The sequence below is a fragment of the Abramis brama genome (assembly GCF_963993115.1).
Source record: "Abramis brama genome assembly, chromosome: 9".
Classification (NCBI taxonomy): Eukaryota; Metazoa; Chordata; class Actinopteri; order Cypriniformes; family Leuciscidae; genus Abramis; species Abramis brama.
This window is the reverse complement of record NC_139971.1, coordinates 7,041,707-7,113,795: the sequence shown is the minus strand read 5'-3', so window position 1 is coordinate 7,113,795 and position 72,089 is coordinate 7,041,707. Positions and strand designations below refer to the sequence as shown.

At 38.6% G+C, this 72,089-nt stretch overlaps 1 protein-coding gene across 2 annotated transcripts; it reads right to left on the bottom strand.

Annotated features, from left to right (window-relative positions):
- Positions 1–41,329: 41,329 nt before the first annotated feature.
- LOC311090112 (uncharacterized protein) lies at positions 41,330–45,402 on the bottom strand. Of its 2 annotated transcripts, XM_084125253.1 has the most exons (13): positions 44,883–45,402; positions 44,538–44,563; positions 44,275–44,359; positions 44,051–44,141; positions 43,634–43,722; positions 43,195–43,322; positions 42,948–42,999; positions 42,713–42,810; positions 42,483–42,619; positions 42,344–42,409; positions 42,195–42,241; positions 41,964–42,112; positions 41,330–41,887 (listed from the first exon to the last, which is right to left on the bottom strand). In XM_084125253.1, exons 2-13 carry the CDS (start codon positions 44,551–44,553, stop codon positions 41,592–41,594), a joined length of 1,254 nt encoding a protein of 417 aa, XP_083981379.1. In that variant the 5' UTR covers positions 44,554–44,563; positions 44,883–45,402; the 3' UTR covers positions 41,330–41,591. The 2 variants fall into 2 exon arrangements, with proteins under 2 accessions (XP_083981379.1, XP_083981380.1); XM_084125254.1 differs by lacking the exons at positions 44,538–44,563; positions 44,883–45,402 and having other exon boundaries at positions 44,275–44,508.
- Between the last annotated feature and the right edge of the window lie 26,687 nt (positions 45,403–72,089).

Here is a 72,089-nt window from a genome sequence, read left to right as displayed (position 1 = left end):
AGAAAAGAAAAAAAGTATTGCCCTGCACTTGCACTCTGACTTTAGGGAGAAACAGTTTTTTCAGCGCTATGTAATCGGCCTATGGAGAAACATTCATATCCCCTGGACCGGATGTGTTTTTTGACATGCAACATCTGTCACTACATAAAAAAGGTGAGGCATCAGTCATCAAATGAGAACTACAGGTTATTTTTATGATCTGCCATAAAGTGTTATTTTAAATGCCATTAAATGTGATTGTTGGTACATTTTACCAGTATTTACCATATCTTATACCATATCTTACCTTATCTTGTCATCTTATATTCTGAACAATACATTAGTACAGACAAATTACAGGCTATAATAATCATAGATCATAGTTTTAATTTTCATATTCTTTGACCTTTTCAAATGTGCTCCTGCTGATGCAAACATTAAAAAATACATTTATTTAGTTATCAAATTGCATCGTTTTCTTAAAGGTAGATGTTTCGACAAATCAGCATCAATAACTCTCTAATTTGCAAATGTAATGAAGTAATCAAGGAAATAAAGTCAAAGCACAAGCTGATTCATTTATTTATTTATTTTGCTGTATTTATTTAAACCTCTGTCAATTCTGCACTTCTTTGACATTAGAAAAGAATAAGAAAACTTTACTTTACTTACTTTAATTTATTATTATCCACGTTGTGGAAAATTGTCTCTGGCTACGAATTTTACGAGGTGGCTAATTCGTACGAATTCATACGACCTCACTCGTACGAATTTGTATGATTTTTTTTGGCTAAATCGTACGAGTGAGGTTGTACGAATTTGTACGAATAAGCCACCATTTACTCACTCATATGAATTGGTCGTGAGATAGCGTTCTAAATACACATAAGAAAAACATGCAATACACAATTTTATGGGTTGTCATAATTTGATACATAGCAATACATCATTTTATGGGTTGTCTAAACCCATCACTGAAGTTTAGACAAAATACGAAGTCGTACGAATTACCATTTACTCACTCTTACGAATTTGTACGAATTTTGGTCATGAGATAGCATTGTAAATACATATAAGAAAAACATGCAATACACAATAAAAAAAAAAACAATAAAAAAACAGTCACTAACATTTAAAATGTTTACAGCACAAAGGATAATTGGTAAAATTTCCTTGTCCGTGGTTGCCATATGGCGTCTCCCTGATGGCAACAATTGAAACTGCGCCATGAAGAGGGTAAGACCCATCCTCAACTATCTTTAAAGCCTTTTGCTCTACTTTACGTCTATAGAAATCGTTCAAATGTCTCTGCATCTTGCCAATTATCTTACTTGCCTCATTCACGATCTTGGACAGCTTGGCTCTATTTACAATACCCAGGTTACCATACCACAAGGTCATATTAAAAATCAAAATGCTTTCCACACAATTTATATTGACCATTTCAAGTATATTCTTACTCACACCAAAGTGATTCAGACAAATTTTACTGGATTCCTGTCAAAACAAGTGTCTAACAACAGGAAAAGAAAGGAAAACATTTCACTGCATAGCAAATTTTTATTTCAAATCAACTCAACCGTTATCTCTGCAAACCCTCGATGTGGTAATGTTGATTTACAAAGATAGATCCCTCATCTTGATGATTCACTGCTTGAACTAATTACCAATAACAAACTGCATGAGTGTCGCACACTGGCATATGGCGACTTAGTGGCAAAGATGTTGCAGGTGCTTAATGGCAAGTTTATATACATGGTGACCTGCAGCATTTCAACATTAATGGACTGCCGGGAATGAGACCTGTACGTGTCCCTCAGGAATGAAGTCATTTGGATTAAGGCAAGACGGTTTAATTGAACAGCTTTATTTTTGAGGGGGCATGTCACAAGGCTAAAGTACCACTTCCAGTTGGCTGTGTCTCTCTTCTGGCCTTGTCTGTTGTCAGGCCCCATATGGAAATGAGGCATTTGTATGGTCTTCTGCTATCTAATGAGCCTGTTAACATTCAGTTGTTCGTTATAATTGCTTCATATGCTAACAGGACGGAGGAGCAGGACTTCTAATAATTACTCTCTTTATGAGACTATGGCTAATGAATTTAAGTGAGGCATATTAGCTACCCTGCTGCCCTGTTGGCAGCCATTGCGATATAAAGGAACCCCTGTCGTCCACTTTCAGAGCGGCTGTCTGAATTTCCTGTCAGAATGTCCTCTCACAATGCCTTCTAGAAAACTGTCATAAAATGGCTTGAATTGCAACAGAAAGAAAACCTCTCTCCTATTATTGCTGGAAATAAATTCCCTGGCAAACTTTCCTTGTCTTTTATTGAAAATGATATCAGCTAAGCGTTTCACATTTTGGCTCTGTTCCAAAACGTAAGATGTCTTGCTGTCTGTGTAGGCAGTATCCTAACCATAAATGACTGATTTATAACATTGCGCATTGGTAACAACTCGGCACACTGAATTTATTTAAAAAGTAAACATGTTCATTAATATTATTCAGTGCTTAGATGCATTACAAGAACATCTAAAAATAAACTGTGACCAAACCTTCTAATTATTCAATTAAGCTTGTGAAAACAAAAAATATTTTGACAGACAATGCATGCAATCTTATTGTGAAACAAAAATAAGTGTTTTTAGAAATAAATTAATGGTATTTTAAAGGGATACTTCAGGATTTAGCATTAAGCTTTGTATTAGTAGAAACCTGTAGTATTTTCGAATTACCGTGCTTTCCACCCTCATATCCCCCTGAGATTAGAGATTTATGTATTTTTTGTCTGGAAAAAATCCTCCGATGACGCAAAAATCGTTATTTTGCGTCATCGGAGGATTTTCTGGCCAGAGGCTAAAGACTACAGCCAGTAGTAGGAGCTGTTCCGCATGTTTTCAACCCACCCATATGAGGGTGGGATCTCACTCACAGAATGTACACATAGTGTCAGCCGTCTTTCTTTGGAAGCTAAGCTAGCAGGCTCTTGTTCTGTGGAGAAAGCTGAGTAGTAGGGGTTACCATCCTCCTTTTCCCGGACTTGTCCGGCGGGCGAGATCGTTCAAAATGTCCGGGATTCGGCTTTTGCTTTCTGCAGTCGCCATTCATTGTTTACATGCACACCTTTTGTTTCAATCTAACTGAATTCATTCCGATTGGTGAATCTGAATGTAGTGTTTACATGAACGCTAAACAAGTGATCGGGTGATGTGCGTTTTAACATTGCTAAGAAAATTCCCGCTCCTCCGTGAGAGATACGAGACCGGCGCGTCTCAGTAATGACGCCATCGGCCTCGCGCCGTTCTCCCGCAGCCGTCAGCCTCGTCCTGCTCGCCACAGTAAACATAATGAATGGCGACTGTAGAACGCAAAAGCCGAATCCCGGACATTTTGGGCGATCTCGAAATCCCAGGCAGACTCGTCACGGAGACTCGCTAGTAGCCTAACCTTGTTGTTTTCAACTGCGCTCTCTAACCGGTAGGCGTGGCTTGGGAGTGGCCTCGTAGGGCAGCGAAGCAAGTGCATTCTGGGAGTTGTTGTCTTTCATCCACATAAGCCAAAAATACATTTTCTGGCTTTTTCAGTCTAGAAAGCTACAAATTCAAAAATTGCTTCACATTTCTTCTACATAAATGACCTATTTTAAATACACATTCATCTTTCCAGAGGTGAAGTATCCCTTTAAGTTATCATTTTACTAACCAAATACATTAAAATGATCATTAAAAAAGGATCAGGTGGATTTGTTTCAGCAGCTTTGTATATTACCATTATAAATTCACAATATTTATATAAAATTATAGGACTATAAAAAAAAATAAAGTCAGGTTTTTGTTTTTGTTTTTTTTACATTTTAAAAGTTAAAAATTAAATAATGGATTTTGAATTCGATTACTTTTTATATTTACTCTATTAATATAAAATGTATTATACTCTACACAATATATTACTCTAACTTTTGATATTAAATTAAATGTGCATTCCTCAAACAGTAGAGTGTGGTGCTAGCAACACAAATGCCATTGGTTTGATTCCCAATAAATAAAAGAAAGTTATAAAATGTATACTTTGAATGAAGCGTAAGTCACTTTGGATAAAATGTAACAAGCATAAATATAATTTAAAGTATATTTAGAATCAAAGTGTCTCATTACAATGCAATCTGGAACTGTTTTCTCCAAGATGCGTACATGCAATGGTAATTTGACTTGGGTCAAATTATATTTGTAGGCAGCATCACTTCACTGTTGTTTGGAACAGCCGTAGAGTCATGAGTGCATTTGACGCTTTAAAATGCTGCCTTCATAGACAGTTATGTTTTGGAACAGAGCCCACAGTACTGCTAATCTCTTTAGTGATCCATGCGTCAGCTCTGGGAGTTTGTTGAAGCTCTCTTGCTCTCTGATGGCAGGCTGCCCAAAGACACAGATGCAAAAAAAACAAGTAGTCTTGAAATCTAACTACAATGTTATATTGTATTACACTGTAAAAAAAAATTACATCCCCAAGTCAAAAATTTCAAGTGACCGATAACATCTAAATTTTTCAATTAGTCTGACGTATTATTTCTCATTGAGCCAATGTTAACAGACTATTGCAACAAGAATTTCACTTGGGCCAATTGAAAAATTTAGATGTTATCGGTCACTTGAAATTTTTGATTTGGGAGGGTTAGAAAATTTTTACAGTGTACGAATTGAAATCTTCCCACATTCATGTCTTTGCCTCAAAGGTTGATTTAAATGGAAAACTTTGCCTTTCACTGTAGTTTTTGCTATTCATATGTTAGTATTATTGTTTGAAACCTGCTGTCTAGACTGAGTCTTACTACTTTTCAATGACAGTAAAGTTGTGGGTTTTAGATTAAGCTGTCTAAAATCTCTGATTTGAGTTGTTTGGGGAGTGAGTCTATATTATTATTCATTCGTTTTGTTTGAAACATGAAGCTGCTGTATTCTAATAGTTCCTTGAGTAAAGAATCTGTAATGTCAAGCCATCTGCCAGATCTGTGACTGTAGTGCATAATTATTTAATACTCTGAAACTTAACCTTATGAAAACATACTTTTGTCTTTAGGCTATATAATGATCAAATATAGTTTATAATATCAGAGCTGCAGTTGTCACAGCTCCATTATTGACATTTGACAGATAGAAATAACTACAGGAGTGGTAGAATAGCTCACTATCACCTCTAATTAGGCACAATGGTTAGCTGTAATCAAATATAAACGTATTTATTTTTACATTTTATAAAAACCTATTTATACCCTTGTGCCATTGTACCATTCTTTTAAATAATCATCTGTTGTTTTCATTCTTCATTATTGTATCATCAACTATTGTGGGTGGACTGGTGTAACTAAAAATAACAAGAAATCTATGTGCGTTCATGTCATAATGGTTTTATAGAGCAGTGCAACTAATGTCAGTTTGTTTTGTATGTCTGAAGAGCAGTTTCAATTTAATTTCTACTAAACTGATTTTAATGTTTGACTCATTTAGATATGTAACTGAATTGAATTAATAATATAACCCAAAAACTGGACATTTTCATAAAAGGGCATGTGTAAGTGTGTTATTGCTTTTACACGGCATACAAGTTATTTGAACAAGAGGTTAATGTTAATCAATTTACATTTTAGAAACAACACTGTGTCACATTCTCTGGCAAGCCATTTTAACTTGTATTCATTTCCAGGATATGAATCCTTGATATCAACAATTCAATTTTCACTAGTTAAAATTATAATTCTTGATATCAGGAATAATATTTCTACTTGTAACAATGGCAGTTTTTGATATCAGGAATTACATTTCAACTAGTAAAAATGTTCATTCTTGATATCAACAACTGAATTTCAACTAGTAAAAACTCTAATTCTTGATATTAACAATTGAATTTCAACTAGTAAAAACTATAATTCTTGATATTAACAATTGAATTTCAACTAGTAAAAACTATAATTCTTGATATTAACAATTTATATCCTGGGAATGGCAATAGGCAAGCCGTTTTGACTTTTAATCATTTGCAGGATATGAATACTTGATATCAACTAAATTTTCACTAGTTGAAATGATAGTTATTGATATCAGGAATTAGATTGTTTTTGATGTTTGCAATGCAAACATTGCTTCAGTAACCAAATTTAGAATGCTGCATTGTTCGCTGATCAATGTTTATTATTTGTAAAAGCCTAAATTAAATCTGCTCATCATTTAAAGCAATCGTTCGTGACTTTACCGTATGTCGACATGACATGGTTAAATTCAGATGGTAAATATTTGTTTGTAAGTTGGGTGTTATATGATTCATATAATAAAATATATTTATTTGTTACTGCAAAGCTTTATTCAATTATTATGGGATCTCATTCAATGCTTTCAGAATATTTACGTTTTAAAATAGTTTTTTTTTTTTTCTGTAGGCCATTTTTAAAATGAACATTTGAATCACAGTAGGCTAGGCTATATTTATTGAACAAAAATGTATTCTTTGATTTATCAAAATAAACTGAAAATAGTACAAACTTTGCTAAAAATTGTTTTGAACAAGTATTAACTTAGACATTAGCCTAATGTCTATTTATTTTACACAAATTAACTATTTGTGTAAAATAAATACTGTGTGTATTTTGCCTCATGCTGGTTTTACCCACGTGGGGAACCAATTTTAAACATTGGTTAAGTACATTTCTACAGTCCTATTGTTATGAACCCCTGTTGTTAAAATGCTCGTTTCGAAAGGGTTCAGCAACATAAAAGGAGACGCAAGGCAAAGAGCAGTTTGAAACATTTATTAAGACTAATAAATGACTGCACAAACTCACGTCTCTCTATTTTCTTTCTCTCCACATGTAAACACACATTTACTCTACACTAAAGTCAACACAGACATAACAAACACTAACAAAATGAAACAAAATAGTAGCACAAAATACAAAGAACACAGCTTGAGTGACCAGCGGCTAGGCGTCATGACGCGCACAGAGTTCACCGTCGCGTGCCACACCCTCCTTCACACTCCACTTATATGCTCAGCACGAGCCATCAGAGCAACGGGCCACAGGTGCGCAAGGGCGGAGCCTACACTCAGAAAGAAACCCCAATTAGAAAATGAAACAAACACACAAAATACACACAGGCAACACCCATAAGGCTGAGGCCGTAACACTTCTCCCCCTAAAAGAAGAATCAGATTTTTTTTCCTTTTCTTTCCTTCCTTAGAAGAGAAAAGAAAACTGATTCTGCATGAAATCACACAGGGAGCTTAAACTAATCCGCGAGACAACGCGTCTGCTACCACGTTGTCAGATCCTCTTTTATGATGGATCTCTAAATTATATGGTTGAACCATTAAAGCCCAACGCATCAATCGTCGATTAAGGTTGTACATTTTACTCAGAAAAACCAGCGGATTATGATCCGTGTAAACAACGACAGGTGAAGAACTTGACCCCACATAAACATTAAAATGTTGTAATGCTAACAACATAGCTAAAGTTTCTTTTTCAATCGTTGAATAGTTCAACTGATGACGGTTAAACTTAGCTGAAAAGTACGATACTGGGTGGCCTATTTCGTCAGCACCCTCCTGCAGCAGGACAGCTCCCACTCCAACAGCACTAGCGTCTACCTCAAGCTGGAATGGACGAGTCACATCTGGAGCAGACAGAACAGGTACACTGCAAAGGAGAGATTTTGCAGAGAGAAATGCCTGCTGGCACTCATTAGTCCAGTTGAAACAAACTTTAGGACTACACAATTTCGTCAAAGAGGCAACAACACTCGAGAAATTTTTACAGAAGCACCGGTAGTACCCAACCATCCCCAGGAATCTACGTAGTTCTCTCCTCGTAGTAGGTACTGGGTAGCTGAGGACAGCAGCCACTTTTCCGTCCACTGGCCGTATCTGACCGTTTCCCACCTGCTTCCCTAAATAGGTGACAGAAGCCTTCACAAATTCACATTTTTTTAGGTTTAACGTTAAGGAAGCAGCTTCTAATCGGCGAAACACGTCATGTAAAGTCAACATGTGTTCAGCCCGTGTAGACGAATAAATGACCACATCGTCTAAGTAGATATTGCAGTTTGGAACTTCGCCTAACACGATAGACATTAAACGTTGAAACGTTGCTGGTGCGTTCCGCAAACCGAATGCCATACGCGTGTACTGCAGAAAAGCATCAGGGGTTACGAACGCGGAGATCTTAGAAGCGCGCTCGGTTAAAGGCACCTGCCAATAACCTTTCAAGAGGTCTAACTTAGTAATATATTTCGCACCCCCAAGACTGTCAATGCAATCGTCCATTCGCGGTAACGGAAAAGCATCAGCCACAGTGACGGAATTTACCTTTCTAAAGTCAGTACAAAAACGTAAAGACCCATCAGCCTTTGGTACTAGAACGCACGGCGAGCTCCATGGACTATTACTCGGGACAGCAAAACCATTCTGCAATAAATACTTAACCTCACTTTTCATTGCTTCTCTCTTACTTATTGGGCAACGATAAGCATGTTGCTTGATTGGTAATGCACTACCGACCTCGATGTCATGCTGGATGATATCAGTACCGGGAGGAACGTCGTTGAACAAACTCGGAAAACTATCTATCAGCTTCATTACGTCTTCTCGCTGTTCAGGCGAGAGATAAGATAGTTGATAGGGAAGCGAAGATAAAACTTCAGAGTTCTCAAAACATCCTCCTTTTAAAGCTTCCATAGATACATTCAACCCATCATCCTCCGTGTCGGTAGGCAAAGCATAAGTTAGCAGTGAAACATGCTCAGTGGTTAACTCAGTCACCGGTTCACAGACCAAATTCTCAGCGTTCTCTTTTGGTTCAACACGACATAAATATGATTTCATCATATTCACGTGACATAAACGGGTTTTTCGCCTCCGTTCTGGAGTGTGTAAGATATAGTCAGTTTCACTCAACTTACTTTTTATCACGTAAGGACCGGAGAAACGCGCAGAGAGAGAGGATCCAGGAATGGGAAACAGCACTAGAACTTTCTCTCCTGGCAGAAAATTACGCACAACTGCTTTCCTATCGAAATTTCTCTTCATTTTCTTTTGTGACAGAGAAAGTGCTTCCTTCGCCACAGTACACGCATTGTGCAAACGTTCACGAGTACGTGATACGAAATCAAGGACGTTGGGCTTCGCAGACGAATCATTACAGAGAAATTCCTCCTTTAACATTTTCAAAGGACCACGGACATTATGTCCGAACACAAGCTCTGACGGGCTAAACCCAAGCGAGTCCTGTCGCGCCTCACGCACCGCAAATAAAACCAATGGGACTCCATCATCCCACTCATTCCCAGTCTCTATACAATACTTCCGCAGCGCAGATTTTAATGTTTGGTGCCACCTCTCCAAAGCTCCTTGCGACTCAGGGTGATAGGCACTTGATACGACGTGAGACACCCCAAGAGCCTTTAATGATGTACGAAAAACGCGCGACACGAAATTTGAACCCTGATCCGTTTGGACAGTTTTCGGTAGCCCAAAAGTTGTAAAGAACTTCGTTAAAGCCTTAGTTACAGTTTTAGCCGTTATATTCCGTAACGGAATGGCCTCTGGGAAACGTGTAGCTACGCACATGATTGTCAACAAATATTGACAACCAGACTTAGCCCGAGGAAGTGGACCCACACAATCAACTAGAACGCGCTCAAATGGTTCGCCAACTGCAGGAATAGGACAGAGAGGAGCAGGCGGTACCACCTGATTAGGTTTTCCACTGACCTGACAAATATGACATGTTTTACAGTACCTCACGACATCAGATTTTAAGCCTGGCCAGAAAAAATGCTGGAGCACCCGGTTATAGGTCTTAGTTATCCCTAGGTGTCCAGACCAAGGATGGTCATGGGCCAGACTTAAAACGTGTGGTCGATATTTTAAAGGTACCACAATTTGATGCACCGCATTCCAATCTTCCCGCTGCTCAGGATTTAACGATCTACTCCATTTACGCATGAGTACATTATCGTTCCAGTAAAACTGGTGGTTACGCAGCGACATTTTGTCATTTTCAGCACTCGCACGACATTTGTCTAATGATAGATCATTTCGCTGAGCTTCAATCATTACACGGGACATCAACCACTTGCACTACCGGCATTACCTTACCTCCAGCTATGTCATTTCCCATGATGAAGTCAACACCTTTCACAGGTAAAGAGGGACGAACTGCAACCTCAAAACACCCAGATGCTAAATCAGAAGAAACGTATACACGATGAAGTGGAACAGGCACAAAACCCATTTCAATACCCTGCACAATCGCGCTTGTATTACACGCCGAGTCAGCACAGAAATCCAGAATATCTGATACTATAAAGGACTGAGACCCTCCGGTATCACGGAGAATTCTTACAGGTTTTCGGCTTTCGACCTTCTCATTTAACGACACAAATCCATCGAACACGAAAGGCTGAAAACAGCTATCAGGAGTCGCAGGAGAACCAGAGAAGGATGGAGACAAAGTTTTCACCAAAACAGAACCTCGAGGCTGAAAAGATGAGGACTCTTGTCGCTCTTGTTTCCGTTTTAGAGTACGACACTCAGCCATCATGTGTCCCATTTTGTGACAATAACCGCACTCTCTATTGGACTTCGGACTGGTAGGAACCCATTTATTTTTTGAATCAGAAAGACTTTCATTTTCTTTTAGTGAGGGACCCCCAGAATCAGACGAACGCTTAAAAAACACAGTTTTGTGCATTAATGCGTACTCGTCAGCTAACACAGCAGCCTGTTGTACCGTGCTGACTTTTTGTTCGTTTAAATACAACGCAGTACGTTCCGGAACACAGTTTTTAAACTCTTCGATTAGCAACAGTTCTCGCAACGAATTATAATCAGTTACCTTGCACGCTTTGATCCACCGATCAAATAAGATGCCCTTTTCGCAAACGAATTCGACATAAGTTTGAGACGTACCTTTTTTCGTGGTACGAAATCGTTGTCGATAGTGCTCAGGAACTAATTCATATGCTCGTAAAATTGCAGTTTTCACGGCATCATACTGCACGCTTTCCTCTAACGAGGGAGATGCACACACCTCTTGTGCCTTACCTGATAGTTTACATTGTAACATTAGTGCCCAAACCTCGGTTGGCCATTTTAATGCACCCGCAACTCTTTCAAACGCCTGAAAATACGCTTCAACTTCCTTCTCACGGAAGGGTGGCACTATAGCGATATTTTTAGCCACATCAAAATGTGTCGAAAACGGCGCTACTACAGACTCAGATGCGGTACCAGCCGAGACAGAATTAATACTCGAATTTGATGGACCAGCCGGTGTCTCAGAATTACCCTTCAAACTAGATGTTTTAGAAGTAGATTTTTTAGGGACTTCTGGAACAGCCTGCAACTCCAACTCCCGCAGTCGCACTTTGGTATCTGTATCAATTCGATACATTTCGATCTGACGCTTCAAATCATCTTGTCTCGCCTGAGCTCTATCTTGAGTCTCTAATTGTAACCGTGCTAAACGTATCTTTAAACGTGAATCTAAATGCAAACCTGGTGATGCCTCGGTGGAAAGTGAAAGAGGTTCAAATTTAGGCATTGAAAAAGACGGACCTACCTCCGCGCCAGCCACAGTCACTGGAGTCACTGGAATACCACTCGACACACGTAAGGGCGAACTTCCTGCAGCTGGTGCCGCCAACTCCGCTGCTGGAACAATCTCAGAAGGAAATACCCCCTTAGTAATCAAACTAGCCACTAAACAAGCTTTTAACTCTTCTTTACGTAGTGTTCTAGAGATAGAAATCTCATAATGTTGAGCAATAAGAAACAAATCATTTTTCCGACATGTCTCTAATATTTCAACACTAGGTTGATCTATAAATTGCTTTAACTCAAACGTTGCCATCTTTAAAGAAAAGAAAATGCAAAACAATCAGAATGATCCAACACTCTCTGGACCTACCTAACCATTAATCTAACTATACCCTACCTAATCTTCAGAGGGTACCAATTAAGAGATCGCTCTCTCCCCCGGAATACCTCCAAAAACAACAAACTAAAATAATAAAGAAAAACAATAAACAGTAAACCGTCGTCAGGATTGGCGCTAAGCACAGCCCCGCTGGTTTACTCTTTCTAACCAGAGAATATGGATCACCTAAATCAAATTAGATCAATCGAATTGCTACTACTCAGACACAAATCCTGAACGACAAAATGCGGACGAGCCCCCATTTATGTTACGAACCCCTGTTGTTAAAATGCTCGTTTCGAAAGGGTTCAGCAACATAAAAGGAGACGCAAGGCAAAGAGCAGTTTGAAACATTTATTAAGACTAATAAATGACTGCACAAACTCACGTCTCTCGATTTTCTTTCTCTCCACATGTAAATAGTGATGTTACGTCTGACACCGACGCTCCGAAGCTTGCTTCAAACTCGAACGGTCCTTGCAATGAACCACTGCTTCGGGGCTTGTATCATTACGTCACTAGTCACGTGAAAATGACTTCTGAAGCAAACACACTGGTTCACTCCTGTGGTGAACCACCTGACTGCTTTGACAGCCCAATCCAGTGTTGACAGGTTTGAAACCTGGCGGCTGTATTTCTTATAAAAGTGAAGGTAAAAAAAACTATAGAAACCATTACAGAAATTCGATTGGATTTAATGGTTTTCATGGGAATTTTATTGGTTGTAATGGGAATTCTAGTGGTCTCTGTGGGTCTACTGATATGTGTTGGGTTGTATTGGTGGGGGCATTAAATCCTAATGGAATATGTCCCAAACACACTACAAAAAAGAATTATGTAGTGGTTTAAATGGTAAAAGCCAATGGTTCCTATTTTAATATAAACCATTAGAATTTCTGTGATGGTTTCCAACTTTTTTTAAGCTGGTCTGATCTTCTGTCCTTGTCTAAAGAAATAATTACACACACACACACACACACACACACACACACATCATGCTTAATGTTTTTTTATCAAGGTGAACACATGAAATTCATCAGTATCTGTAAAATTCACCTACATAAATGAGTTTCACAGCACTAACACTGTTTCAGCTTTGATCGCCTCAGTAAACACGTAATAAACGGGGCGTTACTTGCATTTTATGGTTGTCAGCTTTGTTGCATTACATTTACTTCACCAGGAGATGGTGCTGCAATTTCTATCTGAATGAAGCTTTGAGTAATGAACCATTTTCGACACAATTGTATCAGAAAGCAATAATGCTTCGAAACGCTTCATTTGGCCATCACTACATGTAAACACACATTTACTCTACACTAAAGTCAACACAGACATAACAAACACTAACAAAATGAAACAAAATAGTAGCACAAAATACAAAGAACACAGCTTGAGTGACCAGCGGCTAGGCGTCATGACGCGCACAGAGTTCACCGTCGCGTGCCACACCCTCCTTCACACTCCACTTATATGCTCAGCACGAGCCATCAGAGCAACGGGCCACAGGTGCGCAAGGGCGGAGCCTACACTCAGAAAGAAACCCCAATTAGAAAATGAAACAAACACACAAAATACACACAGGCAACACCCATAAGGCTGAGGCCGTAACACTATTCATTGCATAAAAATAATATATTATAATGAAGAAAGAAAGACATGTATAGGCTACTTAGCCTAAATAAATATAGACCTATTAATCAAAAGAAAAAATGCGTGAAAACATATATAATTCACAAATTCATGATTGAGTAGTACACAACTGCACAATTGGTAGCTAATGTTTACAAAAATGTTTTATTTTTCGTTTAGTTTCCATTTGATGCATTAGAACAAAGTGTGAAGAAATCAAAATATATGAAAAAACGCCATGAGGTTTGCTTATGTGATTAATGAATGCTTTGTTCATTTTTTTTTTTATTTTTTTTTTTTGAAGACAAAAAATGAGAACACAAATGTTCTGACCTGGTGGTGGCCAATCAATGAAACGTGATGTTTCTCCGTCATGGCAATAGCTTTTCACTCGGCGAGAAATCTCGTCACATTTTAAGGCGGGCATACACTGTGCGATTTTCGTCCGATTTTGAGCCGAATTCTGACTCGTGCGACTCTTTTTCGGGTCGGGCCGATTTTCAGCTTTGTCGTGCGTCGTTTGTCGTGCAGTGTACAGGGGGAAATGAGAGGAGATTAACCTCTCACGACCGGTGATCGGATGGTCGGATGAATTTCTGGCATGTTAGAAATTTTGGTCGCTGCTCGTGACTATATCGCGCAGTTGAAGCAGAGCTACGAACTGCTGCCCTAAACTCAGTGTTTTTTCACTTACTGCGCCTGCGCGAACAGTTTCATCTGCAGCAAAAAATAAAAAATTAAAAAATTAAAAAAAACGAAAAAAGGGAGATATTTAAGTTCTGTAGTTCAAAGCTACAAATTACTGTTGCTTACCTCCAGTTCGTGTTGCAAAATGGATTAACCATTAGCCTACCCACTTCTTCCAAGCCACCTGCGATGTACACTTTGCCTCTTTTATTATTAAAAAATGTTTTTGAAATAAAGCTGTTTTTAATTTTCATTGATTAATTATTGCAGTGTTCGGACATATCAAATCAAATCAAGTATATTTGTATAGCGCTTTTCACAATACAGATTGTATCAAAGCAGCTTCACAGTATTAAAATAAAATAATACAACAAAGTTTGTTTCTAGTGGAATTTATTGATTGATAGAATAAAATTAAATATCCCCAAAATATCCCCAACTGAGCAAGCCAAAGGCAACAGTGGCAAGGAACCGAAAAAACTCCATCAAGCGGCCTAATGGTGTCCTAAAACTCCATCAGGTGACCTAATGGAGAAAAAAAAAACCTTGGGAGAACCCAGGCTCAGTCGGGGGCCAGTTCTCCTCTGGCATTTATGAACTAGAGGCCGGATTGTAGTTTGAAACTGTGAGATTAACAATATTATATGAATGCCTGGCTGAAAAGATGCGTCTTTAATCTAGTTTTAAACTGGGAGAGTGAGTCCGAGCAACGAACAGTATCAGGAAGGCTATTCCAGAGTTTTGGAGCCAAATGTGAAAATGCTCTCCCTCCTTTGGTTGATCTGGATATCCTAGGTATGACCAAAAGCCTTGAATTTATTGATCTTAAAGAGCACGATGGATTATAGGGTGATAGAAGATCCGCTAAATAGACTGGAGCTAAGCCGTTTAGGGCTTTATAAGTCAGTAGCAATACCTTATAATTAATACGGAACTTTATAGGTAGCCAATGTAGTGATGATAAAATCGGTGTTATATGATCATATTTTCTTGATCTAGTAAGAACTCTAGCGGCTGCATTTTGGACTAACTGTAGCTTGTTTATTGAGGATGCAGGACAACCGGCTAATAAAGCATTACAGTAATCTAGTCTCGAGGTCATGAATGCATGAACTAACTTTTCTGCATCAGAAACTGATAGCATATTACGTAGCTTAGCAATGTTTCTAAGGTGGAAAAAGGCTGTTTTTGTAACATACGAAATATGATTTTCAAAAGACAGGTTACAATCGAGTATAACACCCAGGTCTTTTACTGTAGAGGATAAAGTAACAGGACATCCTACGATGTCAAAGTTGTATTGTGAGAGGTTCTGTGGGCGGTTTTTTGAACCGATAAGTATTACCTCTGTCTTGTCTGGATTTAATAATAGAAAATTACGCGTCATCCAATCTTTTATATCTTTAACACACTCTGTCAATTTGGATAATTTAGCGTTTTCATCCGGCCGTGATGAAATATATATTTGAGTGTCATCAGCATAACAATGGAAACTAATTCCATGTTTCCTTATAATATTTCCAAGTGGCAGCATATATATTGAGAATAACAGAGGGCCCAACACAGATCCCTGCGGCACTCCATAGTTTACTGGAATTATGATCGATTTTTCTCCATTTAAATAGACAAAATGGTAGCGGTCTGATAAGTATGATCTAAACCAGCTTAATGCTTGTCCTTGAACACCAGTATAATTTTGTAGTCGATCTAAGAGTATTGTATGATCTATAGTATCGAACGCAGCACTTAGATCAAGTAAAACTAGTATTGAGATGCAGCCTTGGTCAGAAGCTAAGAGTAAATCATTTGTGATTTTAACGAGCGCAGTTTCAGTGCTATGATGCGGTCTGAATCCTGACTGAAACTTTTCATAGATATCATTTTCTTGCAAGAAAGAGCCCAGTTGAGTGGACACAACTTTTTCTAGTATTTTAGACATAAAAGGTAGATTTGAAATGGGTCTATAATTTGCTAGATTATTATGATCTAATTGTGGTTTCTTAATGAGAGGTTTTATAACTGCCAGTTTAAATGTTCTTGGAACATGACCTAAAGATAAAGATGAGTTAATAATATTGAGGAGAGGCTCTTCCACTACAGGTAACACTTCCTTCAGTAGTTTAGTTGGTATAGGATCTAATAAACATGTTGTTGTTTTAGATGAAGTGATAAGTTTATTTAACTCTTTTTGTTCTATAGTTGTAAAGCACTGTAATTGTTCTTGCGGGGGAAAAATTGAGGCTGAATTATAAGGTGCGATTGAGGATTGAACGCTTACAATTGTGGTTCTGATGTTTTCTATTTTCTCAGTGAAGAAGTTCATGAAATCATTACTACTAAACTGTAACGGGATATTTTGTTCGGGTGACGTCTATTTATTTGTTAGTCTAGCCACGGTGTTAAATAAAAACCTAGGATTGTTTTGGTTGTTTTCTATTAGTTTGCGGAGATGCTCAGCCCTGGCCGCTTTTAGGGCCTTTTTATAACGTGACATACTGTCTTTCCACGCGATTCTAAAGACCTCTAAATTAGTTTGTTTCCATTTACGCTCTAAATTACGGGTTTCTCTCTTTAGAACATGCGTAGTATTATTGTACCATGGTGCTTTAATTTTCTCTGTGACCTTTTTTAATCTAACGGGTGCAACAACATCCAATGTTCTAGAGAGAATGGTGCTCATAGTGCTAGTTAGTTCTTCTAGTTCATCTGTTTGTTTGGGTTCAGGCAGCAGCTGAGACAGATCAGACAAGCAACTCGAGAAATGATCTATGGTGGATGGAAGGATTGTTCTGCCTGGTCGAAAACGCGGCGCCGCATGACATATTACAGCAGTACGTAATATGCAAGTTACCAAGTAATGGTCAGTGACATCATCACTTTGTGGAATGATATCTATATCGGTTGGATCGGTTCCATATGATATAATTAAATCGAGTGTGTGATTAAGACGATGAGTTGGTCCGGTGACGTTTTGTTTGACCCCAAAGGAATTTAATAAATCTATAAACGCAGCCCCTAACGCATCATTTGGATTATCTACGTGTATGTTAAAATCTCCAACAATTAATGCTTTATCTACATTGACCAATAGATCTGAGAGAAAATCTGCAAACTCTTTTAGGAAATCAGCGTAAGGCCCAGGCGGTCTATATACGGTAGCCAAGGCTAGAGATAATATGGATTTTTTTCTAACATCTAAGAGCGTAACATTTAGTACAAGTATTTCAAACGAAATAAACTTATAACCCGTTTTCTGAGTAACATTGAGAATATCTCTATAGACCGCTGCAACACCGCCGCCACGACCAATCAGACGGGGTTCGTGCTTATAGGAGTATCCAGATGGAGTAGACTCATTTAGACCGAAATAATCATTAGGTTTAAGCCAAGTTTCAGTAAGGCAAAGCACATCGAAGCTATTATCCGTGACTATTTCATTTACAATAACTGCCTTAGGTGTGAGTGATCTAATGTTTAGAAGACCTAGCTTTAGAAATTGTTTTTGGTTACTAATAGCAACATTTTCTGGTTTAATAACAATTAGAATTTTTTTAGATCCTGCAGTAGATTTATTATTTGATCTCACTAAACGAGGAATATACACAGTTTCTATGCAATGTTCTACACTATTTATATCAGTTAATTTGGTGCAGCAGAGACTATGATTTGAACTTTTGGTTACTAGTCAAAAGGTATTTAACATTTTGGAGATGTTATCTGACAGAAGATCCGATCCGAATCTGCTTGGGTGTAAGCCATCAGCACGGTAAAGCCTAGGACGCTCCCAAAACAGATTCCAATTATTTACAAAGAGCAGTTTCTGCTCATTGCACCATGACATTAACCATTCATTTAGCGCGAATAATCTACTAAACTTTTCATGACCTAGTCGGTACGTGGGAAGCGGTCCTGACACAATGATCGTTATATCAGGCGATATGCTGCGTACCGTATCGATCAGATTCCTGAAGTCTTTCTTCAGAACCTCTGTCTGTCGCAGCCTGATGTCGGCCCCTCCCGCGTGCAGGACCACAGTTCCGATGCGCTCGTTCAGAATCTCTGGAACGTGAGCAGCGATTTCAGAAACACGAGCACCAGGAAAGCAGTGACTATGCACCTTACTTTTATTTAACGTAGCGTGTACGTGTCGAACGATGGAATCACCGATGATCACAGCATCGCGTTCTGTTTCGCGAAGAGGGGAGAAGCGGTTTTGTGTGGATATCTCGAAAACCGGGAGGGTCGGAGAGAGTTTTCTTGGTCTAGACCTGACTCGCGTCTTCCGCTGCGGAAATATCCAGGCTTCGTGGTGGCATGTTGGAGCCGGCGTAAACGAGACCATAGCTGATCGCGGCCTCGACGCTCGTGACCGATGCTGAGTAACGCACGGAGTAGACGAGGTCGGAGTCAGCGGGTTAGTAACGTTGATCACTGATTTGTGTGCATCGGCGCGTGATGTTTCAAGAGCTAACCGCCGGTCTATCAGCTCGGCTTTTCTCACTAAAAGGTCGTGGATCTGTTTCTCAACAGCTTCCAGCTCAGACTGCAACGCGTGTAGCTCAAATGTGTCCTCACCTGCACCAAAAGGTAAACTACTTACATCTGATATATTCGCCATTTTAACAGATGGACAGTAAGTTAAGTTAGCAACGACGCTACCAGTGATGCTATCAATATTAATACTAATTTATGACTGAAGTCTTGGATATAATCCGTCTTTTTAGTGGTACAGGTGTAGAGTAGACGCATGATAGGCGAAAAAATGTTTGTTTGTAAGTGAGTTTGGAGAAGACGCGTTCAGCCGTGATCCACAGGAGTAACCTATAAGAGTATCCGACGTTGGACATAGACTGTTAATAATTAATTATATGTATATAATTCATTGTAAGCGACCTAAATGTTTTAGACAATTTTTAATGAGGAGAAGTAAAGCTTCTTCTGTGTAGGCTAATATTTTATTATCCTCGCAGCGCGTTGGTTGCGCGTTGGTTATGCGATGATGCCCTATGAAATTGTTGCGTGGCAATTTAATTATAATAGCCTATCAGTTTAATAATAAAAGTAGCCTTCCCTAATAATAATAATAATAATAATACAATAATACTAGCCTACTAATAATTTAATATATAAATTGGAAATGCTAAATCTTCTTGATATTGATAGCTGATGCTTGTTTTGACAATATCTCTGGATAGGCTACATGATATCGTCCATATAGGCGCAACCCGGCACGAGGGTTTATCGCGCTGATTTGCGCATATTTCACACGTATAGTGTGAGCAGTCAAGTCGCAGCTCGACGTTCGGACCGTACAGTGTGAGCACATAAATCCTGAGCTTTGGCTTTACATCGCATGCGATCTACTCGTTCAGTGTGAGTAGGTTCCTTGCTGAAATCGCACAGACATCGCACAGTGTATGCCCGCCTTTAGTCTTGCGAGATCTCGTGGCACGACATCTCATCACGCCCCTACTCATTAATATTCATAAATTCATTACCATATCTATTCTTACCTGTAAAAATGACATTTCTAGATATCTGTAATACTATTTTTACTAGTTAAAATATCAAGATATCAGTAATTCTATTTTCACTAGTTGCAAGGGCAATTTCAGATATCAACTTGCTTTGTTGATATCAATAATTATGTGGTTACGAGTAAAAATGTCTATTCTAGATATCAACAATTAAATTGCTACTAGTAAAAATGTAAATTGTTGATATCTGAAAATGTATTTCTGATATCAATATAATTTCAGATATCTAAAATGGCTTTCTTACTAGTAACAAACACATTCATGATATCAGAAATTAACAATGGAATTATTGATATCAAAAATGAACATTGTTACTAGTAGCAATTCAATTGTTGATATCAAGAATAGACATTTCAGCTAGTGACAATTTAATTCTTGATATCAAAAATAAAGGTTTTTACTAGTAAGAATTGTATTTCTGATATGTGAAATTGGATTTTCAACTAGTAAGAAATCAATTATTGATATCAACAATTGATTTTGAATGGCAGCCTATGGTGACATTTCACTAGTGAAAATGCAATTACAGATATCAAGAGTTATAGTTTTTACTAGTTAAAATTCAATTCCTGATATCAATAACTATAATTTGAACTAGTGAAAATTGAATTGTTGATGTCAAGAATTCATATCCTGGAAATTAATAAAAGTTAAAACAGCTTGCCATACCTCTAAGTATACATGTTCAGTTCTGTTTCAGTTCAGTGTATGGTATTGTCTATGTTCAGTGTGTGTTGCTATCCATTTGCCTTCCTGTTAGATCTTTAGAGAATAAACCTTTTGAATTGAATTGTATACGTCTTCCTCATCTGTCTGCCAGCAACCACACATGTTGACACATTGCCTATCTGTTTTTATCTGCCATTCCAATGTAGTTTTAAATGTAATAGCAGAAGTTATTATTGCACAAAACACAATAGTGGCATACTGGCGTTATTTTGAACAAATCAATTGAAGGAATGATTGACACATAAAGACAGTCACTTGTTTTATTAATAAATCAGCATTTAGAATGAATCAGTTGAATGAATGATTCAGTGACTCACTCATAATGACAGTCATTAGGCTACTTCTGTATTATGTTTCCAATTAGAGTGCATATCATGGCATGTCGTAATAACGAACGCCTGACTCAGAGTTTCCCAGTTGCACTTGAAGGCAGCATATAATACATAACGTATCTCATTAAATGCTAAAACTCTTCAGCTGTATTGGCGAATTCACATTGTGTAAAGTTTTAGAGTATTCCTCAAACCAACAGCACATAAGAACTCATTGGTTTTGAGGAAATTATAGGCTAAACATATTTATAACACATATTTTGGCTTCAAAACAGGGACATTTTTCAAAAGGAGACAACTTTGGGGCTCTATTGATTTTGTACCTATACACTCTTAGAATAAAAGGTTATATGTAGAACCTTAAAGGGTTCTTTCTGGATTTAGTTTTAATTGATCCATTTTGTTTTAATTCATTTTAATTCGAATTAAATTCTATTAATTAAGCAGCTCGTAAACATACTTTTTCACTAGAAAAAAAAAAAAAAAAAATCCATTAAACATGAAAGTATTTTCCAATTATTTAAGATATTTCTTCTAATATAGAACCTTTTTTGGCATAAAGGGCTCTTTAAAACTGAGTCACCCCATTTTACAATATTCATGGAATTGAATTATCAAATCTAAAAGCCAACTTATTTGCAAACGAATGCAAATATACTCCAACACAGCTTTCTGCTGATCCCTGTAAATCTCCCAGACTCCTTCAGTAATCAGCCCACTTCTTCAGTTATTATTGCATGCAATGCTTCACCTCTGCCACCTTTCCGATGGCCCCTTGAAGGACGATGTCAATGACAGATGCTGGTGCAAAGATCGACCATCAAAGTCTCACTGAGACCTTCAGTCAGTTACTGAGCCTCTTGGAGAGATGCTGGCATCAACATTGGTTGTTGGGGGTGGTGATGGAGACTCAGACTGAGTGTGTGACTCAGAAGCTGGTGACCACCACCGCTCTTCAGAGCTTCACTGATGGTCAGGCCCACACAGGATCTGCACCTACAAACATTGACAGATTTCCACAGATATTTGAATGCCCATCATTGACTTTTGAGCTCACATGTTCAAATATTTAATCTTTTTTTTTTTTTATGCTTTCAGCTGCTAGTTAGAACAGGGCAATGTCTAAATATCCACCGAAATGCAAGCTATGATTGGCCCTCTAAACCCCTGTGAAGCCTGACATATGTCAATAGTTAGAATTTAGTTTGAAAGTTTTAGTAGTTTATCAAACCTTTAAACAAATATAAAAAAAGTTTGCATAGGCCTATGTGTTTTGTTAGATATTTGTGTATCAAATATGATACAGTAGGCTTTATAGGGTTGACTTTGGAAGCGAGACCTTAAAAAAATAGATAGGACTATACTTGTTTTATATAAGAGCTAAAGCCTATACTTGTTTATAAGAGCTAAAAAAGTAATATAAAATCATTTTTTGATGTTTATGGTTTGACTCATCAGACAGCAATTTGCATTAACACCGAATGCGGTGACTTTCAGGGCAGCAACAGCACTCAATTCCAGAGAGCATTAGAGGACATAAGCAGGTGAGCCATATTCTTCCTTTCAAAAACATCTAGATGAAGCACAACTGAATGAAACTCAATGCAGTTATGTTTTTGAAAGTATTTTCTTTTTGAAGGTATATTTAACCCCAAAATTACCATTTTGTCATCATTTTCACCTTCATGTTGTTATAAGCCCATATTATTTCTTCCATATAACACAAAAGGGAAATTTTTGAATAATCTACCAGTCATTTGTTTTTCTTGAAATTTCAAGGACTTTGAAGAACACAAGAGTACAGAGTCTCACACATGATATGTGGAAGAAAAAGTAGATATATATATAAAAGTAGAAATATATTTGTCCACAACTTACATATTTGTTGCCATGTTTTATTATTTTTTTCCCCCTCGTTTTAACTTAATTAAAATGAACTAAAACTAAAATGAGGGAACTAATTAAGTCGTGGGAACAAATTCTGAAATCACCAAAACAAAAGTATAAACTTTTATAAAATAGTATAAAATGGTAAACTTGATGCCCCCGCCCCAACATTCACGTACACGCTATGGAACACAGGCAACGACTATGGCAGAATATGCTGTGCCTGGCGCCCGAAGGTATGATGTCATCAATAAGTGAAAGCGGTTTGTGTTACTATGATAATTCATGTCAAATTATTACTTAGCTCCTCTACTCCTTCGATGGCAAAGTCACCCCTTCCATCCCTAAAAATAAACAATTTTCATGAACAGCTCCCTACATAACACGATAGTCCAAGTAACTGATATATATCAAATGTGACAAGATTAAGGGGTTATATCGATCACTAAAAGGGGAACCAAAACAAAAAATTATATATTAGGTGTATGTTATCTCACTTTTTGGACACACTTTGGGAGCTGGAGCTTGAAACAGGCAGTGGAAGAGGTTTAGACATTCCAGGCTTATCAGGCGTGGAAATGGATGTCACTTTATCATGGCTGAAGCGAAGAATAATAATAATGCAAATGAACAGATAAGCGAAGATGACACACGAGTATATTCAAGCAAAAGACAGCATATCTTAGTTCAGTGAAACACAGCAAATCCAACGTTACTCACATATCGAGAAGATACAAAGCGACCTCGGCGTCTGTTTTCAGGCCTTCCCGCTGCTTAAGCTCTCTCCAGCGCTGGAAAGCTTCTTCGATATTAACGCGAGTGCTTCCTCTTGCCTGGTCGTAACCCTTCTTTTTAAAGATAAATTCCCCTGACCCTTTCCTCTTTTGTAGTTTGTCTGCCATCTCTCTATTTCTGTAGTCATTCTGCTAAAGTTTGTCATGTGCACTGAGCTCTCTCTCCTCCCCCGTCATGAGTGGATACGCCCCCTGATTGACTACAGGTGTTTTTGGTGCTCGGTTCAATACACTATTCAACAGGGTTTTTCAAAAATCGCATACTGCATCTTAAAAAATAGATTTGTGTTCCCAAACAAACCAAGGTCTGCATTGGTAAAACATACTTCTACCTACATTTTTGCAAAACTCGAAAACTCACAGGTAATACATGCAGTTCACTGCAGTTTGCAGCTCAAATAAACACTAGGGGCAGTAAAACACAAACAACTTTTATTGCTTTTCACACAAATTATGATTACAGTGGCAGATTAACGATTAAAAAAAGAAACTTATGTTGTGTTTGTGGGTAGAACTGTGTTGTGAACTACTATTTTAAAGAGGACGTCTGAACGGTTGAAGTGTTGTGTTCTGACGTAATGTGTGCGAAAGAAGTTAAATCAGTAAATAAGATGGATGAAGTTTGCTGCTACTGTTGCGTATGCTTTATAACTCCTGACAAGACACCACAACTTACTTTTGCACAGTTCCTTGCATAATATTATAGTGCACGCTTTGCAAACTAACACATTTAAATGTTTGCATCTCATAACAAGCTTTAAAGCCTATATGACAGTAAACTTTCTCAGTAGCTTACCTCGTTCAGCATTGCACTTGCGATGTGGAGCGCTTGGGTATGAGTCTCGTGAATCATAAGTTGCCATAAAAATTTGTGGGTGTAAAATACAATATGAATGAAATGTATCATCATTGTTATAGTATGGGATCTCGCGTTATGCTTCAATCCATCCTCTCGGTTGAACACATTTCTAAATTCTGCAAATTTCCTTCTAAAGAACATACCAAAAATCATGATGACTGTTCCTATTCCAGGAACACTTTTTGTCATATGTTGCACAAGCCTGAACTTCAAAACTTTAATTTAGTTTTCTTATCTTACCTAATTGTGGGTAATGTATTATCTTAGCAGACTGTTTAGCATGCCGTCATTACCATGTCTTTAGAACCAAGGTATTGTGTGATGAAATAAAATTGCACCCTATAGATTTAACTTTGTAAAGAATTATTGCTTCTTTTAGCATTTTATGTCTAGTAAGCCGCAGGCATAAACAAATCGGCACATTCTTGTTTTAAAAAGCTGTTGTTATATTAGCATATATACTGTATTTATGATGGCTTCCAATTATTTTGGGGCTTTCTGTAACAGCAACAAACAGAGTGATTCAGCATAAGGCTAGAAGCAGCAGAGCACTTCATATTACAATAATAATGTTATTCAGCAGACCCTGGATAACCCTGAACCTTGCCTCGAACTCATCTGGTATGTCAGTCCTCCTAGTGTTTTTCTCCGCTCTCAAACGAAGCATGCTTTCCTGCTCAAAAGCTTTAATGGGCTTTATGTGTACTCAAAGGCCATGAACTCATTTGCTCTACCCCCTAGGAGACTTCCACATTTTTGGAAGGAAAAATCATAAGTATAATCAGTAGGTACCTATTCTGTGGCATATCAATGGCTCTGCCATCATTAACCGGCTCATTAAGCCTTTTTGGCCAACTGTGAATGTCTCCACTAATCTCTGATGCTCCCAAATTTAGATGTATGTTCTGCTCGGTACATTTCACACGCCATGGGTGCTGTGGTTTTACCGTCACCATCGAGCCCGTTTGTAAATGAATGGGTTTATTTCAGTCAGTGAAGGATGAATAAAGAAACAGACGTATGGTCTCATTAAAGACACAGGACATGATGGTCTGAAATGTTTCCGTCCAAGTGTCCCTGCAGCGTGCAGTTTACTTAATCTGTGCGTTTGTATCAGACAGTCATATTTTATGTGAAAATAAGTTTAATGCATTAGCTCGAAACTATAGAAGCTTGTTTCTGCCACAGAATAATAATAATAATAAAAAATACTACTTTTTAACTCACAATTCTGACTTTTTTCTTACAATTGCATATCTTGAAACAATTTCCATAAGAAACAGGCCAAATATCCTTGCTAAAACTGTGAATCTTTTTTCAGTGACTTCTTTTTTTTTTTTAGGCACTTGGTAGTAGTAAACTGGATATACATGATCAGAACCTGGCACAAGGCAAGTCAGAAGGCTTTTAAACCCGGAGGGCGGCAGCAGATTGGATGCAGAGAAGACGCCCTAATGATGGCTGGCAGGTGACACGGCCACTCTGCAGGGACCTGAGAGCAAAATAGTGGAGTTAGAGAAAAATAGCAAGAGAGGGAGAGAAAAGCGCATAACAGTGCGACTCTGGTGTGATTGCTCTATAGGTGCGGATCATTTGATTAAGTGTGAACGCTTCCATCCGAACCCTGGTGTGCACCAAGCAAGTGGACCGAGACCCCTGAAAAGGTGGGTCTTGTCAGAACCAAAGTTTGTTTGGAAGCTGACCACCTAAACTAGCATTCTGTCCCTTTTATGTTGTTTTTGGTTAAAGCATACCTGTTCCCATCTCCTTGCTGCAGATCTTCATTTGTGTGTGTGTGACGGAGGGTTCCTGATGCTGTTTTGACTCCTTTACACATTTTATAAACCTCCTTTACACATTTCACGAGTTCTCAGCTGGTCAAAATACCATCATATATATGCACATATAATAAGCGCATTTAGCCCAGAATACAGCATGTTTTGGATGTTCCTTAAGTTCTGTCGCAAGTTTTTTTTTTTTTTTTGCGTCTTTAGGTTCGGTCTTAAAAATCACAGTGTGAACGCTAAGCAAACCAGGTCTAAATAATTTTTTTTGGTCAGGACCAAAAGAACCAAGAGAATTGAACTACAACTGTGAACAGCCCTACAGAGCTCTTTCTCATTGTATAGACTAGTTTAAAGGTGCACTTTGTCCTTTTTGAAGCATGACAGCCCCTGGTCACTGTATAGGTTCACTGCATGGAAAATAGCTGGAAATCCTTTTGTAAAAATGTCCATGGGTGTCAAAGTCATAAGGATCTGAAACAACATGAGCATTGATAACATGAGTAAATGGTAGTAAAATTTTCATTTCTGGTTTAACTGTTGCTTTAAAGGTCCACCGAAGTGCCTTGAAACGCTTAGCATTATTCAATGTGTTGACGTAATTTCCACTGAAACAGAAAATAGCTCCTCCCCTTTTTTAAATGGCCAATAATGTTTAGTTTATATCACAGTTCAGCCAGAATTGTTTATCTCAGTAAGTAGCAGTTTACTTTTAATCTCGAGCCATTTCTCCTCCTAATCTCATATCGATTCAAGGGGAGACACGGCAGGCAAAAACATCGTTTTTTTCACTGGTCAATTTTGAGATTTAGAGCTATTTGTCTTCAATAACATGTCTTCTTTCAGACTTGTGGTGAAAAAAAGTCCAAAATACACATTCAGGTCTTTATTTTACTACACTTTGTCTGTTTGCGTCTGTAGATTTCTCCTAAATTCAACAACAGTTGGCGTTGTAAATCATCCCGCTGCTCCGCGATCGCTTCTGCACCCTGTCATCACATACACCGTTGGAAAGCTCTCTCTCTCCTGTACAATGCTGTCAGATCCAAATATGGTCATTTCCTTTTTTATCAGCAACTAATTGTGAAAGTACAATGGGGTAGCCTAGAAATCTAGACGCACCCTAGCGGCAGCAAAATGTATTTCGCAGCCAGGGGGGTCTAGCAACTCTCAATAGACCTTCTAGCTGCAAAAACCTAAATTGGGTCAGGCCAATCACGTCGTGTATAGAGTAGGCGGGGGCGGGCTTAACATATGACGACAGAGTTGCGACGGCTGCCACTTGAAAACAAAGAATGGCAGCTGCTGATGGAGAACAACGGTCTTTCGAATCGGCTTTGGCCGCGACTCTGGAGGACTTGGAGTTAAGTTTTTCTTTGAGAAAAGAGCAAAGAACGGCACTTAAGTCATTCTTAAAAAAAGGAAGATGTGTTCGTCGTTTTGCCGGCCAGATATGGTCCTATTGCGTGCAGAGGGAATTTGAAAGACAGCCGTTTATCCCGCCCCACGGATTAAACCGCGTCTATGGTGAGTTTCCAGACCTAACATCTTGATGTAGGTCTGGCTTGCCAGGCTAACAATGGGGCATTTAACTCTAAAATTTCATTGGCTGATGTCAATTTAAAGGCCGTTTTCTCAAAATGTTTTTTTTTCTCATAGCCTATTATGAGCCAGAAATCTCCACTTCAGCAGCTCTTACATACACCAAACTTTCCAGTTGTATTCCTATCTATATTCTTAAGGTTTTTACAGAGGGGTTTGTTCATATATCATTCAGATTCTGATTTATACAACATTTCATACCTAAAAACCTTTATACCTTTTTATGGCTGTTGACAGTTTTTTTCTGATTAATGGAGTGATAAAAGAGATATCCAAAATCCCCCCTGTAAAAATCTTTGACTCTAATATGTCAACAAAATGACACAAGAATTTTGAATCTGGCTTTATCCAATGTTCAGATTTCTCTTCTGGAAATATATGCAAATTAGCACATATTTAATGAGATACTACCTAATTTGCATATTTAAACATACATATTCTAAAAACTTGTAATACAAAAGATATTTGTCTTAATGTCAGTAATCAACTGGGGAAGTTTCATGCTGATATCTATTAGTTAAAAAAAATGTGTCCCCTTAAAATATAGCATTCTAGGTAGAATTCAAATGGGTCCGATACTGTACATTTTCTGGTCTGCGCTGACTCGTGCATATGATCTGATCTGTGCTCTCGTGTCTCTGGACCGGAGAAGAAAGCATATTTGCACTGTCTGAATCGTTCCCTATACTGCACTATGTGCCATTCACCATGTAGAAAATAGTAAATGTGTGAACAAGTGACCAATTTTAGGTTAGACTTCAGTGTCTATTTGGGGGCGGAATGCTGTAGATTCGAGATAGCATTTGATTGGACAGAAAATCTGATGAGAAACTGAAGAGCAGAGTGATGTTATAAATCATTAATCCATATTGGCTGAAGTGAGAGACTTTTTAAGTCTTGAATGTTTGTGAATAAGTTTTGAATGCTTATATCTTCTAAATGAGTTTTTTTTTTTTTTTTTTTTTTTTTTTTTAGCACACTAGCTTATAGGTAACAGTAAGACTAACATATACTAAAAGCCAAAAAACGTCAATTTTGATTTCATTGGGACTTTAAAGCTCTGTTTCACATTAATTATTTAAAATACTCTCCAAGGGAAAAATAACGGAAAATAGATTTTGACTTTTTTTTTTTTTTTTTTTTTTAAAGCATGTGCTGTGAGGAATCCGTTAGCATCCAAAAGCAGAATATGTAATAATTTATTAGCTTAAAGGGTGAATTAACTTATTTTCTTTGAGTCTTGTGTGAACTTCCTTACAGTGTCATCTAACAACCAATTACTATTTAAATTCTAATTTATCTCAGTTAATTGGCCGAATTAATATTCAGTGGAACAACGAAAGAGTCCCACTTGATTTGTTCCAGTTTTAATTGAACATATCTCAGCCCGTAATCAAGCTATGCGATATGCATCTTTTTAATCATGCTTGTCCACTTAAAGGCACCTTCAAATTCGCACCCAAATCTGTACCACAGAGAAGAGATAACAGGCTTCAGCGGCACAGAGCATTTCAAAAATTAAACTTCAAAATGATAATGACGGAAGGGGATCAGAAGGAAAGAACCAAAATATTTAACCAGGAGGGTCTTTCCTGTTCTTTTGTACAGTTTGAACTATGCAACTTAAAACCGAATATATGTCTGTGCTGCATTAGAAATATTTATTTAAAGAGTAATGTAAGAGTAATTTTCAAAATGTTGATTTAGATTTATTTATTTTTAAAATATCTTTCACATTTTGACATTTTGATATAATATTTTATGTAATTTCATCAGGATGGAGTGAGACAAATCAACTGATATCACAAAACATCACTGAATTCATCAAATCAGTTGCTAATACTTGTTTTATTTGCTTTGTTTTTTAACTAACTGATACGATTTCCATTTATCCAACATTCCTCTATTTGGTAACAGTTTATTTATTTTGATAGCCCACTTTACACCTTCTACTAACTAAGTAACTTTGCAATATGTCAACTACTAGTCCTTAGAATATTAGTAGACTTTCTACTAATCTGCTAACTTTTGATTTGATGGTTCCCCAACAGACATTCTACTAGGTAACTTTGCAACTACATGTAAACTTATCTTGTCCTACTAACCCTAACACCTAAAGCTAACCTAACAGTCTACTAATACTCTAATGAGAGTTAGTTGATAATATATGTAGTTGAAAATGTATGAGAGTCAGTTGACATGTAGTTGCAAAGCTTTGCTAAGATTTCAAAAGTTGCAAACAAATGAACTGAAAATAAAACATCTCATATAATATTTAGCTTGACCTGCTGAGGTTGACGGTCAACATTTTCTGAAGGTTAAGCACCTCATTTGACTAATCCTTTGTTGAACCCCCCCCCCCCCCCCCCCCCACACAAAAAACAAACAAACATTTATTTATGTTTACTTTATTTTCTACGAGTTCCAGACACTATTCCGTACCCTATTTAGGGAAAGTGGCAGGGATGACGCAGGAGCGACAATGCCTATTCCCTCTATTGCGAATGTGTCTAGGAGCAGAAATGAGCATGGTAATATTACCTGTCCCTCTGTCACCACTTTGATTCAATTTGATTTCATGCTCAAGATGAAACACTCTCAGGACTATTTGAACCAAGGCCAATATTCATTTAGATGGGAAGTGTGATAAGGAGGAGGGCTGGGAGCGTGATTAATTCTGTTACCCCGCTCATACTTGTATTTCATTACCAAGGTGACAGAGGCCACCACAGCTTTTTGCAAAAACAGGAAGCAATCAGTTTAACTTAGATACAGATAGGATGACCCACATGAAATGCATGTTAACGTGAAACGGTAATGTGTGCTTTGGTAAGTGATCTCATTCATATTTGTAGGTATTCATAACAGTACTGTATATTAGGTTTTGCACATTTCGAAGAAGCTGAAAAGCTGAAAAGGCAGCAAACATAAATGATATATGTACAACTTTACAGATGTACAAATGTTTACAGATCTTCTGAAAAAGTCTGCCTTTACCAGGACATCGCCACAATTTTCAGACTTTATTTTATCAGTAAAACTTGTTCAAAATGGTCAAGAAATACTTTTGTTAAAATGCATTTATAAATAAAATCCAGATAAGACTAATAAATCATATCTAATAAGTTTAGATTAGATTATCATTATTAACTAATAAATATTTGTTAGACTTTTACCTCAATAAACTCTTAATTACTGCTTATTAATAGTTAGTAAGGTAATTGTTAAGTTTAGGTATTGAGTAGGATTAAAGGGTAACTCTCGCCAAAATGCAATCTTAGGTCTTTTTGTTAATCTACCCGAGGCAAACTTTCGTTTTAAAGTTTTCATTTTAAAGGCAATTTGACCGAAAACGAAAATACGGTCAAACTTAAAAGTGGAGTTTCCATTCTAATTATGCTTTTAAACGAAAGTTTGCCTCGGGTAGATTACCAAAAAGACCCTAGGTTGCATTTTGGCGAGAGTTACCCTTTAAGGATGTAGAATATGGTCATGCAGAATAAGGCATTAATATGTGCTTTATAAGTACTAATACACAGCCACTATCCTAGTAATATACATGCTGATAAGCAACTAGTTAATGGTTAAAATAGGATCCTAAGCTAAAGTGTTACCAAAATGCTGTTAAAGTTCTAAAAAATTATAAGCTTAACATTTTTGAAAGTAACATCAATGTGTGTTTACATCAAACATCAAAGTTTTTGCTTTATTTCAATTAACAGAAGTGTTTTTTAATAGTTTTAGTTTTAATTAACAACAATAACTCTGGCTCAAAGAATTTGTGCAATTTATGTATATTGTTCAACGTTATATGCATCAGCAATGTACAAAACAAATTGGTGTTCTACAGTCACGCTCTGTGATTAAACAGAAATGCTTTCAATATTATGTTGGATAATCTCATAAAATAAACAATAAAACAACATTAATTAATGGAACAACATTAATGCATGGAACATTGAAGACTATTTACACTTGTTTTGCACTTCTCTCATTTGGTAAGGAATGTGTCAGACTTATTGTCTGTGCCAATCAAAAACAGTCACACAACTGCTGTCTATAGATATCAAGCTGTATACAACCCTTGATGATACAATGTGTCTGTGTGAGTGAGAGCAAAAAAAAAAAAAAAACACAGTATGAAATCAATCTATTCATAAAGCATCCAGTTGCCACACTTTGAAAGAGCCAAGCCGGATGAGGTAAAAGCAGGTAGCTGTAAAAAGCACATCCTGCAGTTTAGAGGACATTAGGGACACTGAGAGGAGAATTAGTCAAAGAGTTCAAAATTAATCCACTGCTGAGCAGAGTACTCTATCTGGAAATGTATAAAAGATTTGTTTAGTCAGAGCCCACAAAGCAATATTTGTCCACAACCATTCAGGTGCTGGCGGAAAGCCAGAAGCGCTGAATGTTTAATACATTTTATTACAGGCAGGATGGAGAATACTAATGGTAATTCTTGCTCTTGAAACTCGCATTCTGCTCACGTGTGGTTAAGATGGCGGAGGAAGGTTTTGGAAGACTGATCAAAGCTGCAGTTATTGCATGGCAATGTATGCCTCATTTCTCTAGCAATCCATTATTTAGGAATATGTGTTAACAACAACAAACCATAAGGAAATGAGGTACACTGTAAAATCTAATTAGTTGGACTTACTTAAAAAAAGCATGCAAACCGACTGCCTTAAAAAAAAACAAGTAAAGTGAAATAGGAATAGTATGTGGTACTGACAAATGCTTAGTTAGTATAGTTCACTTACACAAGAGTACTATTAACTAAATAAGAACTGTAGAGAGTACTTGTTAATTTACTTTAAATAAAATATAATTGTTACCATTGTTGTGTTTTGCATGCTGAATGTTGAAGTCTGTGTGACTCAAGTATGATCAATTGCAAGATTGTCACAAATATAGAGGGATTATATAAACCCAATTAAAAGTTTCACAAGGTGTTTAGTAGGGGTGTGACGAGACGCTTACTCCACGAGACGAGACGAGACACGAGATTGGGTTCACGAGAACGAGACAAGACGAGATTTTTACACAATTTTTAAGAAATGCTCAATGATGAAATGTATGAATGGAAAATAGTATTTTATTCAACTGAAAATCACAAAATGCAAAACAATTTAGGTGCATTTTGAAATCAACTTGTAATGAATGTTATTTTACTTCTATTTTAATGAATTCTATGCAGTAAAGGACATGCAAACACTGCAAAATGTTTTGCTATAAACTCTACCGTCTGGCTTCTCCCCTGTACGATTTCACATGAGAAATCGAACTCCTTTCCACAAATCGAACATAAAAAAAAATAAAACAGTATAAATAAAATTAATATAAATAACTGAAATAACACTTTAAATGCAAACAGTAAGTGTGTATCCATAATCAAAGTAGCCTACTGCTCTCTCAAAACTAAAAGTTCAAACAGAAAAAAAAAAATTCTTCAAGCATGAAAAAGAGATAAATTAACTACACAGAACAGACTAAGATTATGGTCATGTTCTTTTTCAAGAATATAAGCATGTCGACGATTTCTGGCAGCAGTTGAGACCTTTGGGCAGTAACTAGGGCTGCACGATATGAGGAAAAGCTGCGATGTGCGATAACATTGTTTAATATTGCAATGTCGATATGACTTGTGATATGTGAATGTTAGCTATACTGTTCCCATGTCTTAGTGCTTTAATAGGTTCTTTGCGCGATAGGTCAAATGTTTATTACCTGCCTGGTTCAGATTACACTATTTTAGCGCGATTTTGGTACGATCCGTTTCGTGGAGATTCGTAAAGGACAACGGGCGTCGGGACGCAAGATTCGATCGTTTCATTTCGTAGGCTATAGTGTGTCATAGTGGGCGACAACCTACGCGTCTGCGATGCTTCAGGACATCACTACAGAAAGACTAGCATGTTTAATTTTAACGGTCCTCCACGACGGGTTGAGTGTGTGCGAGAGTGAGTGTGCGCGAGTGAGTGAGAGTGCGAGCAACAGTGAGTGTGCGTGTGTGCGCGCGCGAGTGAGCGTGTGTGTATGTGCGCGCGAGTGAGTGAGTGAGCGAGGGACAGTGAGTGTGTGTGTGTGCGCGGAGTGTGTGTGTGATTGGCCCGGCACACAAATGATTTAAAAGTGGCAGGGGCATCTTCAATACTAATTTCACCCTCACGCTCCATCAGCTGACATCACAACAACTCACGAGACAAAGTTTCACCTCGACGAGAAATCTCGTCGCGTTTTAATCTCGCGAGATCTCGTAACACGAGATCTCGTCACACCCCTAGTGTTTAGGACATAAGTGTTAGCAACAAAATTATAAAAGATCATTAATTGACATGAAATATAGTTATGTTATACATCATTCATTTATATATATAATAATATAGATAGATAGATAGATAGATAGATAGATAGATAGATAGATAGATAGATAGATAGATAGATATAGATATATATTACTTATCTTCCTTTGAAACCGAATAACTGATTTCTTGTTGCAATCGCTGCATCAATGGTAAGAGAATTACAATAGTATAAATTAAGTTCCAAGTGCCCAACCAAAGCTGAGAACTCCCTCTCATGGTACAACCCATGCAGAGGCTGCGCGCTGCGGTGTCAGAATGCGGAACGTGTGTAGCCTAATGTAACTAACATGACAAATGTAAAAAAATAAAAATAAAAATAAAATTCCTCGACCGGCCCAAAAGTGAAGCGGCCCACCGGGAATTCTCCCGATTCTCCCGATTACCCACCCCGGGCCTGTTTAGCTGTCATTGGTGAACAAAGTTGCCATTTTACAAATTGCCTTTGAATTGAGCATAATCAAAGGGTTTTTATTTAATGTTGACTTTAAACTAAATAGATAATATTGTAAAGTTATATCTTTAAATAATAAAGTCATGGATTAATTCCCTATTTAGATAAAGCATTGGACACTGACTGTGTCACGGTTCATAGATCCAATGTCTCTCTCTAGTCTCGTGCTTTGTTGTTTACATGTGTGTGAGTGTGTGAGTGGGTGTGTCCGGATCGTTACAGTTGATCAGTATCCAGCTGCAATCACTCATCATCACCAGCTGCCACTCATCTCATCTCCTATAAATGCTCACCACTTTCTCATCTCCTTTGTCAGATCGTTGCATGAAGTCTCTGTGTTGTCTGATCCTGTTCCCGTGCCTCGTGTACGGTGTACATTTTAGGACATCCTCAGACCTCGTACATAGGAAGACAAGGCATCATGCCTCAGACTAAAAGGCTTCAGTCATTGAACAAAACGGCATCGCGCCTCAGACTGAAAAGCTTCAGGTCTCAGGAAAAACAATGTCAGGTGTCAGGTCTCGTACAATTAGGCATCAGACGAAACAGCCTCAGACAAAAAGGCATCAGACATAAAGGCATCGGACGAAACGGCATCGGACATAAAGGCATCAGACTAAAAGGCATCGGACTAAAAGGCATCGGACGAAACGGCATCAGACATAAAGGCATCAGACTAAAAGGCATCAGACTAAAAGGCATCAGACTAAAAGGCATCAGACTAAACGGCATCGGACATAAAGGCATCGGACGAAACGGCATCAGACATAAAGGCATCAGACATAAAGGCATCAGACTAAAAGGCATCAGACTAAAAGGCATCAGACATAAAGGCATCAGACTAAAAGGCATCAGACATAAAGGCATCAGACATAAAGGCATCAGACTAAAAGGCATCAGACATAAAGGCATCAGACTAAAAGGCATCAGACATAAAGGCATCAGACTAAACGGCATCGGACGAGACGGACTCAGGTGGAGTTTGGAGGTTCGCATTGCCCCGCCCCATGTGACGTCACACGTACGCGGTTCAGATCAGATACAACAACAGCTGATGGAGGAGGTAACCCGTCATGATATTTATATATTTGCTTTCATTAAATGTTTCACTAATTACGGTGTATACAGAAGATAACGTGCATTTCGCGAGTTTTATTTGCACGTTTAAAAAGTTAGATGACATATTTCAACTAGCTATAGCTAGTATGATGGCAAACTATCGATAGTTTTCACGATTGTGAAGTTAAAGCGTTGTTTCGAGCTATTAGACTGCTTGATTAAAATGTGATTGTCTTATGTAAATAAACTTTTTTTTTTTTTTTTAAATCAATAGCGTTAGACTCATCAAAAGCAAACGTTGGGCTAACAAGGCTGGAAATAAGGGATGGTGACGGACGGAAGTAAGTTAATTATTTTATATTATTATGTAGGATACAATTATGGATAATATAAGTTTTTATATTTAAATGCATCTGAAATATAATTGAGAGTCCCATCTCCCCTCACCCCAAACGTCAGTCCGCTCAGTGAATATCATATCAGCTATTTCCACCTATGGTAATATGCTCATATTGTATTACAAAGTTTTCAGGACAGAAATATGGATAAGGTGAAGGCTTATGACAGTCTAAGACAACAACTGGATAATGGTATGTAGGCCTAATGAGCTTTTTGGAGTAATATTGAAAAATATTGTAATTATATTACTTATTTTATCATTACATGTGCATGGAATGGAAACTTATACAAATTGTATTCACTTCTGCTTTGCCTCATTTGTAGATGAGCTTACTCAAAAGGGCTTTGATGCCAGAGTCAAGCACTTATTGAGTGGAGGAGAGGAACATAGTGCAGAAGGAACATCAGGTAGGCTATCCTGTTATTTATTTTTACATATTGGAAAAACTTACATTTATTTAATAAATTTTCTTCTAGCCTATATATTTTGTTTTTCTCTTTAACATTCTAGAGACAAGCAAAGTAAAAAATCAGAAGGCATTCATGGGTAAGAAGACAAAATGTATAGCATCCTAGAAATATTGTCACCTTTGGTAAATATGAGCAAAATAGGCCTAGTCTTTAACCTTTAAAGTGGTCATGGCATGCCTTTTCGTTATTCTGATCTAAAACCTGTGGGATGACCTGACGAAGAGAGTCCATTAGACCTCTGAATCTAAGGAATGGAGGAATAGTCTCAGATACCTTGTCATGTATTCTACAGAAAATTCAGAGCTGTTATTTTGCCAAAGGGGGCTTACACAAAGCATTAAAGGAAGGGACACAAGTATATTTGAGCAACAAATAATTATGTCCGAATTTTATTTTATTTTTTCAATATAATTAAGGGTTACATATTTTGTGAATACTTTGAATAAAAGATAAAGAGGATAAACACACATTTTCCCATACCCTGGTTTGCTCATATTTACCAAGGGTGCCAAGGAAAGTAAATTCAACTGTCATTATAAAAGAGTTGTTTTGTTTGCTTGGTTGCCAATTCTTTAATTTGAAAATTATCGTTTAATGGAATTCTTATGTCTGTATTACAGATGCAGCACATATTTTTACCAAAGCAAAACAGTCAATGAAACCACAGGTGAAGAAATGCCAGTTTCCCCTCCGTCAAAAAGGAAAACCCCTTTTAAAGGTTAGTTGCTGCAATTATTAAGTCGGCTTTAGAAAGCCAACTTACTAATCTACTAGTTAAGCATTTGATTATTATTAAATTGGCTTGAAAAAGCCAAATTACTGAAATGCTATTTAAATTTATTATTATTATTATTATTATGAGACTAAAATGTCTGACTCTAACTAGCCCTTGGGCTTTCAAGCTAGAAGCACCAAACTCTGGTCTATCCATACATCCAAAATTCTAGCTTTTAAAACTATTTCAAACTTAATTCTGTCAAAACTAATTTAAACTTTCTCAAGCCAGCATCAAAGTTGGTCTTGTCAAATGTTACTATGTAGTTATAACCATTGTGATTTAATAGCATGTTTGTGGGGAAATTAAAGGTGTGTCATTACTTAGACTAACCTATTATTTCTCTCATGTTACAAGATAAAAATGACTCCCATGGAGTGGAAACCAAGAACTGCGAAAAGACCAGGCAGATATCAAAAAATCATCCTTGAAGAGGCCCCACCACGGATGATTGTCACAGGCACTGAGGGGTATGATGAGCTCCTAAAACTTGGCCAGGAAGCCTTTTGGCCAGACAAAGAGAGAGAGGGGAGTGTATTTACCCTCTGTCAGGCAGATGGGACGCGGTGGACGAAGGAACAGTTCAATCAGGAATTTGGATCCGTGGCAGAGATCCCAACCCTCTGGAAGCGAACATTTTACATTGGATGTAGAGAAATGGGTATGATAATGTTGAAATTACATGTCATGTGTAAACTTGCTCTTGTCTTAATACAATACCAATTTCATGTTGTATCTACAGATTTAATTTGCCTTGATGAAGCCAGCTCAATATCAGGTATGTACCATAAGTTTTGATGACATTTTAAATACCATGGATGTTTTGTAATACATAATAGTGATTATTTAGTGTGTGTTCCATTTATTTATGTATTGCTCCCTTTTTTTCCAAGGAATTGATGAAAGTGAAGTGGACTCATCTTTGGTAACTTCAGTTTACTGATTTATATTTGTAAATAAAGTCTTACTGAAATATTACTGTTGAATATTTGGATGTTTAGATAAGATTGATCGATATTAATGGTTGTTTGTTTGTAGGATTTACAACCAAACAGATCCAGATCTGCAGACCAAAGTGTAGTGAGGTGCATAGGTTCAGGTCAATGTGCTGGGAGATCAGAAAGCACTGATTCAGTTCCAGGTTCATAAAGATAATTAATTAATTAATTAATTAATTAATTAATTAATTAATTAATTCCTTCCTTCCTATTCTTTCCTTCCTTTAATCATTCATTCCTTTATCAGATGCAGTGAAAGACACATGAAACCTTCACCCACTAATCCAAATTTAGAATCAGATGCAGAGAGATTCAGTAGTGCTGATAAATCCTTAAAGGATTAAAATTCTAATTTGATGTAAATTACAGCTTATAGTACCAATGGCTGTCCAGCTCCAGAAAAGACCAAAAGTATTCCATGCGTGTTGTACACTAGATTTCAAGTCTTGTGAATAGGCCATGTGATAGGTTTTAGTGGGGAACAGAATGTCAATCAGAAATATCAGAATTTGATTGATTTTTCAGAGCAATGTGCAAGTGGCTACACACCTCCAGAACTTGTTGCAGAGAAACCCATGCAAGAAGGCATAGGATCTGTAGATAAAGACAGTTGTCCACAAAATCAAGTGTGTTATGTGTCGTCCAATGTTGTCACCATATTACCGTCATGTAAGTAATATTGCAAACCAACACATACATGTTTGCAGTATTTCTTTCTTTTTTTTTTTTTTTGTAAATTTGAATTATAGTGGATAGATTTTTTAATGTTAAATGCATTTAATTATATACATTTTCAATCTCAACTTTATTACATATAGTATATGTTCCGAGGCTGCCATATGTGGATGAGTCCCTAATCCATTACAATGAAGAGAACCTGTTGGGTGAAGGTGCATTTGGAAAAGTATATAGAGGTTATTTTCAGGGCACCCCAGCTGCCATAAAAAAGATTCTGTGCACAGCAGGACTTCCAGACCAAGACATCCAGCATGAGATTCTCGTCTCACTGTAAGATTAATTCTCATCATTAATTAAAGATTTATTTTTAATTTAAATCTTATATAATAATCAACAGTTGGGGAAAATGGAACAGTTTGGAACAACAACATAATGATTTTTTACTGTGTGTAACTTACTGTTTTCATTTTTGTAACAGTTTGGCTGTGCATAAGTGTTTTGATCATTTAATTAATGCCTCTTACACTTCGTTTTTTACACTTTCGTATTTTATAGGCGACTGAGCCATCCCAATATTGTTCGACTCATGGCTGCAGCCCGTACGGACAATGCCTTCCTGCTGGCCAATGAGTATATACATGGTACAACCCTGGCTGATGCACTACACAATGACAATTCTTGTGTTAAGGTAAAAAAAATCTATATATATATATTTTTCATGTAACATTTGTGAAAAATTGCCCTAATATTAAATAGGGGAAGAAAAAGATGCATGCTTATCTAATACTTGTCAAACAAATGTCAAATCAAAACTAAGCATAACAAGAGGGAGGGATATCTGTACTCTGTTACCTTATTTTCTTTAATTAATTAAACCCCCGGTTTCACAGACAAGGTTTAAGCTAGTCCCGGACTAAAAGTCTTAAAGCATGTTTGAGCTGGTTTAACTGAAAGTAACTTGCACTGACAGATCTTAAAATATGTCAGTGCCATTGTTTTGTCTCAAGATACAGACCAGTAATTTTTTAAAATCTGAGTCTTATTTATAAAAGCTACTTCAATGTCCTAATTGACCTAAGGTCTCATCCTGGCTTAATCTAAGCCCCGTTTGTTAAACCAGGCCAAAACGTAGCAGAGTTAGTAATTTTGCCATCTTTATTATGCATAGGCAACAGTTATTTCTAAATAACTTTGTCATAGCCGATTACTTCGTATCTACCTGTTGGTTCTGATCTCGTAATAACAACCTTCTTAATTGTAAAACAATAACATATGTAAAGCAAACCAAGGGAGACAACATAACCTTATCAAAATTTTCTCTGTATGTGGTAGTTTGAATTTTGGTCAATTTTTTGTGACGTTTTTGCTGTTTTGTATGTGTATCTCTCTTCAGTGAAATGTAAAACCCTTTCATAAGTTTGTAATTTCAATTTGTATTGTATTTTTTGTTAGCTTGAAGGAGATGACAATTATTTTGTTGCCCTGGACATCTCAATGGCCATTGAGTACATCCATTCCAAAAATGTCATCCATCAAGACATAAAGCCAGACAATGTTTTGGTAATATAATCTATTTAAAAAAAATAAAAATCTACTAGTTACAAACAAAAATATTTAAACCAATTTTGTTACTCTAAACAGATCGACCAGTTCTCAAAAAAGGCTGTACTGACAGACTGGGGCCTTGCCAACATCAGAGACACTGTTGTTCTGCGACAAGGAAGCAGACTTACTGGAGGAAGAATAGGTCCAATGGGTGGAACCTTTCTTTATATGGCCCCAGAATGTCTGGTCGAGTTTGAACAGGCTTCCAGAAGTTCAGACATCTGGTCTCTTGGAGCAACTTACCTGGAGGTTTTCACAAAATCAGTGCCATGGACAGTAAAAAACCAAAGACAGTTGTGTAGTCTAATGGCAACAAAGGTGCCGCCACATGCTTTGCAACATCTACACGAAAAGTACAGGTTTATTGATACAATGTTGCACTATGAAGTAGCATCAAGACCTGAAGCTTCCTCTGTGGTGCTTTCCATAAAAACAGTGGAGGGGCCAGATTTAAAGAGCCGTTATGGTTACAAATGGTAAATATAATGGTTTGTCACAACCAAACATAGGTTAGACTTTTCCTCAGTATACTGTACATGGACAATGTAACATTTATTTTTCAGTTTGTTCTAGAAATACCATTGTTGGTAAAATGTTTAAATTTATAAGCATAGTCCTTCTCTCTCTAACACTGTTGGTTTGAACCACCTATAAACATTGAAATACTTTACTTACTCATTACTTTAGGTAGTGAGTGTAGGAGAATGTACAAAACTTAACACAAAATTCCATGTTATGTTCATGTTGTCAGTTTAATCGATACTGTTTCGATGTGAAACACCAATACATTATACTTTACTGTACAACAAATGTTATGCAACTCACTTGACTTGCCTTCACTGTCAAATCAACAAAAAGCTTTTAAAGCTTTAACTTAACATGCATTTGTTTTACTATTTGTTTGAAATTCATGTTCACATCATTAAAAGTGTTTTACATCCTTGTAGCATTTTTTTATTCATTTGGCATCTATATGTGAATTTGGTTTGATAAGCAGTTACAAAGTCCATGACTCATTGGCCAGTAGCTGGTATATTTCATTAGCCTCTGCAAATGTGGATGGAATGGAAATGCCTCTTGTTTCAAGGACTGTGGTGAATTTCTCGACCATCATGAGATAAGCTGCAAGAGACCCATCTGGTGATGATGGGAAGTTTGTATCATGAAGAATAGCCTCAGATATTGTTCGGAATGCTTCGTTTGCCACCAACAAAGGCTCATCTTCACCACAAACAAGCTGTTCTGCATACTGCAGGAGGTCATCATCTACTTTGCAGAGCATATCTGCAAATCCTGCAGGAAGATACAAATTCCTTTTTCAAGTTGCTGCTGCTTTTCTAAACCATTTTAATTTAGATAAAATGCATACCTTCGGGTGGGGAAATAAAGAGAAGGTCTGGTTTCCCAAATGGACCGGGAACATTCCTTTGCTTGCGAATGTCATGAGTGTTCCACAGTCTTTGCTCTAGGTCCAGCTCTCTCTCAAGAAGGGGAAGGTGTGTATATTGCAGGCAATTTCTGTAGGTTAGCAGCATGTATTGTTTATTTTTTCATAAAGTATAAGCAGATACATGAGGGCTGACAACAAATTTTAACTTACATGTGTACAGGATTGTCCAAATCGAGCATGTCAGACTGCATCATGGCCTGAAAATGCAAATTTGAATAAAGGTAAATAAATTACTAAAATGTTTTAATTTGCAGCAATAATCATTTGCCATAATTCCAGTTCATATACAAAAAGTTCACCTCAAATGTCACCTGCCATTTTTTGATCCATGTTTTCTTCAGCATACTGTTGAAGCATTCAGCTCGCTGATAAAACAAAATATTAAGTGTTAATTCTTGTGACAAAAAATATATTTTATCTGCATTTATGCTCACATACCTGATTATGTACCGATGTCCCCACTCTGAAGGAGTCTCGTCCTTGATCACTAGACTCCCGGAAGTGAAATGCCACTTGCATCTGTCCGACGAGAAGATTTTCCTTCCCTCTGTCTGCTCTTATGAATCGTGGGCAACCTATAGTAAATTAAAGTAATTTTTTTAATATTGTGAACAAATATGAGAAGCTCTCTCCTATCATGACTATTGTAAGACATCAAATATACTTACCACTGTGTTCCTGAATGGCATCAAAGAAGTACCTTGCAATGAAGGTTTGCTGTCGGTTAGAGGTGCCAGCCTTAAGCCAAATAATTTTCCTAGAAAATCTATGAAGAGAATTGCAAGTACATTAACAAAGAAAAAAAAAAACTATAGACTTGTTTTTACCAAAAAAAGTAACAAATTAGACTACATCTCAGAGGCTAAAATTACAAAAAAAGGCAATGAAATTTGTTAAATGTACCCATCAATACCAAGATGTACCCAGATTCCAAAGAATTTCAATTTGTCATTTCCTATAACAAATGATAAAATATGTATCACAATAAATATCTATTATTCAATCAAAACATCAGTCAGAAAACTTCGAATTAGTTCATGCTTCACTTCACTTTTAAAATATGGATTTTAAATGACATTGGGAATAGAGTTTCGCTTAACTATCCCTTTACTAATATCTGTATATATTATTAATATTTAATAATATTTACCATCAATATGCCAAGTGTAATTTGGTCCACGGCTGAAGTAGTTCCTACGTTCAATTCTTTTTTTCCCAGGACATCTATTAAGAAGACCACTACCATCAAGTTCTCTCATTATTAGAGCCACATCATTCCTAGAGAAATAACAGAGAAAGTAACACATTAAATGATGTTTTATTAACATAGTTTGGGAGGAGCACGTTCAGATAATTAACACGAGTGGAGAGCACTCAGCAATCAATGATAAGAGGTATATATATATTCAGCAGTCTCACCTCAATCCATTGACAGTTTAGCAGCATCCCCCCACCACCCCTTCTCCACACTTCTAGTCCTAACCATTTACATACCCCCTGTAATTGTATATAAGTGTGAACTCATGAAGTGTTTAATTAAAAACACAATCTTGACCACATCTAAAAAAGTACGGTTATTATATTGGTACCTGTAGCAAGGCTGGATTCCTCTGACATCACGAACCCGTTTGTGCATTGCACGGATTCCTTGACAAGGTGACCAGTGCCTCAGTTCACTCTAAATAAATATTATTTGGATCATTATTACCAGTATATGTAGGTTGACAATCCTGCTATGGGAGAGGCTTTTTCCTGCAGAGGTTAGTTTCAACTCCACTTAATATGCACCTGATTCAACGAACCAAGGTATTTGAGTTTTCATAGAAATTACAGTTGACCAGTTGTCCAGTTGAAAGAAAACCCTTGATAATACTATCAATGAGGGTTTTCTTAACCTAAGGCAGTTTATTGCTGCAGGTGCTTTGTAAAATGATTGGAACTGAAATCTGAAGGTAAGTGGCTTTCCAGGAGCAGGGACACTGAGGAACACTGCTTTAATACATTACCATCACAGCTTGGCGAATTTCATTATGGGGCCTTTCAAAACTCCTCCGTTTCAAACCAAGTGATTTAAGTAATCTTCTTAGATGCCTTTCACTGCAAGATAAAGAATACAATGCTGTAAACATTTTTCATGTGTATTGGGATACACTGTATATTTAACATCAGTATTATCAAAGCAGTACTGAGCACTGCAGTTCGATTAACATTAACTAAGCATAAAGATTACCTGATTTTGTATCCAGAAGCACCAAGAAAAGAGCACATTTCTCTTTGTTTGAAGCCACAGTCAAAAAGACACTTTATCATTTCATCTACAAATAAGTTAAGGCACATTACGTACGTTTTTTTTTATTTTTTTATTCTGAAGTAAGTTTCAACATTCATTCTGTAGTTAAGCAAACAGAACATGATAGTAGCCTATACCATTTAGCAATTAAACCATAACAATATATTTAGTTAGACACACAAGACAAGTTAAATGCAGGATACTTATCTCTGTATCCATTCTTGATTGACTGAAACACACACAAATATGTAGTTTAAGACTGAACCAGGCAAAATCGTTTAATTCAACAACTGTTAGTGTTAGACTAATACAGTTAGATTAAAAATTAGAATGAGATTTCAGTCTAATAGCTCGAAACAACGCTTTAACTTCACAATCGTGAAAACTATCGATAGTTTGCCATCATACTAGCTATAGCTAGTTGAAATATGTCATCTAACTTTTTAAACGTGCAAATAAAACTCGCGAAATGCACGTTATCTTCTGTATACACCGTAATTAGTGAAACATTTAATGAAAGCAAATATATAAATATCATGACGGGTTACCTCCTCCATCAGCTGTTGTTGTATCTGATCTGAACCGCGTACGTGTGACGTCACATGGGGCGGGGCAATGCGAACCTCCAAACTCCACCTGAGTCCGTCTTGTCCGATGCCGTTTAGTCTGATGCCTTTATGTCTGATGCCTTTTAGTCTGATGCCTTTATGTCTGATGCCTTTATGTCTGATGCCGTTTCGTCCGATGCCTTTATGTCTGATGCCTTTTAGTCTGATGCCTTTTAGTCTGATGCCTTTATGTCTGATGCCGTTTCGTCCGATGCCTTTTAGTCCGATGCCTTTTAGTCTGATGCCTTTATGTCCGATGCCGTTTCGTCCGATGCCTTTATGTCTGATGCCTTTTTGTCTGAGGCTGTTTCGTCTGATGCCTAATTGTACGAGACCTGACACCTGACATTGTTTTTCCTGAGACCTGAAGCTTTTCAGTCTGAGGCGCGATGCCGTTTTGTTCAATGACTGAAGCCTTTTAGTCTGAGGCATGATGCCTTGTCTTCCTATGTACGAGGTCTGAGGATGTCCTAAAATGTACACCGTACTCGTGTCCCGTCTTGAGTTCCGGTTTCGCGTCTTGTTGGATTACGTTTCATGTCTGGATCACGTCATCACTCATCAGAGCACGCTGCACTTCATCCATCACTCCGTGTCTGACCATCAAAGTCCCTGCGCCACCGCCTGCATCACCCGGATTATTCATCATCATCATCATCATTATTGACTATTAATAAAGAGCTTTTTAACTTGCATATTGTGTCCTCGTTTCTGACGTAACAGACTGATTCTAAACAAATCATTAAAAATGTAATTTCCAGCTCTCAGCTTGTCCCCTCATTAAACCTTTCTTTCTGTGGGCTGAAATTAAGGCAGAAAAATAAGACGCTCTTTTAGGGTGACTCACGGTCTGTTGAAATCACAGTCTCGGTTAATGGAGCTCTAAAGCGCAGCCATTGCACGAACAGCAGAATTAGTTTACGAATTAAGTGTTTACTTTCATTTTTCCATTTCATGTGGCTTTAGTGTCCCAAGAAGCTGCTCAAGCACGGATCGTCAAACTGTTAGCATGAGTAATATGTTAATTGTTGCTAATGTCTTCCTCCGGAAAGGCATTTCAAACATTTCTTGCTCGACCGTTTAATTAGTTGCATTGAAGTTTTGGTAATAAAGTAGGATTAGCCAGAAGGCCTAAAATGTATTGATTGTAGATGTTCCAGCATCATTTAATGAGACCCGTGTGCATTTTGGTAATTCACATTTTGAATTATCTGTGAATTGCTGCTGCCATTTAATTATTGTGGAGTCACAAAATATCCCCTTAACATCAGCAAAATGGTGGAAAAGTGGCGTGCAAAGGCAAGAATGTAATCCTCACTCGCATGTAATGGCTTAGTAACAGCATTCCAATTTGCATCGAACAATAATTAGGCAGCTTTTATTTGAAATTGGATGTTTTTCCTGAAGATAGCAAAATTGTTTTGACACAAGACTCACCCTCTGATTTTCCTCATGCTTGAAAGACAATATTGTAATGTGTTGTTATGCTAAAAGCTGTTCTGCCTTGCTGGTTTAACCTCTTAAAGGAATCATTCACCCTAAAATTTGAAGAAGTAAAAAATATGTACTTGCCTTAAAGGGATAGGTCACCCTAAATTGAAAATTACAAAGTCACAATTTACTCAACCTGGTGTTGTTCCAATGCAGTATCTTTCTTTTTCAGATGGCAAAAGGATATATAATGTCAGTGAATAGTGACCTCAAGCTTTAATAAAAGATGTTGAAGTATCACATATACCCATGTAATATGTGCCATATATTCCAAGTGTTCTTGGGGTAGGCTATACGATAGAGTTTGGTGAAAAACAAACAAAATTTTAATGTATTATTTAACTAAAATCCTGACCCTGGCCGTTGGTCTTCTGTGCACAAATGCACTTTCATGAAGAAAGTGTGCAAGTTGTGCGAAATCAAGAAGAATAAAATTTCAACATGAAATACAATGCTTAGAAATCCCCCAAATATTGATGTACTGTCTTCATCGAGTTAAATATCTTCAGAATGGACCTCCGGTTGTCAGCTGACAGTCTGTGAACGTGATAACTTGTTACGACGAACACAACAGTTGTATTCACCTCAGAGAAGAAAGTACATTTGTATTTCAGATCACATTATTATTATTCTTGATTTCTCACAACTTGCCTGCTTTTTCTGGACGAGTCAGAGTGAACTACGATGCTAATAGAGTTTTAAGCCAATTTATTTATTTATTTAATTTATTATTTAATTCTGTTAAATAATACATTTAATTTCAGTTTGTTCTTCACCAAACCCTATCATATACCCCCAGAACACTTTTTTTGCATTTTTTTTTTTTAAAGCTTGTATGCTGGTCGTTATTCACTCCCATTAAATGGCGATATCATTTCCATTTTAGGGTGAACTAACCTTTTAAAGTCATTCCAAACTCCTCTGCTGTTAGTTTTCCCATGAAACACAAAAGGGACTACGTCATAGTGTCGCACACTCTTAAAAAATAAAGGTTCTTTATTGGCATTGATGGTTCCATGAAGAATAAATCCTTTAACATCCATAAATCCTTTCCTTTCTTTGTTTAGACGACAAGTGTTTATGGTGTTGAAGAGTTGAATGTATTGTTGAAATTCATGATTGATGGGTTCAACTATGTAATTTTTGTCATGACAAACAATGAAGTGTTTTAGTTCAAGGAGCTTGTCCTGAAAAAGAGAACAGGATTCAGATACGAGAGAAATGAAATGTAGTAATACAACTACATTGTATGGAAAAGGAAGTGCCAGAAAATGCTGCGCAAAATGTCTGTGGAATTACTATGATTACTGCAGAATTATCAGGGGGAAAAAAAACAAAAACAAATATTACTGCACAAGAAAATAAAGAGGAAGTAAGAGAGGAAACCGCAAAAGATGTTGCAGAATTTGTTTCTGGGCAAGGAACAAATTGGTACGCTGGAGATACTTGGACCACAGGGATGAATTTCCACAGCAGGAATATTAAATCCAGTCTCTGTTTAGTCTGATATCCAAAACTGTCAGCAGAGTATTGTCTGATACCCAAAATCAGTTATTATTATTATCGGTTATAATAATGCAAGGATGGATTGACCAAAAAGAGAAAAGGGTAAAACATTTTTCGACTGCTAGACTAGAACTACTGAAACTATTCTAGCAGAAATAGCAGGTTTTTTGTTTTTTTTGCTATTTGAAATAAATCTGAAGACGGTCTCATCCATGTTGAATTTTAAGACATCAAAACATTATTTAATGTACATTGTCTATGTATTTATCATCCAGTATGTGCTATATTTTAGTTGCAGTTCATCATGGCCACACTATCTTGGACTGTGGAATGTATTAACTTAACAGTAAAGTTATTTAAGTACAAAAGAAAACCTGTCTTTTTCATTATGTTTATAGAGAACAAATGAAGGAAATTACAAAAATAAAGTAGACATCTTGAGTACCGCACAACCTCACAGTGTTTATCTCTGTGTGATTTATCAGAAAGCACTGTGAGAAAAGAGATCTCAGCATCTGTGAACAGCTCTCAGTGGGACTGTGTCTGACGGAATTCCTAAAGATCTGATAGCGACATATTTGCAAATGCTGTTTTAAGAGAGCATTTTAAATTATGCTTTCAGAGTAACTTGAGTCAACGCGAATTTTCAATGGAATATACAATCAGATATAATCTCTTCTCTTCTCCAGAAATATATCATTACATCTGCATATATATATTTTTCTCCCAAAGCTATTGCCATATATAATAAAGTGCTTTTATTGTCTGTTTATTAAGTAATATCAAATGCTGGGTGCTGTTGTACTAAATAGCAGCACGGCTGTGATTGGCTGTAGGTACGAGGAGGCCAATAATTACAGACTTGATGATATCCAGTGTTAAAGAATGATTGTGAATATGATTACATTTGTTATTATCAAACTGCAAATGTAGTAAAATACATTTATGATTTGTGTTTGTATTACAAAATTTATATTGCAGCACTAAGTGCAAATAGCAATAGATGTTACAAGTGAAATAGCAGTATTTTCTTTGCAGTTAGTGTAAAATAGTTGTTAGGTGCTGTTTATACTGGCAGATCTTATTTGCAGTGTTTTTTGCTAGTTTCAGCCCGACGCAGTTATCATTTTCACGTCCTGCACCTCGTTGTTTGGGCGTGCTGGTCTGAAAACGAGATGTGTTCAGACGCATTGTTGGCGCATTGCTATTTTGAGGCAACTGAATTTTTTTTTTTTTTTTTTTTATTTCAAGAGTGCATTAGTAATGTGCACCTATAGGCGGGTCCACAACGCGTGTACACTTTGTCCTGTAGATGGTCTGCTTGCGAACTTTAACCTCGCGCACGAGCAGATCCATTCCTCTCTGGAGAAGCGTTCAGTCTTTCCGCTTGCAAATTCTGTCATGTAAATATCAAGGGAATGGGAGATGAGACTCTGATTGGTTTATTGCAAACACACCCATTACTCATTAAGAGAATAGGAACAACCCTTTTAGACCATGCGCCGGGCACGCCGACCATTTTTCCCGTCATTAAACTAGCAAAAGTGGATTCGGACACGCCCTGTGCACTTGCGCCGTATGCTTTAGACCATGCGCTTAGATCGTTAAAATAGGGCCCCTTGTCCCTAAAGCCTACCCTGAAGTTCTCGCGAGAGCACAATTTGAATTTGCTCAGCGAGTCACTCTGGTACTGAGTAATGATGCTCATTAACTATGCCCTTGTAGCCGAGCTGCACCAATCACATCAGTGTATCTGATATAGGCGGGCCAGAGGCATGCTAAACAGATGACGACAGCGCTAGTGACAGCGCAATCACGACAGAGATTGGTCATAGTGTTATCCAATTGCGTGCAGTGAGATTTTCAAATGCATGCTTGGTGCCGCCCCTCGAGTTGGGCGATTTTCATTACTCAATGCCAGACCCTTAATCTTTCGGATTTGGGTCTGGATTTCCAGGCTACCTAAAGTCTACTCTTGTTACACCTACCCCTAACCCTAAATGTTAGGGACTTTATTTCCACTTTTCAAATATTTTCTACATTTTTATTTATTACAAATGCCTTTCTGAGCTGATATGCGATGGGAAAGGGAGAAGAATGAGTTCGGAAAAAGGCTGATTCGAACGCGGGTTGATCGCATCAAAAGCTTAAGCCAATCACCTTACTCTCCACCCCACTGATCCTGTTATAAATAGCATTTCTTTTGTCATTTTGTGTGGCTCAATCAGACAATGGTGGGTGGAGTTAGTGTAAATAGCCTCTGCCAACAAGACGGGCAATTTGCACTTGGTGTTTATTTTTAAGAGATTCCTAAGAACTTAGATTTCTAAGATCTTCCAGTTTATTTTTATGTGGCACAAATAAAACATATAAAGAGATATACTAAACTGACATACTAATTGCGACATGGATTTGCCTCTTAGAACTTTGCACACACATTTGTGTATGTGTGTGTGTGTGTGTCAAGAGGAATTAAAAAAGTACAAGATGAAAAAACTTTTTTGTGAAAGAAAAACATGTTGTAGCACTTTATCTAAGTGATGTTTGAATGAGTGACTGATGAATGCTGTGAAGCTGTGGTATTTATTCACATGCGTGTGAGTTAACTGTGAAAACCTCAGCCTGATAGTGAAAAAAACACAACAAAGTATTTCAATGAATATTTAACAGAACACTGCTCTCAAAAGATGAAGCTATAAAATAAATAAAAAACATTTTACTCTAGCAACAGAACCATAATGGTTGAAAATATCAACTGTTTGTTCTCCAAATTTGTAATGCAAATTAGGACAGCATAAAATTAACAAAGTTGACCATCACTGCTTTTCTCCTTGATGAAATTCACAGTTTGAAAGTCAGTCAGACCTCTATTTTATTTTTGTGTTTAATCTGATGGGTACATTAAAAAAAAAAAGAGAGAGAGAGAGAGAACCCAGACAGCAACATATTGTCGGCCCAGATCCGGGCAGCAACTGGTACATGTGGATTCAATGCGTACCAGATGTGGGCCGGATCTGGGCCAACACCATGTTACTGTCTTGGGTGAACGTTCCTTTAAAACAGTACGTTGAACAGCTAATCTGTTGCTAAAGGTTATTTAAAAACTATATGTATTTCTTTCTTTTGCGGAACACAGAAGAAGATATTTTGTAGAATTGTGGGGCCCAAACAACACTAGAACTCATTGGAAGACATTTTCTTTAAAATATCTCCTTTCTATAAATAAATAAATATAGGTTTGGAATGGCACGAGGGACACTAAATGATGACAGAATTTTCATTTGTTTGGGTGAACTATGCCTGTAACATTTCTCAGTCAATGTGAAAGGATTATCAGCATCAATTATCAAACACAACCAGATTCTGTGTTTCAGAGACACTCTGTGATCGATGAGGAAGACGAAGCATAGTGAAGGTCTCATTCTCATGGTTTCATTTGCATTCCTGTGATGTTGAAAGGTATTCACACTAACACTGAAATATTGGCCTGTTCAGCTGGTTACAGACATAAATCATGCCCTGTAGGCCTCTTTCATCCTGCTGCCTTAGGCTCTAGCTTTACAGAAGCATAGTATGCTGTGAGGACATGAATTGTTTCTCTCACTTTGGAACAGGGGCAGATGCTGAACCCTGAAGTATTGTGAGAACTATGAGAGGTTTCATTCTCAAACAATTGGGACTTCCATTGCTCTTATGACTTCCATTGCTCTTGATCTGTATGATCTTCACTGGCTACCCGTGGCATCACGTATTCACTTTAATATACTACTTCTAACGTTTAAGGCATTTAATGGTCTTGCACCTCCATATCTGTCTGATCTACTTTACTAAGGTCATTACTTGACTAAGGTCATTTAGTGTTAATGCTCCTAAATTATAGAATTCACTACCCCTTACACTTCATAATATCTCATCTATGGCTTCCTTCAAGACTCCTTCAAGACTCAAGCCCTGTCCCAGGACTGTTGATTCACAAGGTAGTCAAAAAAAATAAATAATCAAGGCACAGAAATGGAACTTAAGAGTAGAAATGGATGGCTACTTGTATTAGAGGAGGTTAGAAAGTACCCGCATTTGTACAACTCTACAACTGAAAGATGTGTATATGAGTTAGAACTCATGGCGAGAGATTGCATAGGCACTGGTAGTGCAAGTAGCGTTGTCGTAATGTGCATGCATCGACCGGCTGTGTACATTTACACAACAAATGAAGTATACTTTGAAAGGCTATACAGTACAACTGCATGTGCACTTAAGCTAACGTACACATAAAACCTGACGTAATATACATTGCACTTTAGAATGTCAAGATAATAAGCCATTAAAACTACAATAATCAAGTCAGTAATCAATAAGCTTGGTTGTTTTCAACATTTGTTGTTTACATGATCTAAGAGTTACTGTGAACTGCCAGAGACAATATATTCTCTGAAATCAAAGGGTAACATGCACACTATACAAGCAGTGCCTGGAAGCTGGAGGAATTTTGTTTTTCATTGAAGAATGAAGAGGCAAATCATCAGAGCTCTGCAGAGGCTTCCCATCGCTGCCAGCTATTTACAAGCAGCGCAAAACTTCCCCCGAAATCTCCGACAGGCAACTTTAACAAGTTTGATGTTGCATCCTCCTAGCTAACATTCAAGGTCTTTAGGCTATAGGGGGGTTTATAAGTGAAGTTACTCAGCTGGCTCAGCTTCAGTCATGTATGAGCTACACATTTGTTATTCTGACAATTTCAATAAAATCACTGTCCCACCCACCTATTGACTGTACTCAAAGATTGCCTCAGATGTGGTTTAGGCTTTGTATGTAATGCTTATGCAATCTGGGCAAAAGTATATTGTATATTGCAGGACCCAGAATGGTAACTCAGTAAAGTAATGTTTAGCATACTAGTAAACAAATAAAACATTGAAATGCATGATCTTAAAGGGTTAGTTCACCCAAAAATGAAAATTCTGTCAGTAATTACTCACCCTCATGTTGTTCCAACCGCGTAAGACCTTCGTTCATCTTCGGAACACAAATTAAGATATTTTTGATGAAATCTGAGTGCTGGATCACTTCTCCATAGGCTGCTAGGTGACAAAAACTTGCTGGCCTAGAAAAGTTATTAAAGAGATCGTTAATATAGTCCAAGTGACTACAGTGGCTTAATCTTAAGTATATCAAGCGACGAGAATACTTTTTGTGCGCAAAAACAAACAAAAATAACAACTTTATTCCACTATTCATTTCCTTCTCTCTGGGCCTCTAGTTGGTTCACGTAGTGTTTTTGCGCTGCGCGTCTGTGTTACACGTCACCACGTAGGCTCACTATTGGCCGACGCTGGTCATGTGTGTGATGCGTGTTGACGTGCAACACAGACGCGCAACGCAAAAACACTACGAGGCCCAGAGAGAAGGAAATGAATAGTGGAATAAAGTCGTTATTTTTGTTTGTTTTAGCGCACAAAAAGTATTCTCGTCGCTTGATATACTTAAGATTGAGCCACTGTAGTCATCTGGACTATATTAACGATCTCTTTAAAGTCCCACTCCGATCATATTTTGAGCTATTTTTAAACATTCTCAGTGGTCTTTAAATGATGATTATGCCGTTTTTAGCCAAAATCACAAAACCTGTGCCGTTTTCTGGGACTTTGCTTCAGCAGAGCGGCAGTAGCTCATTAGCAATTCGCCTCTGCGTTGTGGGCGGAGCCGTTGGCACGGAGACGACCCTCCCCCTCGTTCACACCGCCGCCGACTTGAGCTTCCGAGAAAACGGAGGAGAAGCTGATCATCGCCGTTGCTGGGTTTCCTATCATTATCGGATTAATTGCAGTTTAACCATCAGAGTGAAAGTTTATCATTTGCATGTGTTTTTAAGTCCTGCCAGTTTAACAGGGCGCGCTTGACAGGGCATATAAGAACGCAGAGAGATAGCAGAGAGAGAGAGAGAGAGAGAGCCTCGGCCGCGCGCGCGCACTCACTATTAATAATAATAAATAATAATGTGACCAAAACGGTTATACAAATGCTGTCATTATAAAATGTTTCTAGTGTCAATGTATTGCTTGTTTATTTTGTTTACTTTTCATGGTGTGACACTTCTCTTCTCCCATGGTCGAACATAGAATGCTGCTACGTCAGAGCGGCCAAAGCGTCAACAAGCTTCCTCGTACTTTTTGACAAGCGTCCTTGACAGGGCGGCCAGAGCTTCTTTGCCGCTCAAGTCGGCGGCGGTGTGAACGTACAGTTAGCATTGCAACCAGCTACCGCACATAGGTGTTGATCCGCCATCGTCTTCTCTACTCCTCAGAACCTGAGCCGCGCGGGCGGGGGCGGAGGGGAGTATGAGCTTGTGGCACCGCCCAGTGGAGTTACTACGTCACAACTCCAGTCTATTTTAGCTGGCATTTTAGCGTCTGCTACTGATTCACAGACATTTGAATGCAGAAATACTCAGAAATACAACTTTGAACTTATTTTTCTCAAGATATGTCCTCTAACATCAGAAAAATGCCACAAGAACATGTTAACACCTAGAAAAACATGATTTTCATCGGAGTGGGTCTTTAATAACTTTTCTAGGCCAGCAAGTTTCGGTCACCTAGCAGCCTATGGACAAGTGATCCAGCACTCAGATTTCATCAAAAATATCTTAATTTATGTTCCGAAGATGAACGAAGTTGGAACAACATGAGGGTGAGTAATTACTGACAGAATTTTCATTTTTGGGTGAACTAACCCTTTAACAAGTTAGTAAAATAACAGTCAGTGGTTTCATGATTAATTTATGTAAGCCAATAAATTATGTAGCTTAAACATGCTCCACATGAGACTTAATGGAGAGAGTAAACATGTTGTACTTGATGTACTTAATAGTGTTTAATGTTCAATTATGATTCCACTGTCCTGAAGAGAGAGTTTTTGCTTATAGGCCGAGGAAGGACTGGTAGACTACACTGTAGAAAGTGGTAACCTGCAATTGCTACATTTAAGAGCTATTACTTCTTGTTTGTGTTGGTATATATTGACGTATTTAGGTGATTTAGAGATATTCAGTAATATTTCTGACTTAGAACTAGTTAATTTTGCTGTTAGATTTTTATTCAGACTATCTTGGTTTGCTGCTGTGTTCATGAAGCATTGTATTAATTAACACTTAGCATGCTAATATGTGCTATATGTGCTTAACCGTTCAACGGATAGCTAGTACTAACTTATAATATAACAATATAACACAATATATGAATTTTAATGCATTAATCTTGTTAGTGAATCATATAAAATCACTTTGAAACTAATTGGGTAACTTAACAGTCTATAGCTGTTTGTTTTTTCTCCCCACCATTAGAATATTAGTTATTACCAATTAAATTAAATTATTATTGTCAATTAAATTAAATTATTGAGATTAATCTCTTGGTCAGTTTTTAGAAAGCAAAATGCAACAGTAATGTTAAATTTGGTAAATGTATTTATTATTATGTTTTTACACTGTTTTTACACCGTTTTCCCTGGACCCTAGTTTGAAAACCCCTGCTTTATTCTACAATTGTAGTGTAAGGTTTTAGTAAAGATTTGAAGACTATGAACCCCTGAACAAAGTTCAAATATCTTATAGGGGAGAGCAGGGCACAAAGTAATGTGTTACGGAAGCAGACGGACAACAAGGTAAGTAGTGAAGTAATGTTTATTTAAACAGCTGAGTGTCAAGAAGATTCAACGTGCTGAATTTAGGTGAGTATCAGAGTTCAGAAGTGCAGAGTTCTTGAATGTAATTCGTGAATGAATGATCGCTGTATCTTTTGCAGGAACGGCAGGATGAGACTTCAGAGTGGAGATGATCTTCGTATGAAGAGGATGACAGGTGACAGCACACACTCACGCACCACTTGATGGGACAGACAGGCTTACGGCTCGGACACCACTCGAGAAGAGATCTGAACAGACTGGAACAGACTGGAATCGTCGTAGAGAACTGGTAAGTAAACACAGGTAAGTTTAGTAGTGAAACTCGCAGAGAGAAGCACTATGAGTCCGCTTCGGATAAACGAGCCCGGACAATGAGAGGTGCGTGAGGTGTGCTTATGAAGCAGTGGTGATTGATGGGGTGCAGGTGTGACTTATTAAAACTCAGGTGACTGTGATCGCTGGGTGATTGTGGTGGATGAACATGGCCAATCCGTGACACTACCCCCCTCCCCAGGGCCCGCTCCTGAGGGCCGAGGTCTCCGACGCCGTGGTGGTCTTCCACATCCACGAGGTCCAGGGTACTGAGGATGACTGGAATGGAACTCTTCCATGAGCGTGGGATCTAGGATGTCGACTCTTGGGATCCATGATCTCTCCTCTGGTCCGTATCCTTCCCAATCGACCAGATATTCCAACTGACCACCACGACGTCGGGACTGCAGGATTTCACGAACGGAGTAGATGGACCCTTCTTCCAGTATCAAGGGGGGAGGAGGTTCCTCTTCATGGTCAGGTTCTGTGGAGGGAACAAGAGGTTCGTGAAAGGGTTTGAGCAAGGAGACGTGAAATGTGGGATGAATTCTGTACTGTGGTGGTAGCTGGAGTTTGAAAGTGACGGGATTGACCTGTTCCAGGATGGTAAAGGGGCCAACAAACCTGGGACTCAGTTTCTTGGAGGGCAGTCGCAGACGAATATCGCGAGTGGAGAGCCAAACCTTGTCTCCTGGAACGTAGACTGGACCCGGAATCCTCCTCCGGTCAGCGACTGTCTTGGATCTGCGAACTGCCCTCTGCAGATGATGGTGAGCTTCGTCCCAGACTCTCTCGCTCTCCCGGAACCAGTAATCCACTGCGGGGACCTCAGATGGTTCACCATCCCAGGGAAATAGAGGAGGCTGGAATCCGAGAACACACTGGAATGGTGTGAGGCCTGTCGTGGGTTGCCGCAGTGAATTTTGGGCATACTCTGCCCAGCCCAGAAACTGGTTCCAGGAGTTCTGGTGGCCGTGGCAGAAGGTCCTGAGGAACCGCCCCACTTCCTGGATCTTCCTCTCCGTCTGGCCGTTGGTCTGAGGGTGGTAGCCAGAGGAGAGGCTGACTGTCACACCTAGGAGCTTGAAAAACGATTTCCATACTCGGGAAATGAACTGGGGTCCCCTGTCTGACACAATGTCTTCTGGGATCCCATAATAGCGAAAGACATGATTGAAGAGGAGTTCAGCGGTTTCCAGGGCAGTGGGAAGACCTCTTAGTGGTAATAGTCTGCAGAACTTAGAGAAGCGATCGACGATGACGAAGATGCAGGTGTTTCCATCCGATGATGGTAAATCGGTCATGAAGTCAACTCCTAGGTGTGACCAGGGGCGGTTAGGAATTGGCAAGGGATGGAGCTTTCCTGCAGGAAGATGTCTGGGACTTTTGGACATAGCACACTCCTTACAGCCTTGGACATACCTCTTCACATCCCTTGCCATACCCGGCCACCAGAAGCGTTCGGATAGCAGCGAGAGAGTGTTGTTGGCCCCGGGATGTCCAGTGCCCAGAGAGGTGTGAGTAGTGTGGATGAGATCTACCCGTTGCGTCCTAGGGATGAACTGGCGATCAGGTGGACAGCCCGGCGGAGGACGAGGATTAGGAGTGGAGACGGCTGGAGGAGCAGACCATTCGATGGGACTGATGATGATATCTTCGGGTAGAATGTTGGTGGTTGTCTCGGAGGTCTCTGGAGTATCATGTAGTCTGGACAAAGCATCAGCACGGACATTCTTAGGACCAGGACGGTAGGTAATGGTGAAGTGGAATCTCGAGAAGAATAATGACCATCTGGCCTGACGGGGACAGAGACGTTTTGCATCACAGAGGTACTGGAGATTTTTGTGGTCTGTGATGACTTGGAATGGGTGGATGGCGCCCTCCAGCCAATGTCGCCACTCCTCCAGGGCGAGCTTGATGGCCAGGAGTTCACGGTTGCCGATGTCGTAATTCCTCTCCGCCGGGCTGAGCTTCCGAGAGAAGTAGGCACATGGATGGAGTAATTTCTGTGTCCCATGAAGTTGAGAAAGGACGGCTCCAACTCCGGAGGTTGAGGCATCCACCTCCACGACAAAAGGAAGCTCAGGATCAGGGTGAGTCAGGAGAGGTGCTTGAGTGAAGGCAGACTTGAGGGATTGGAAGGCTGCAGCCGCTTCAGGAGTCCAGAGGAGACTTTTGGGTTTACCTTTGAGCAAGTTGGTGAGTGGAGTGGTGATGATGCTGTAGCCTCGTATGAAACGTCTGTAAAAGTTGGCAAAACCAAGGAATCTCTGGAGTTCTTTGATCGTGGTGGGTTCTGGCCAGGTGGTTACAGCTGTGACCTTCCTCTCGTCCATGCGGACCCCCTGACGGTCAATGAAGTATCCTAGGAACTGTACTGATGGGAGATGAAAAGAATATTTCTCAGCCTTCAGGAAGAGATGATGAGCTCTGAGTGTGTGAAGGACCTCCGCAACGTGGTGACGATGTTCGACTTCACTCCGGGAGTAGATGAGGATGTCATCTATATAGACGACCACGAAGCGGTGCAGGAACTCCCGGAGGACCTCATGGATGAAGTTTTGAAACACGGAAGGGGCGTTGACCAGCCCATAGGGCATAACCAAATATTCATAGTGGCCAGTAGGGGTCACAAAAGCGGTCTTCCATTCATCCCCTTCTCATATTCTCACCAGGTTGTAAGCGCTGCGGAGGTCCAACTTCGTGAAGATGGTAGCTGATCGGAGTTGTTCGAGGGCCGCAGGGACGAGAGGAAGGGGATACTTGAACTTGACAGTACCTTGGTTTGGATCTGGTAATCAATGCATGGCCGCAGCCCTCCATCCTTTTTGGCCACGAAAAAGAAACTGGATGCTGCAGGAGATGTCGAATGCCGGATGTACCCTTGATCGAGAGCTTCCTGAATATACTCCTCCATGGCCTTGGTCTCTGGAAGTGACAACGGGTAGATCTTACCTCTGGGCAAAGGAGCATCAGGAATCAGGTCTATGGCGCAGTCCCATGGCCGATGAGGTGGTAGCTGGGAAGCTCTCTTGGGGCAGAAGATGTCTTGGAAAGATGAGTAGATATCAGGAATCTTCGTGGACTGTTTTTCGAGTGGACTTTCGACTGATGTGACATAGACTGGAACAGGATTCAAAACAGGACGTGGAAGAAATGGAAAACATTTTAGTGAGCAATCCTTGCCCCACTTCATCACTTCCCCGGAGCCCCAAGAGATGATGGGATCATGCTTCACCAGCCACGGACGTCCCAGTATTATATCCGCATTGGCCCCCTCCAGAACCAGCAGCTGGATATCCTCTTGGTGTAGGGCTCCGACATGAAGCGTAATGGGTTCACATTTCCGGTGAATACGAGGACGTGCAGTGATGAACTTGGATATGGGTTGAATCTGGTAAACTATTGACGAGGCTTCGGTACGGAGCTGGAGCTGGCGACAGAGGGTCCCCGAGATGAAATTTCCAGCTGACCCGGAGTCGATGAGGGCGTGAACTGAAACAGATGATGTCTGGGTGGTTAACTGGACACAAGTAGTGAGTGGTTGCATTTTTTCTTCATCAATATGGAATACACTCACCGATGTTCGTATGGGACGAGTTGGACAGTTCAACCGAACATGCCCACTGGCTCCGCAATACATACAAAGACCCCGGGTCAGCCTCCTCTGTCGCTCAGCAGCGGTAAGTTTACCAGACTCGATGATCATGGGCTCTGGTTCTGGAGGGCTGGCGGTTTCAGATGGGCGGAGGAGTGCAGTAGAGTTAGAATGGGGCTGATAAGATTGTATACGGTCTGAACATCGGATGGATTGTTGAATGAACTTTTCGAGCCCCATAGCATCATCCAAGGCGGCCAGCTGCAAACGGAGTTGAGGTGTGAGACCAAGCCGGTAGGTGGTCAGTAAAGACCGTTCGTTCCATCCACTGGCTGCCGCTAGAGTGCGAAAGCGAAGGGCATATTCATGAGTAGACATCTTTCCTTGAGACAAATGATAGAGTTGCTCACCGGCTGATATCTCTCCATCTGTTCGGCCGAATACTTCTTTGAAGTGGGAAACAAAGGCTTGAATGGAACTAATGGCGGGACCAGCTTGCTTCCAAATCGTTTCAGCCCATTGGAGAGCTGGACCGGTGAGAAGAGATGTAATGAATGCAATTTTTGACTGATCGGTAGGATATAATGTGGGCTGCATGGTGAATATGAGAGAACATTGAAGCAGAAATCCGTTGCACTCCTCCGCCCCGCCAGAGTAGGGCGCTGGTCGGGCCATGGGACTGGAAGATGCGGTGGTCGAAGAAGTGCTCGAAGGTGGTGGTGCTGGTGGTGCGGAAGGCGTGAAGGTTGGAGTAGGCGTGATGGTAGGATGAAGTGTTAATACCCTCTTCAATGAATCCACCAGCTCTTGAAAGGGATCTGGAACACTCATGCTGCCGCTGTCTTTTCGGTCCGGGCTAACTGTTACGGAAGCAGACGGACAACAAGGTAAGTAGTGAAGTAATGTTTATTTAAACAGCTGAGTGTCAAGAAGATTCAACGTGCTGAATTTAGGTGAGTATCAGAGTTCAGAAGTGCAGAGTTCTTGAATGTAATTCGTGAATGAATGATCGCTGTATCTTTTGCAGGAACGGCAGGATGAGACTTCAGAGTGGAGATGATCTTCGTATGAAGAGGATGACAGGTGACAGCACACACTCACGCACCACTTGATGGGACAGACAGGCTTACGGCTCGGACACCACTCGAGAAGAGATCTGAACAGACTGGAACAGACTGGAATCGTCGTAGAGAACTGGTAAGTAAACACAGGTAAGTTTAGTAGTGAAACTCGCAGAGAGAAGCACTATGAGTCCGCTTCGGATAAACGAGCCCAGACAATGAGAGGTGCGTGAGGTGTGCTTATGAAGCAGTGGTGATTGATGGGGTGCAGGTGTGACTTATTAAAACTCAGGTGACTGTGATCGCTGGGTGATTGTGGTGGATGAACCTGGCCAATCCGTGACATAATGCTTTTTGACTTTCTCAGTTTGTGTAAATCTACTTATGGTTCAGAGTATTTATTTTTTCCCACATTAATTTCCCACATGTCTAGTACAATTATGTGTTTTTGTTTTATTAATACAGTATATACTTTTTTCTTGATATACCCCGAAAGAATGGAAGTGAAATGTGACAACATGCCCCATAGGTGGGGTACATTGTAACATGTGTGGGGCACATTGTAACATAACATATGACAGCTTAAAATGTTATCTGATCTAATAAAAAAAATATACAAAACAAACTAAAATATTTTCTAAATAAAATACAATTAAAAAACTTTTTCATATAAAATAATGGCAATTTTTAATAATTAAATATAAACTCATTTTTGAGTTTTGACTACGAACACATGAAAACATAGCTATACAACATAGTTCAAAACAAATAAATAATTAGTAATTTCTGAACATTGACTCTCAGTCTTTATTCACCTTTTTCTCACGTTTTCTCAATAAAATTAATAAAAGTATAGAATATAATAGCATATTTCTAATAGGGGCACATTGTAACGCAGTGTTACAACATGCCCCCGCCTGCACAACTGGGATTTAAACCCTGTGTCTTCTGCTAGTTAGCGAAGCATTAAATAACTATCTCAACTGTTAAATAACATCTTGGAGATTAAAATAATATCAGATTTGTCTTCTTTTAAATAAACACAAAAAATAGAGATGAAAAATTAACTTAAGTAAGAAATTTACTTTTGCTATGGTTTAATAAATGTCTATGGATATCTTCCAAAAAAAAAATGTTTTTCTATATAGTGTTGATATGGCAACTAGTAAATACACAAAGTTTCATCATCCAAGCATGTGTGGAAGTATTTAAAACAAGCGAGCTAGTGAGGAGGTGGGTTAATAATGAGTTAAGCGATTATGATTGGCTAAGGCAGAGTCATGTGTTTCATGGTAGCCAATCAGAGCCAGTGCAATAAATATCGAAAGTTATGTACAAACACCTGTCTGTTCTACTCATTTCAACTGACTTGTGAAAACTGCTAAAAAAAAAATCCAAATTCTTTGACATAGCCTATAGCAACTTTTTTTTTTAACAGTAACGCAAATAGTTACTTTCCCTGGTAACGAGTTACTTTTATTTTATAGTAATTCAGTTACTAACTCAGTTAGTTTTTGGAACAAGTAGTGAGTAACTATAACTAATTACTTTTTTAAAGTAACGTTCCCAACACTGATAATTTAGGATGTATGATCGGTCGATGGTAAACCCTTATCCGTTGCATCACCTGTCTTTCTCTTTTAAGTTGAAGCTAGAGTTTTGGCCTCATGGGATTTTTCCTTAAAAGATTTAATGAATTGCTTCCAAGATCAATGTGCTATAGTCTCACATAGCCAGACTTTTCACAGTTTAGTCCACTCTCCAGCTTATTCTGGAAAAGAACTGCCTGCTGGAGACACTGTCTAACAATCTCAGTTGTTTTCAATTGACATTGTGGGACGCCACAACAACAGTTACGTGACTGTTCCCATTTGTTCTTCCATTGGGTGGTATCGTAGATGTATAATAAGTTGTCTTGTGTAAAAGTGTCTACTTCCTTACTCCCCCAGCATTATAGATGTGTTTGCATGTACTTTCTCAGCATTCTTGTATATGTGCATGTGTATTGGATGAAAGGGTGGGTGCGTCGGCTAACTGTCATATATCCTCTTTAAGATGGCAGAAGTCAGACAGCAAAGGTGCATGCAGGGAAATTGAATCCTGTCTACTTAATGCATCTGAAATTGTGCTTCTCTTGCATGTCGATATGGAGCTGTTTATTCACAGGGTTATGTTATTCCTCCGTTATTCATAACATCACTGCATTCACAGACTCCACTGTCCCATCAAACTGCAGATGAGACATCTCCCCGTCAAAAAGATGGACACGGACATGGAATCCATGGACACAAATATGATGCCTTTATATTCTCTTTTATATCTGTACCTGTTGTTGACATGGTCACGGTGCGGTAGAGTGCATTTAAAAAGGTGAGTAAAGAACAGAAATGGTGTTAGGATGCAGGGGCAGCCAGGAACATATTTCAATATTTGTATTTGAACATATTTGAATTGAAACTATTTGGATTTCCTCATTTATTACACCTAAAATGTGGTTTGATCTTAATTTAAGTCACAGTTATAGTTAAACACAATCTGACTAAACTTATATCAACAAACAATTGTACTTTTCACGTTTAAATTGAAAACATCATTATCATTCACGGTGCAGGGTGGAGAAAGTAAGTAACCTTTGAATTTAGCAACTCTAAGGTTTTGTGCTAAAGGACGGTCTGCATCATATGTTTTATGTAGCTGCTTAAGATTTTTGACTTATTTTGAACCATCCCACCACACAAATTTGTTTCAGTTGATCAATATTGATGAGTTGTCTTGATAGCACAGCTGTTGTGGCACAGCATCTGAATTGACTTAAGGTCAGGGCTCTGCCATTCTTTAATTCTCGGGTTCTTAACTGTGGCCCTCAAGGTCCACTTTTCTACAGAGTTTAGCTTCAAATCTAATCAAACACACTTGAACAAGTTAATCAAGGTAGGTGAGTTTCATCAAGGTTGAAAGTGAACTGCTGAAAAGAGGACCTCGAGGGACAGTTGATTTACTTATGTGTTTTGGGTCATTGTCTTGAAGTCATGAACTGCTGTCCTAACAATCTCCTGTAAGATGCATGCTAGTCTCAAGTATGTGTACATGAGAAGCCTTGGCCTTGCCTGCCTTACACATGCTTTTCATGGACCAGATCAGAAGGCATTTGAGTAATTAATTAATTACTCAAATGCCTTCTGATCTGGTCCATGAAAAGCATGTGTAACCTTTGAATAATAACCACAGCATATTATATATATAGGCCTATATATATATATATATATATATATAAACTATACAGTGGCAGGAACAAGTTTGTGAACCCTTTGAATCTGGATCTAATGCAGAAATCCAGATTCAAAGGGTTCACAAACTTGTTCCTGCCACTGTATAGTTTATATATATATATATATATAGGCCTATATATATAATATGCTGTGCTTTAGACAGTTTGCACAGTAAAAACCTAACAGGTTTTCTTCCTGTAGTATAGCACCTCCACTAAAACCATACACGTTTATTTCCCCCCCAGCGACCCTACAGAGTGGTTTGGGAAAAGAGTGGATGGATTTATTTGGCCATTGCCTCATGTCTCACCCTTTTTGAGCACCCTGCCACAAGTGTTACATTTTTTAAATGTTTTGTCGAGTTAAAGGAAGTTTAATTTTCAAACGAGTGTACAAAGGCTCCTGGATTTTGCTCCATAGCATGATGTTTCATCCGGTTATTTTTGAATGAATCTCCTCAAACTGGTGAATTTGAAATCAGTGAAATCCTTCATAAAACTGCAAAATACACTGTATATTTAGAGCAAATAGAAATGTAATAAGAAATGAACAAAACAGAAGAGTTAGATACAGAACATAGTGTTTTAAAAAACAATTGAAACAAGGAAGCAATAACCTGGACGCATGTATTTTGATTTTTACCAGTATGACTTTAGTTGGTATTTTTTAGTAGGTTGTATGATAAATAAATGACATTAATCATTCAAAAGTATCATGCATAAACTGATAAATCGCTAAAAAGTTACACAGTGAAAACTTTAAAAACTGTATTACTGAATTAAACAAAGGTGAGAGAATGAGATAAGACAAACACCTATATGCATACTTGAAAATGTAAGCTGGCAGTCAGAAGTGTGCATAATTATCATTCCCACTTATTCACCTCTGTGACAAGAGGTAAACTGTTTGTGAGCTAAAATAATGGAGTTTGTCTTATTCAGAAAAGAAAGAATAGTTCAGGTGGAAAAAAAACACCTCTGTAAACTTAACACCTTGTCTGGAGGTTTTATTTTTTTTTATTTTTTTTTTGCATTTTTTTACTTTTTGCTATACCTGCTGAAGCAATTATCGCAACATGCTGTGTTGCTTAAAAATAACAGATGCAAATTATGCTTGTGCATCTTACTTTATACTTTCAGCATGGAGACAGTAAAGTTTCTTGATTTCTATTTCCAAATATATATCCATAAGTAAGAATCTTGTGCACATGCCCATTGGCTAAGACATATGTTCAATACAACTCAAATGATGCTAAAATCTTGATCAGAGATATAGCCGAGCAGGTCACCCACACGATGATGCGTGATGCTTATGCGGGCAACATGATACATTGATGAGTTCAAGCCCAGCTTGTGTCACTTACTAATCTCATTCTTACCTTTTCGCCCCAACATTTCATGTCTCTTCTTTCAATATTCATGTTGTCAGTGATCTTCTCCTATAACGTATTCTGCATGAATATTTTTCCCCACTACACTCTTAAAAAAGGTTCTTTATTACATTTACATTTAGTCATTTGGCAGACGCTTTTATCCAAAGCGACTTACAAAGCAGGACTAGATTAAGCGAATCATCATGAAGAGGCAAAAACCAAAGCTACGCAAGGAGTGCTCAAGATACAAAGTTCAGGCATTATTCAGAGTAGCATAAGCCCGATAAGTGAGGTTTTTAGAGGGAAAGGGGAGGGGTTTTTTTTTTTTTTTTTTTTTTTTTTTTTTTTTTTATGTGGTTAAGTGCTCACGGAAGAGATGGGTTTTCAGATGCTTTTTGAAGGTTGTCAGGGATTCAGCATTCCGGATGAGGGAGGGGAGAGTGTTCCACCAGCATGGAACTGTGAATGAGAATGTTCTGGAAAGTGATTTTGTGGCTCTCTGCGATGGAACCACGAGACGTCGCTCGTTGACTGATCGTAGGCGTCTGGTAGGGATGTAGACTCGTAGGAATGAGTTAAAGTAGGAGGGAGCTGAGCCTGTGATAGATCGGTAAGCAAGCGTCAATGCCTTGAACTTGATGCGAGCAGCGAGAGGTAGCCAGTGCAGAGAGATGAACAGAGGAGTGACGTGGGCCCTCTTGGGCTCGTTGAAGACAAGACGAGCTGCAGCATTCTGGATCATCTGTAGAGGTTTAGTTGCACTTGAAGGAAGACCGGCCAGAAGAGCATTGCAGTAGTCAAGCCTAGAAATGACCAGGGCCTGGACGAGAAGTTGTGTTGCATGCTCAGTTAGGAAAGGCCTGATCTTCCTGATGTTGTGCAGTGCAAACCTGCATGATCGAGCTGTCTTTGAAATGTGATCTGTGAAGGTCAGCTGGTCATCAAATGTTACTCCAAGATTTCGGACCGTCCTTGATGGGGTGATTGAAGATGAATCTAGCTGGATAGTGAAGTCGTGCTGTAGAGATGGATTGGCAGGGAGGACGAGAAGCTCAGTCTTTGGCAGGTTGAGCTGTAGGTGATGTTCCTTCATCCATGCCGAGATGTCCGCCAGACAGCTTGAGACCCGTGCAGCTACTGTGGGATCATCTGGTTGAAACGAGAGGAAGAGCTGTGTGTCATCAGCATAGCAGTGGTAGGAGAAGCCGTGCGCTTGTATGATGTGTCCCAGTGATGTGGTGTAGATGGAGAAGAGGAGGGGTCCAAGAACTGAACCCTGGGGAACCCCTATGGTCAGTTGATGTGCTCTGGATACCTCGCCTCTCCATGCGACCTTGAAGGACCTACCTGTGAGATAGGACTCAAACCAGTGGAGTGAAGTACCTGTGATGCCCAGTGATGAGAGGCTGGACAGAAGGATCTGATGATTCACAGTGTCGAAGGCAGCAGACAGATCCAGGAGAATGAGGACTGAAGATTTGGAAGCAGCTTTTGCGATCCGTAGGGCTTCTGTGACTGATAGTAGTGCAGTCTCAGTAGAATGGCCTTTCTTGAAGCCGGATTGGTTGACATCCAGCTGGTTGTTTCGAGACAAGAAGGATGTTACTTGGTTGAAAACAGCTCTTTCAAGTGTCTTTGCAATAAATGGTAGGAGGGAGATGGGTCTGTAATTCTCTACAGTTGATGTGTTTAGTGTTGGTTTTTTAAGCAGTGGAGTAACCCGAGCTTGCTTGAATGCTGTAGGGAAGGTGCCAGTATGGAGGGATGAGTTTATGATGTGTGTGAGTGCTGGTAGAAGTGTCGGAGAGATGGCTTGTAGAAGGTGCGAGGGGATGGGGTCTAGAGGACAGGTGGTAGGATGACTGGAGAGGAGAAGTGTAGATACTTCTTCCTCGGTTAGCGGAGAAAAGGAGGACAGAGGGACATTGGCTGAGGAAGGGGTCGGTCTGGGTTCCTGTGTGTGTGGAGCCGAGAACTGACTGCTGATAGTTGTAGTTTTGTAGGTGAAGAAGTTCGCAAAATCGTCAGCAGTTACGGAGGAGGTGGGTGGTGGTGGAGGTGGACAGAGGAGAGAGTTGAATGTCTTGAAAAGTACTCGTGTGTTGGAGGAGTTTATCTATTGTTCAGGAAGAACTTCTCTATTGTTCAGGAAGAACTTTTAACATCCATTGAACCATTCTATTCCACAAAATGTTCTTTATAGTGGAACAAGCTTATTTTGATATTAAATATGTTCTTTACACTAAGAATTTTTTCTTTTTTTTCTTTTAAGAACTGTTCACTGGTTCTTATAGGATGGAGCTGTAAAAACACTCTTTTCGAAGCTTTTTTTTTTTTGTTTGTTTCAAGAGCTAGGAGAGTGGGAAACAGGCATGATCAGGAAAAGACTTTGAGCCAGGACTCATCTGAGACAAATTTCGATTTATTTCATTGTATGAAAAAAAAAAAAAAAAATCCGACCTATACTGTATGACAAGCGACCAATGGCATTTTGTATTTATGTGCAGTTTATCGCAGTAGACTAAAATGGAACACTGAAGATAAGTTGACAGAAATTTTGAGCTAACAGAAAAAAATGAGCTAAATATACAGTTTTACTTGTGAGGATTGAGTTTGCTTGCTAATAAGTGCTATTAAGGTTAAACAAACCTTCAGTAATTAGTCCTCTCAAGCTTTCATAACATCAACGTGTGTGCGTGCGTGTGCGTGTGTGTGTGCTCAAGATACACAACGAACAGACTCTGGGCAGTTCATGGGCATGTTGTATTAGACTATTTTTAGCTTTAACACTTCCTCCAATCATTATCCAGCTTTTTATTCCCATTCCAAACTCATTGTCAGTTATGGGCAGGGGTGACATGATGTGTGAAAATCCCCAGAATTCTCCAGTGCACTGTGTGGACTGTATGACCGTCCTTGTGCAAAGTCATTCAGCAACCACCACTTACGTAATCTCTGATAAGCAATTTATCTTGAAAACTTTACCTCAAATTTGAACCACTCTCTCTCACTTTTTCATTCCCATACCTTAAATTGCAGACAGGGGACAGCCCAAACAGATCAATTAAATTTCAGTCTGAGGTTGGTTTTAAAATGTGTTGTATTTAGCCTTGAACAGGACTCCCTCTGGGGGTCCTGCCAGTGGTGGATATGTTGTGCAATAGGGACATTTAGTTCTCAGCCATTTGATGTTTGCTATCTCTGGAGAGAAGGAGTGTGGAAGTCAGTAATGACTCCTGGCTCAAGAAAGCATTGTCCAATAATTGGCACATTTTCTCTCTTGGTTACTGCATTGTGATGAGGTTTCAAATTGTTCTTAGATGGTTCAAACATCTAGAATTACTACACCCATACAGGTGCTTTTTTATAATTCTGTGTATCTCCATTGGGACACACTTATAACTTCCTAGCCTTGTTTACACACTTGAATCATTTTTTTGATCCGTCGGTTTAAGCAACCACATTGCCGGATAAACCAAATACCTTACAACAGGCAGTGCTCCCTGTAATTGGTAGAAATTCTTGTACTGTTGCTCAAACAGTTGCAACTTACTTTTGCAACACATAGCTAGCTCATGGGTTCCATTCCCATGACCTGATAAAATTGCAGTAATTGAAAACTGAATACTGCTAAAGTAGATCTTTCAAGAGCATTCAAAACTGTGAAGACAAGGAAGCACATGTCCTGACAAAAGTGCAACCCGTATGCGGCCATATAACTCTGGAAACAGACAGAGGAAAATAACGCCCCGACAGCACATAAAGGCAGTCCCGAGACCTTCAGTAGGGACTGTGTCCATCATCTTGAGCTAAACTTAGCAAAAACCAAGCTGCTTTTCATCGTGGCCAAGACCTTGTCATTTCAATAGACAACTCAACCATCTCACCCACACAGAAAACCAAGAGCCTTGGTGTCACACTGGACAATGTCTTGGCTCAACTCATAGTAACCACAGTGAAGACATGCAGATTCTTCCCGCAAACAATCTGCCAAGTCAGACCAGTCTTCTCTCTTCTCGATTTACATTAAATCAGTATTGGCCGGCTTCCCAGCAATACAACCTCTGCAGCTGATCCAGAATACTGCAGGCCAGATGACATTACACCTTCCCAAGTACTCCCATGACACACATCTACTATGCTTCTTCCATTAGCCCCCTATCACAGCCAGAGTCAGGATAAAAACACTTGTCCTAGCATGCAACCCAGCCAACATTTAATGGTGGAGCTCAATTTAAACACGAAATGGGCTTGAAGTATGGACCCTACATGGGTTTGTCCATGGGTTTATACTGGGGCTAAGATCAGGCTGACATGGAACCCATGTAGGGCCCATTCCCTAATCATAGCTACATTGGCCCACCCATGAAATTTTGGCTGGGAAGACAGTCAGTGGACAAGCATCCTATTCAGTCTAAGTGCACCCCAAAGACCACAACTTATACCCAAATGGTGGCATCATCTAACCATGTGAGAATGACAGAATCCTTCCTAATCTTTCAAAACTCCTGTCTTTCAGCAATAGGTCTGGAGATTGAAGCATATGTGGGTGACATATGTTCCAGTGTGAAATCGAGTTACTGATTTAAATCACAACATGAAGCACATTATCATGTGAAGCACAGGGATACTCATTTGATCCTAATGGTTTGATGTTAGCATGTTGCTAACATGCTTATATCTAATATGCATTTCTGTATTTCTCTAGACTCCACCTGCCAATTAGGAATATATGTTTTTCACTGAGCTAATCTCATTTTATTATGGGAGTGCCTTATTCAAAAAGAAAATTCACCTAGAATTCAGTTAGAATGAGGTAATCTCAGAAGGCAGTATAATGTTGCTGCCTCTCTTTTGGTGTAGACTTTGAGTCAGGAGGACACCTTTAACACGACATCTAGATTTACAGCTTACTTGATTTTGGCACAGCTAATAAGAATGCAAAATACTTTATTCTTATTTTCTGCTTACACCTTAGTTTACTAGCTAAGCCCCAATTAGACTTAAGGTTTCCTTTCAGCAGCAACATGGATAAACCCCTAAATGTAGACTGCTTGTGGTCATTAAAAAAAACTCAATGCGAAATGTAAACATTGTGCGCAAGTAGACTGTCCAATGCCAGATGCCTCTTTTTAAAATGTGCTTGTATTTACAATAAAATTTGCTTAGGGGAAAGCACAACCTGTTTAAAAGTATTCCCCAAAAGCACCATATGATACCAGTCGAGTTACAGCACACAATGTAAACGAGGAATGAAATCTTCATAGCAAGCAAGTTTTTTAATGATATGCAACCCTAGTGCTGACAGTTGATGGTGCTCTCATTTTCTTCCTTCTGTGTACTGTATGTGGCAACATTTTGAGCATGGGACAGGTGTCTTTATGAGGACAGGTAAATTGGACAGGTGTTCTGGGGATTATTTTACCTCCTCAACACAGAGTCCTTTGAGATTTCAGCTGCGGCTGAGTTGCTTTATTCAGATGCACAGCCATTCTTGTGACTGGTGTCATTGGAAGACATGCACATAGAGCTGAAACTTATAACTCTGTGCTCCTGTGAGAGCCCATGTGTCTAGAAATAAACAGGTCAGCAAAGAGATAAAAGGAAAGGAACAGGAGTATGGAAAAAGGATAGGAAGAGAGTCCCAATCGATATGAAAAGATTTCTTGTTCTTACAGTATAGTTTGAATGAACATTAAGTATATTAACTTAACGTCTGTGTTAGGGATGTTAATGTACACAAATTCCCATGATTACTCAATAAATCGTTGGCCTTAATACTGCAATATGCGTCTACTGCAGTGGCATATAGCCAACAGCATGACAGGGTGTGCAAATGCTGCTCAAAATGCCATGTTTCTCACCAAATGAGTAAGAAGGGTTTTTAGTCTAAATAAAAGGCTAGTAGGATTGTAAAATGAGTCGATGTGATTGATCATTTAATTAAACTACATTTAATAATCAAATATAACGACTAATACAACGTGTCACCAACGCAGACTCAGTTGCGTGCTAGTCAGCATGTGTACTGTAACTCCTGTTGTGGTAAAACACAAACACGGCAACTAAACCCAATGAATTCACAAGTCACAACGATTTATTAAAATAGTGTTCTCATTGTAATGTTATGTAATATGACAGTCCCTATCATAGTTGTTATTATTAGATGTGCATTGCTGTTTGAGCTGCATGCGCTGAAGAGCTGAATGAACACTGGTAAACTCAAAGCACTTGCTAGCGGGTTATTTAACTCAACAAAATGCATCCTATTTGAGATTAATCATATATATACAAAATTATATACAAATGAAATCTGCACATAATGATGTGAATGCGAATGAACTTGAACTAAGTTATGTGCTATTCAGAATGTGTAACTCCTGTTGTGGATGTGCTCTTCCTGGAACAACGCACTGAACACGGCAACTAAAACCAAATAATTCACAACATTTTATTACAATGTTGTTCTTTTTATTATGTTATGTAATATGACAGTCCGAAACATGGTTATTATTAGTCGTGCATTGCTGTTTGAGCTGCATGCGCTGAAGCTGAAGATGATAACCAAATAAGTCATATAGCTAAAACTACATAGCGCTTCATTATAATGTGAGATTTTGGCCAAATGACTGAAAAAACCCCAGAAAAACAGAAGAAGAAAAAATGAGCGCCCACATAGCTACAGCTACAATAATCTTCATAACCTTTAATCTGATGAAAACGTGATGTGATGGACTGACTGCCTCAGATGCAGCCATTCTAATGACGAAAAACAACATTCACTGGACAAAAACTTTCTAACTTCCGAGCTTGATTTTGGTAAAGTGTTAATAATATACTGAAACATGCAAGTATATG

Bases quoted from the DNA above. Each gene is read 5' to 3' on its own strand.
- LOC311090112 (XM_084125254.1), bottom strand. From the start codon at position 44,381: ATGTGCCTTAACTTATTTGTAGATGAAATGATAAAGTGTCTTTTTGAC. The intron at 43,000-43,194 runs GTAAATATTATT...CATTTGTTATAG, and splicing joins TTACACTTGGCATATTGATG to GAAATGACAAATTGAAATTC. The intron at 42,410-42,482 runs GTATGTGAGCAT...TTGTTTTATCAG, and splicing joins GGACATCGGTACATAATCAG to CGAGCTGAATGCTTCAACAG.